The 72,089-nt window shown below is 44.2% G+C and overlaps 1 protein-coding gene across 3 annotated transcripts; it reads left to right on the forward strand.

Moving 5' to 3' along the window:
* The first annotated feature begins 25,837 nt into the window (after nucleotides 1-25,837).
* Nucleotides 25,838-47,727, forward strand: LOC134576718 (zinc finger protein 714-like). 3 transcript variants are annotated; one of them, XM_063435436.1, is made up of 4 exons: nucleotides 25,870-25,920; nucleotides 26,882-26,915; nucleotides 34,332-34,404; nucleotides 46,265-47,727. In XM_063435436.1, the coding sequence occupies exon 4, from the start codon at nucleotides 46,310-46,312 to the stop codon at nucleotides 47,705-47,707; it is 1,398 nt and encodes a 465-aa protein (XP_063291506.1). In that variant the 5' UTR covers nucleotides 25,870-25,920; nucleotides 26,882-26,915; nucleotides 34,332-34,404; nucleotides 46,265-46,309; the 3' UTR covers nucleotides 47,708-47,727. The 3 variants fall into 3 exon arrangements, with proteins under 3 accessions (XP_063291504.1, XP_063291506.1, XP_063291505.1); XM_063435435.1 differs by lacking the exon at nucleotides 34,332-34,404; XM_063435434.1 differs by lacking the exons at nucleotides 26,882-26,915; nucleotides 34,332-34,404 and having other exon boundaries at nucleotides 25,838-25,920.
* Nucleotides 47,728-72,089: the final 24,362 nt, after the last annotated feature.

Genomic DNA, 72,089 nt, shown 5'->3' on the forward strand with positions numbered 1-72,089 from the left:
TCTATCTACATTTTATAAATAGATCCAACAGACAACATCCACCTCCCACCACCTCCCCCCCAAATATCTAAAGTAATTGGAGGAAGATAGCATCTTTCCTTACCAGCTAACACATGGAAGCGCATCTTCACGAGGCAAACTACAAGAGAATAGCCAGATAGCACTACACTCATCATATACCCACCATTTCTTCCCCAAAGCATCAGACCAGTGCTGGAGGTACCAGCAAACTAGGCCATGTATGGTGGTCCTGCCCCTTTATACAGGCATACTGGAATAGAGTGGCAGGCATTATACTTCTGATAATTGGAACTCGTATTTATGTAAAACCTGAAACCATGCGGTTCCGTCTATGCCCCCTTCTTTTGGCCAAATCCATACACACACTACTAACACACCTTATTACAGCAGCAAACTTACTCTTTCCCATCAAATGGAAATGCCCGTTAGCCCCATCAATCAGGGAATGGATGCAAAAGGTAGAGATTATCAGTGTGGCGGTCTGCCAAAGTATCACCGCCACGGATGCCCTTTTCCCAATAATAGAACGTCAATAATCCCAAAGTTGTAATATCGCCAGTGTCGCATAACCCACCACACATGAGCCAAGGCTTAATGCTGGGAGAAGACTGTTTTATTTGGGGCTACACACTGCCTTTTATGAAAAAGACCCAACATGGGGTTTCTTATACAGAAATGCAAGGAAATCCCTCCCATGATCCTCTGATCGCCATCGCGGGAATGTTTTGACCGGTCTGCCATGAGGTCGAAGCCCAAAATAGTTCCAGGGAAGTTGTGGCAAGAGCTGGTCTCCATTCATGGGGTTTTGTAAGAAACGGATTAGTGTAGAATGCTCCCCTTGTTCGGTAGTACGAGTATTTCCCGAATGCCATTCGTTTAGGTGCAGAGGAACTTGAACAGGCAGTAGGTCCATGGTGACTGGTGTTCGCAAGAGTAGCTGGCCAAAATTAGTTCCAGACACTCGACGACCAAGTCTTGCTGCCTGCATTCGGGAGAAAAAATGGCCAGCATCCATTGTCCCGACCATGTGCGTTCACTTGCACAAAATGGTGGAAACCCAGTGGATCATTCTATTAATTGGTTCCATTGCGGTTTTCATACAGGATACTCAATGTTCCACGTTCTGGGTTTCTGGGGTGGTCCTTGTTTGGGGACCGAACCAAATAAACATGAATCCATTTCCACGAAAGTGATGGGACTATTCCTTCGAGGGAGAGGGAGAGGGAGTGACCTCGGTTTACGAATTTAATGCGTTCTCCAGGAAGTTTCTTATTGTGAAAAATTTGTAAACCGAAATGCAGTTTCCCATAGGAATGCAATGATAACCCATTAATCCGTTCTGGAGGTCAGAAAAAAGTAAAAATGAGCTGGAATGGAAACCAACCCACAATGCAGAACACACAAAATGCATGCAAACGACGAAGCTCAGCTCCTTACCTTTCCACAGCTTGAGAAATGCACCAAAAAAGTTACAAAACAACTGCAAACAATTTCCAAAATGGCTCCAAAACTCGATGCAAAAGCCGCTCCAACACCTCCACACTCAACGCCACGTGCTACCCACAGGCTCCAGCATGCAGGGGGCGGTGCTATAAACCTCCCAGGTGCAACGCATCCTAGGGAAACTTGCTTTGTATTGCAAAAAAAAAAAAAATTGTAAACTGAGGCATTATTTTCAATGTATTTTCATTTGTAAACCGAAAATTATGTTAACCATGGCCCCTGGCCTGTATATATGCCCCCCCCCCCCCCCCCCCCCCCACACACACACACACACACACTCTAATCTCCAGTGCCCAGATGTATTGATCCTTAAAACAAATAGTTTGTAACCAATATAGTGTTGGGGAAAATATTATGATAGATATAGATATATATATATATATATATATATATATATATATAATTAATATGTGGTTGATTAAGTCTGTATGGGAGATCAGGAATTATCTTCAAAAGGAGTTTCTGTTTAGATAGTTGGAAAGATACAGTACCTGAAAGTCACCGCTACATCCTTGGGAAAGTTTATCACATTTACATACCAAATTAAGCTGAGGAATTGGCTATTTACAACATGGGAACAAATTCCTTTAAAAAATAGAAGATACTGACATCACATTAGACTAGGTTGGTAAGACACACATGCTGCATCTCACAGCACATGCACAATACATCAGATATTATTAGATAGATGGAATGTATGAGTGTTATGAATGTATTGTAATTCTGTAATACTATAACTCTGTAACTAGAGTTGAGCAGACACCTGGATGTTCGGGTTCGCCCGAACTTCGGCAAAAAGTTCGAGTTCGGGACTCGAACCTGACCCCGAACCGGAATCCCATTGAAGTCAATGGGGACCCGAACTTTTGGGCACTCAAATGGCTCTAAAAAAGTACTGGAAAGGGCTAGAGAGCTGCAAAAGGAAGTAAAATGGAGGCAAGAGTAGGCCCCCACCGCGGCGGGTGGAGGCCCAACATAACAATGAGGGGGGGGGGGACCTACTGTCCTCCCCCTGGTTCTTTGGAATTTTTCCATGCTGTGTGATTTGACTCATAACACTCTGACTGGTAGGCTTGGAATCTAACCAATCAGAGTGTTATGAGTCAAATCACACAGCATGGGAGAATTCCACAGAACTTCCCACCTGTGTAAAATAACGAAGAGCACGCTAATTGGCTTAAACCAACCAATCAGAGTGTTCTTAGTCTAATTGCAGGGCGGGGCAAGGCTTTATAAGCCTTCCCCTGCCTGCAGAGCTCAGTCTGCATGGAGCCCTCCATGGGTGAAGATGGATTTTTTTTTTAGTGTAGGGTTTTTTCCTTGGGTTTTTTTGCGCTCTGATTTTTTATTTTATTTTAAATTCGACGGGTATTATGGTTTTTTATTTGGCCTTTTTTGGGGCTGAAAAATTAAGATTTTAGAAAAAAGATGATATCAAATGGTAAGTTTTATTTTAATTTACAGGTTAGTTATTTTATTCCCCCTCACTATTTTTAGGGTGAGGGGGATAACTTTTATTTGGGTTGGGGGGGGGGGGTGACAAGGGGCTTGGGGACCCCTAGTCACCCTGGAAGGGGGGGGGGGGATTTTTATTTAGGGCCCCCACCCACCGCTCAGGGGTGGGGGCCGGGGAGGCAGGACAGTAGGTCCCCCCCCTCATTTTTATTTATGGCCCCCACCCACCGCTCTTTGGAACTTTCCGACGCTGTGTAAAATGACAAAGAGCACTCTGATTGTCTTAAACCAACCAGAGTGTTCTTAGTCTAATTGCAGGGCCGGGCAAGGCTTTATAAGCCTTCCCCCACCCTGCAGAGCTCAGTCTGCATGGAGCCCTCCATGGGTGAAGATGGATTTATTTATTTTTTGCGTCTGTTTTTTTTCCTTTTTCGTCTGTTTTTTTTTTGCGCTCAGATTTTTTATTTTATTTGAAATTCGACGGGTATTATGTTTTTTTATTTGGCCTTTTTTGGGGCTGAAAAATGAAGATTTTAGAAGAAAGAAGACATCAAATGGTAAGTTTTATTTTAATTCACAGGTTAGTTATTTTATTCCCCCTCACTATTTTTAGGGTGAGGGTGTTAGGTAGGGGATAACTTTTATTTGGGTGGGGGCTGACTTGGGGCACCCTAGTCACCTTGGAAGGGGGGGGGGGGATTTTCATTTAGGGCACAGTAGGTCTTCCCCCCTCATTCTTATTTAGGGCCCCCACCCACCGCTCATTGGAGGGGGCCGGGGGGAGGACAGTAGGTGTCCCCCCTCATTCTTATTTAGGGCCCCCACCCGCCACGCAGGGGTGGGGGCCGGGCGGGAGGAGAGTAGGTTTACATTTGGGGTTAAGCCAGCCTCTAGTGGCTGTCTTCCGGACAGCCACTAGAGGCGCATCTGCGACGCTGGAGGCATATTATGCCTCCATCGCGCAGAGCGTCCATAGGAAAGCATAGAGAAATGCTTTCCTATGGACACTTTGAATGTTTGTGCATTCAGCAACGTTGACATCGGCAGGGGGAGCTGACGTCGGCGGGGGAGGAGAGGGAGCCCAGCGCTGGAATAAGGTAAGTGGCTGAAGGGTTTTTAACCCCTTCAGCACCACGGGAGGGGAACCCTGAAGGTGGGGGCACCCTCAGGGCACTATAGTGTCAGGAAAACCGCTTTGTTTTCCTGACACTAAAGTGATCCTTTAAGTTAGAATCAGAGGGTATGTCATGTATTCACGGTGATTGGGCCCTTTGTACTACTACTACAACATTGTGTTTTGGACTTCATGTGTCTATAACAACCACAGACTATTGTTTCCTGTTTATAGTGCCTGTTTCATCTTTGTAAACTTGGAATTGCTTGAATAAAGAATTATACAAAAAATATATATATAAATAATATGCAGGGAAACCATATTGCCAACCACAGCATGGTTCCCCTAATACCATTATACAGTATAAATACATGTTCTCTCTTCACCCTTGTATTTTGTGAGATAAAAATTAAGCTCTTTATGTTAGTACTTGGGTCCAAAAAAATATTTTTGTTTTAACTGGTGTGGGCCATTATCATCTTGCCACACAGTTATAACTTTCTTTGCATTTTAAATGTGTATACATTTTGGGAAGCATTTACACCAGTGTGGTAGCAGCTTTATTCACTTTTTGTAAGCACCTGTTTGCCACACTTGTTTATTTTTGTATACAATATTTAGTAATAACTCAAAAATTGTATCTAGTAATAAGTTGCAATATAATAAAAGAAAGAATATGGGCAATATGTATATTTACCAGTAGGTGGTAGTATTAACTCAGAATTAATAAGCAGAATCATATAGTGATATCTACTAGAATGGGTCAACAGTGATACTGTTATTTATAAAAATAGCACTGTAAGACCTGTAAATATATATATATATATATATATATATATATATATATATATATATATATATATATATATATATATATATATCAGTAGTCTTTAGGACATATATTCACACCGTGAAAGTGCATCTTCTCAATGGTTATAAGAAGTTTCTTTATCTCACCACTTGATTAGTCAAAAAAAAAAAAAGTTATGCATACATTTAGTATTTTAAAGTTAAAATGCCCCAGCAACTTTTTTCTGCAGCAGTTTAAATACCCTAGCCTTTTCAATCTGTTTGGTGGTGTTCGTATACTGGACCAGTCAATGTAAAACAATAATAGAGGGACAGGGAATCTGTCACAGTGCTCCCCTCATGTGGAACACTACGGCAGACCCGGCTTGACCCTTTTCGGGTCAACTTGTGGATGTCCGGACTTCTACCAATTGCTGAGCTCGGTTTGTCGGGATAACCCGTCGGCGTGGCCATTCTGCTTACCGGGCCGTCATTGGATGGGGAAGTTGTAGGGTTTAGGTGCCACCGTAGCTCCACTGTAATACCGCCATTGTCGTCTGCGACTCGGTTAAGCCACAACAACGCATTGTGGTCAATCATTAGTGTGAATTCCTGTCCGTATAGGTAAGGGGTAAGATTTTTTTTTTTTTCCCAAAGCCCACACCAAGGACAAATACTCCTTCTCCACTGATGTGTAGCTCACCTCCCAGGGTAATAGTTTCCTACTGAGTTACGCGATAGGGTGCTCTCCTCCATCTTCTTCAACTTGACTTAGAACTGCCCCTACCCCGAACATGGAAGTGTCTGTGTGGACAATAAAACTTTGTAAGGGACTGGGGCAGCCAACACAGGTGCACGAATTAGTGCTGTCTTTAGGGATTGAAACAGCTTCACTGGTGGGAGACCACAGAACCTGCCTAGGTCAAGTCAGTCAGGGGCTTGGCGATAGTACTGTACAAAGCGTCTATAATACCCTGCGGCCCCCAGAAAAGCCAATACTTGGGTCTTAGTGCGAGAGGTGGGCCAGTTAATGACTGCTTCAATCTTAGCAGGTTCTGGTCGCTGCTTTCCCGCCCTCCCACCCCCCGGTGTTCCAGGTATTGGACTTCTGCCATCCCAGGGTGGCATTTGTCTGGCTTTAGGGTCAGGACAGCCACCTGAATCTGATCCAGTACTGCCCCTACCTGAACCAAGTGGTCCTCCCAGGACTCACTGTAGATCGCAATGTCATCCAGGTACGCACAGGTGAATTCCTGGAAGCCATCAAGGAGCCTATCCACTAAGTGCTGAAAGGTGGCCAGGGCGTTTTTCCTGGCTGAGGAGGTCAGTCTGAGAATCCCTCTCCAATAAGTCAGGTAGGGAAAGGCTGTCAGAGCCGCCTGTGGCTGGGGCACATACAGCAGATATGTCTTCCTGCCTTTCCTGATATTCTTTTAACATGTTAATGTGAAAGGATCACCAGATCCTTTCGTCAGCACAACTGGCAATTACATACGTGGTGTCACATAATCGTTCCAGCACTCTGTAAGGGCCCTGCCATGCCACCTGTAACTTATCGTGCTTGGTGGATTCTAGCATTAGGACCTTTTGGCCAACCTGGAACATACGTTGGCGAGCACCCCGTTCGTAACAGACCTTCTGTCACACCTGGGCCGCCTGGAGATTTTCGTTTACCATCTGGGCCAACTGCTCCACGCGGTCCCGGAGTTCCAGCACATTTGGCACTATGGGCGTTCCCTCATGTTTCGTTCCCCCTTCCCAGTGTTCCCGAATGAAATCAAGGGGACCTCGTACCCTTCTCCCATAGAGCAACTCAAAAAGGGGAGAACCCAGTAGATTCCTGAGGCACCTTTCGAAATGCAAACAAGAGGCGAGGCAGGAATCGCTCCCAGTCTCTGTACTCATCAGTAAAGGTCCTCAACATTTGTTTGAGGGTCCCATTAAAAATGTTCACAGAGACCATTAGTCTGGGGGTGGTATGGTGAACTGAGTAGGGGCTTGATACCACAGATCTTCCATAACTGATGGGTAAGGTCTGCGGTAAATTGAGTCCCCTGGTTGGAGAAGATTTCCTTTGGAAACCCTACTCTGGCAAAGATTCCAACCAGTGCTTTGGCTACAGTGTCTGCCTGGATGTTCGAGAGGACGACAGCTTCCGGGGTAGCGGGTAGCTTAGTCCACCACGGTAAGTATATACTTCCTACCGGATGGACTGGGTCTCGGTAGGGGACCTGCTAGGTTGACTGTTCACAGTATTGAGATCCTTAGCAATGAGCCCGTTTATGTTACAATGGATACGATCCCTCTACATGTCGCTCACAGTGCAAATTTGAGTAAATGTCACTTTCACAGACCCTTTTCAAAGGCACTCACCAGAGATGTCCCCTATCGCCCTCCACTTTGTTCTTTCCATTAAACTCTTTTTGAATGCGGTCAGACATAACCCTGCCATCAAAGGGCTGCCAGGGTGCAAGACTGTCCACTCTGTCACGGCATATGCTGATGACTTGCTATTTTATTTTTTAATAACGGACCCTGAGATATCACTACCCGTGATCATAACGGAATTTGACACTTATGGTCTCTTGGCAAACTTCAAAATAAATTACAAATCTACAATTCAGAATATCTCTATACCAGAATTAAGGGCAGCCAAGATGAGAATCTATTTCATACCCTGGGGTCTGGGTCACTAAAGACCTAACATTCATTTACCAAAGCAAATTTCCAACCTCCATTAACTAAAACAGAGGACTGGCTTGGGCCACACCTTTCTTGGTTTGGCAGAGTCAGGTTGTGAAGATAGACATACTACCTCAAGTCTTCCATTTGTTTCATACGTTGCCTTCCAGTATTCCTGAGGCATTCTTCAGGTCCTTCGGATCTTTGATGCTCAGGTACGTCTGACCCAAACACCAAAGTGCCGATACCACACAACACACTCACCTTGCCAAAAGACCGGATGTGGTGGTTCTGGCATTGCCAGATTTAAGGTGTACTACCAGGCCTCACACACGTTGAGAATTGTGGAATGGTCATTCATAATAGCTACGTTACACAAATGGCATACATATGCATCTAAACTTGGCCTCGCCTCCTTTACCTCACCACTATACTCTGATCCACAGGATTTTCCCCAGGACTAGAAGCAGAAGACTTTAGGAGTCTGTTGGGTACCAAATTCCTCCAAATTAGACATGCAACCCGAGATGGGACGATGTGACCCTTGGACTCTCTGCAGATTGCTGAAACACCAAATTCCATGCACCGTTAATTAATTTCGTCTGTCCCCTAAAAATACCTGGCTATGAGGGACAGAATTTGAAGACCCTATGGACATAAGTCTGTCACTTATATATGGCATGCTCCTGACACTGCAGAGAATACCTCTGAGTTTTATGGGGAAATCGGAAATTGCTCTAGGCACAAAATACGCAACCAAAGAATGGTTGAAAATATGTGACTTGACTCACTGTGCTGTCTGTGCTGTGCTGTATTTAGTAGGATTCAGAAAATGTAATTTACTGAAATTATTGCATACCTTTGACCCCGCTATTGACAATACCTGCTGGAGATGCAAGTGAAAGATAGGCACCATTTTCCACATTTGGTGGGACTACGCAATGTTCCAAATTTACAGGAAAACAATACACACAATCATACAGATGTTCACAGAGGACTCACTCCTCTTGGATCCAGCTGCTCTTTTCATACACCACACTAAACTCCCCACTGCGGCTTATAAGAAATCCCTAACCATTAGAATTCTTAATATGGGAAAGAGCCTCAACTCCTTTTTCTCGAAAAAGTAGGTGCTTCCTCCGATGACCCTATGGTTCCAACATATGGAGGAGCTCAAAGTAATTGAAAATGTCATAGCTTGAAAACGTTTGTTTATATCAGGCAATGTATACATGACACTGAGGTGGACATAATGCACAAATGCTTAACCCCTTAAGGACGGCGGGCATACTATGCCATCCTTGAAAGGGTGGCTCTAAATGCCAGAGGGCGGCATAGTACGCCCAGCCGTCCTCCCACCGTCCTGGCCCCCTGCACTTACCTGGACCGGTGATCCGCAGCGGGATTGCCCGAGAGCCCAACAATCCCCATGCAGCAGCTCCGGCCCTCCAAGTCTGAGCTGTCTGGCACTCCCCCTGACTCCTAAAAATAAAATAAAAAATGTAAACACATTAAATATATTATACATATATAATATATTATAAGATAATTAAAGCATTTTAATATATCATACACATATAGTGCATATATATGATTTCATTAAATAAATACACATATCTCAAAAGACACCAGCGGTGACGGTTCTGTAATGGAGGGGGCCTGAGTTTTTATAGCCGGGTAACCCCTCTCACAATTACAGGCTACACCTTTATAGATATATACACACTTTTTTAACTCCTTAACGCCCTTCTATGCCGTCCCCATTATAATGGGCTTTAAAGCCATTGCGGCGGCAAAAAACGCCGTAACGGCTTAAGCCCCCAGGAGCTCTGGTGGACTTACCTCCGCCGCGATCCTCTTCGGGAGGACTGCTTGAAAGCCCAGGCAGCCCTCCCCTGGCAAATCAGGCCCCTGGGGGCCATGTGACCGCTCTCAAGGAGCGATCACATGGCCCCCTATAGCTGGCTGTGGATATGCCTGCAGGGGAACTGCCTGGACTGTCAGACAGTGGGTAGTGTAAAAAAATATATATATATTATTAAACATGTTAAAATAAATTAAAAGTGTATTTAAATATATAATATATATCATATATATGTAATGTCATACGTAGTGTATTTTAATATTATTATAAGTACATATATTAGTATTAAAATACACTTAGAATGAAGTCACATATATGTTTTATATTTATATATTTGTGTAAGGGGCAAATAGCCGTATATGGAGTAAGGATCCAGCAAGTCGGTTGTGGTGTGCCGAGACTGACGATACGGTAGGCCTGTAAATAAAGAGGGCAAAAATGATTAATCAAAGATTTAATACAGTCAACAAATATATACAAATTAACCAGTAATTTCCTTAAATGCATTACAGCATTTAATTCCTGGAAGGATTTTGAAGGTAGGAATCTAGGACCGAAAGTGGACACCATTTGTTGTGGGTAGGATAGTATGTTATCTGTACTGTTAGTTCATGTTGACTTGTTTCAGAATGTGGTAGAGCCAATAGGTAATGATATATGTGTTTACGTACATGGGATAGTTAAAGACAATGATCTGTCTGAGTGGTGGCGATGGTAGTGGATTCTCTGGCCTGAGAAAGGCATAAAAGGCAATGTGCATGGCTGGTAATGGCCAACTTGGTAGTATAATTGAATGGTTGTAGATCTAATAGGTCCGATAAGGATGAAAAGTTGGATGGCTATTGGTAATCTCTGAGAGGAACGTGGGGGAATGGATTCCTGAAAACCTCTGAGTATATTCTTGTCTGGTATGATAGCATGAAGTTATGGTAGTTTTGGCCATAGGTTATCCTGTGTTGTTGAATGCCTGTAAAATATATAATTCATGGTGTGTGAGATAGTTTAAGTTAAGGTGGCAAAAAGAAGCAAATCCCAGGAGAAATGTTATGACACAGGTTGAGCTGTCGTGTTCCAATGAGATTCTTTAAGCCAGGTGAAAAGCTGTGTTATGCGTTCTACAAGTATGGGACAAAAGTGCTAGGTGGGATAGTGCATGCTATGCTGCATGAGTATGTCTAATCCATGATTTTGTCTCTGGAACGAAAGAGTGGCCGTGACTGTATGGGTGGCTGTAGGAAGCGTTTGATGAACATGCCTGGAATATAAATGAGACATTTGTCGGCAGGGATGTATACCCCCGCCTGGTACATGAAAGTAAAAGAAATGTGATAAGTTGCCAACCAAGTGAGTTCCCCAGAAATATCATGACCTTATGGAGGATGAGTGGCGTTTGTTGATATGACATGTGCTTAGTTGTCTGAGTAACAACGGATTGATGACCCTGACCATGATTTACCCCATGCCACAGCAGCTGCTACAATGGGGTAGATCCCCCAAAGGGGCTGAAGTGGTGGAAAAATTTCCAAACCTGGATGCCATGGCCAACTGTTCCAAAGTAATGGTTCCCAGTAGATCGCTGCCAAACCCATGGTAGACGCCGTTGTAGCGGCACCCCGGTGTAGTAGGGGTTTACGCCGCTGAGAAGGTGTCCTTTCCCCCAAGCACGAAGTTAGCTAAAGCATACCAGGTTCCCCATAATTACGACATCCAAGTAATAGTCATCCCCTCCAAGCACGAGACGAGACTCTGTGTTGAGGGTCAAAGTAGGAATAATGTTTATTCTGCAACTCGGGCTTTTATGCCGTACAACAACTCCTCCCCGTATCCGGAGGAGATAATACATTTACAGTGGGAGTCACTCCCACTGTACCGAGCAGAATATTATACAAAAATTACAGGTTTAATAATACACACAATATATAACAAAAATACAATGTGCTACGTGTATTAGGGAACGGAGATCTAGGGGAACAATATACGTGAAAATCCCCTAGATCGGTTGGGCCGTTCGCTAGATACACGTTCGCACCATTTACTCAGGAACCATATAACATAAACAAAAACTCTCTCTTGGATCCGGTGTCTCTATCTCGGTACTTTGGATCTGTCGACCAGTATGGGCGTACGTTGCCGGTAAGGTTGGAATTCATCGTGTGGAAAGTTCGTGATGGTTCGGTCATTAGTCCATGCGGTCAAAATGGCCGCGACCCATTGTTCTTTCCACGTGGCGGCGTGTATCGTACGGATCCACAAGTACCCGAAATCCCCAATAATCCAAATACAACGACAATTCTCCGAGATGGTATCTGTCACTCCCAAAAGGGGTCTGTCACACGGCTCCCTCCTAGTGGTACACTCCGGCAGACCTGGCTTGATCCTTTCGGATGAACTTAGGGATGACCGGAATTTACTTATCCGGAGAATTGTCAAGTTGTCGAGACAGCCCATCGGCGTTGCCATTTAGCTTACCGGGTCGATAGCTGATGGTGAAATTGTACGTTTGCAGGGCCAAGCTCCATCTTAACAATCGGCCATTGTCTCCTGCGACCCGGTTAAGCCATACCAATGGGTTGTGATCGGTTACCAAGGAAAATTCTTGTCCATACAGATAGGGAGTTAGTTTTTTCAATGCCCATACCAGGGCCAGGCACTCTTTCTCTACGGCCGCATAACTCACTTCCCTCGGTAACAACTTTCGGCTGAGGTATGCGACCGGATGCTCCTTTCCATCTTCCCCGATCTGGCTCAGCACAGCCCCCAGTCCATACATGGAAGCGTCTGTATGTACAAGGAAACGTTTGTTAGGCACTGGGGCAGCCAAGACAGGGGCATTAACAAGAGCATGTTTGAGGGATTGGAATGCGGCTTCGCAAGCGGGAGACCACAGGACCTGTCTGGGTAAATTCTTTTTGGTCAAGTCAGTCAAGGGCTTGGCTACCGTACTATAATCAGGGACAAAGCGCCTATAATACCCGGCGGTCCCTAAGAAGGCCAATACCTGGGTCTTGGTATTCGGTGTGGGCCAGTTCGCTACTGCTTCAACCTTGGCAGGCTCCGGTCTCTGGTTTCCACACCCTACCCGGTGTCCCAGGTATTGGACCTCGGCCATTCCTAAATGGCATTTCTCGGGTTTTAGTGTCAGGCCCGCGGCCCGAATCTTATCTAGTACTACTCCTACGTGGACTAAATGTTCTTCCCAAGACTCACTGTAGATCGCAATGTCATCCAGGTATGCACACGCAAACTCCTGGAAGCCATCGAGGAGCCGATCCACCATTCGCTGGAACGTAGCCGGGGCATTTTTCATCCCGAATGGCATGACCTTAAATTGGTATAAGCCAAATGGGGTGACAAAGGCCGACTTGGGGATGGCATCCTCGGCCAGGGGAATCTGCCAATAACCCTTGCAGAGGTCTATGGTAGAGAGATAGTTACCCCTGGCTATGCGATCTAATAATTCGTCTACCCGGGGCATGGGGTAAGCGTCAGTGGTAGTCTTTTCATTTAGTCGCCTGTAGTCGACGCAGAACCGAGTGGTTCCGTCTTTCTTGGGGACTAGGACTACGGGAGAGGCCCAGGGACTGTCTGATGGCTCAATGACCCCCAGCTGGGTCATTTCCCGTATTTCCTTCAGCATCCCGTCCCGGACGGCTTCCGGAATACGGTAAGGGGGTTGTCGGAGGGGGGCCTGCCCTGGGGTTTCTACTTTGTGCATGGCCAGGGTGGTGTATCCGGGCTCCTGGGAGAAGGTACTCTGTTTTTCCCATAGGAGCTGTCTAGCTTGCTCTAGCTCCGTAGGGTTCAGTCGTTCTCCCAGCTTCACTAGGCTAACTGGGTCGGGGTGAGTCTCCCTTTCTAGCAGGTCAGGTAGGGGTAAATTTTCGGGGTCATCAGTAGCTGGGGCACAAACAGCGTTAACATCTTCCTGTCGCTCTTGGTATTCCTTCAACATGTTCACATGAAAGGATCGTTGGATCCTTTCATCTGCACAGCTGGCAATAAGGTAGGTGGTATCACAGAGTTGGGCTAGAACCTTGTAAGGACCCTGCCACGCAGCTTGCAGTTTGTTGTCCTTTACCGGTTTTAGCACCAATACCTTCTGCCCTATGTGGAATAGTCGTTGCCGGGCACCCCTATCGTACCATAGTTTCTGTCGCCCCTGGGCCGCCTGGAGATTCTCCCTTACCAATAGAGAGAGTTGCTCCATGCGGTCCCGGAGTTCCAGGACATATGGCACAATAGGTGTCCCTGCCTGTTCGGTTTCCCCTTCCCAGTGGTCCCGAATGAGATCGAGGGGTCCTCGCACCCTCCTCCCATACAATAACTCAAAGGGGGAAAAACCCGTAGATTCTTGGGGGACCTCCCTATACGCAAATAACAGGTGAGGTAAGAATCTCTCCCAGTCTCTGCAACCGTCCGTAAAGGTCCTCAACATTTGTTTGAGAGTCCCATTAAAGCGCTCACAGAGACCGTTAGTTTGGGGATGGTACGGGGAACTGAGCAGGGGTTTAATGTGGCACACTTTCCATAACTGCTGTGTGAGTACGGCCGTGAACTGGGTTCCTTGGTAGCAGGATCTAGTGGGCATTTGTCTCTCAGGTGGCCCACCTGTTGGCACCTATGGCACCGCCGGCGGTCCGGGGCACTGGACTGGGCGAAGCGGGAGGGGGTGCTGTAGCTAGGTTGATTAGCGGAGGTGGTTGGAGTAGGGCCGACGGGGCGGCTTTCTACTCGGGGAGCTGTCTTTTGGACCGAGGGGTCGGGTTTGCGGGCGTCCGCATACTCGTCAGCCAGACGGGCGGCTTCGGGTAGGGTAAGTGGTCGCCTATCCCGAATCCACTCCCTGAGCTCCTTGTCCACCTTTTCAAAAAAATGCTCCAACAAAAACAATTGTAATACCTCCTCCGCGGTGGTAGCTTGGCACCCATCCATCCAGTGGCCAGCCGTGCGTTGTAGTCGGCAGGCCCATTCGGTGTAGGAGTCACCGGTTTGCTTTCGGGATTCCCGGAAGCGTCTCCGATATGCTTCGGGGGTTACTGCATATCGGGACAGTAGAGCTTCCTTGACCAATCGATAATTTCCCACCTCATGGTCCGGGATCGCCCGGAAAGCATCACTGGCTCGTCCGGATAATTTGCCAGACAAAATTTTAACCCACTCCTCGGAGGGTACTTTATGTAGGGCACATTGACGCTCAAAATCCGCCAGGTATTGGTCAATCTCCCCCTCTGTTTCTACGAAATTTTTAAAAGCGGCAAAGTGGACTTTCCTCTTTTCCTCGGGAGTTTGAAAAGTCCCAGCAATTGGACTGGTGCTGGTTGAAGTCTGGCGCCGGTTGGCATCGACCGCCGCAATTACTTGGGTCACGATCCTAGGTGAGGGGTTTGGTCCGTAGTGAGCCAACCTTACCCTCACCTCGTGGTCGAATCGTTCATCTTCCGGGGTTTGGACCAAGGCGATCTCCGGTTCTGGGTTTGGTTCGACACCCAGTTCGCCATTCTGTTCAGCTAAGTCCAATGCGACCAATTCTGCCAAAATGTCTCTTTTCTTTTTGTTGCTAGCCGAACGACCACGGCTCTCCAACAAGTCTTTTAGGGTAGATCGTTTCAACCTTCCGTAGTAGGCCTCCATCCTGATTGCTCTCGGTAGCTGTCCTTCTGGGGTGAAAGAACGATCCCACCGCTGCCACCATTGTAGCGGCACCCCGGTGTAGTAGGGGTTTACGCCGCTGAGAAGGTGTCCTTTCCCCCAAGCACGAAGTTAGCTAAAGCATACCAGGTTCCCCATAATTACGACATCCAAGTAATAGTCATCCCCTCCAAGCACGAGACGAGACTCTGTGTTGAGGGTCAAAGTAGGAATAATGTTTATTCTGCAACTCGGGCTTTTATGCCGTACAACAACTCCTCCCCGTATCCGGAGGAGATAATACATTTACAGTGGGAGTCACTCCCACTGTACCGAGCAGAATATTATACAAAAATTACAGGTTTAATAATACACACAATATATAACAAAAATACAATGTGCTACGTGTATTAGGGAACGGAGATCTAGGGGAACAATATACGTGAAAATCCCCTAGATCGGTTGGGCCGTTCGCTAGATACACGTTCGCACCATTTACTCAGGAACCATATAACATAAACAAAAACTCTCTCTTGGATCCGGTGTCTCTATCTCGGTACTTTGGATCTGTCGACCAGTATGGGCGTACGTTGCCGGTAAGGTTGGAATTCATCGTGTGGAAAGTTCGTGATGGTTCGGTCATTAGTCCATGCGGTCAAAATGGCCGCGACCCATTGTTCTTTCCACGTGGCGGCGTGTATCGTACGGATCCACAAGTACCCGAAATCCCCAATAATCCAAATACAACGACAATTCTCCGAGATGGTATCTGTCACTCCCAAAAGGGGTCTGTCACAGCCGTGTCTGACCATCTGGTTGGAGAAGTGTCAGACAATCCTGAAAGGAACATGCTTTTACCATGCAAAGTGGTTAAGAAATTCCCCCTCGTGTGCAGGTCTGCTGTTGCTGGGGTGTCTAGGGACATCCTCTGATCGTCATGTTGGAAGTGTGGAAAAAAGGAGAAAGTACGCTGGATGTGAAAGGGTGGTCTTGTGGTATGATTGGCATGGCAAAATTAAGGAAACTGGAAGGGATTGTAGTTCCTTGCAGTTGTAAGTACTAAGCAGGAGGTAGTGATTGATGTAGTTGAGAATGTTCCCTATTTGTCTTGTGGTAACTTGCGTGTATGGATGCAGACTCAAGTCGTATGCCCAGTAATGTGATGATAGTGTCTGGGCCTTCTGTTTCTTATGGGGTACTGGGACGCCCAAGTGGTCAACCAGACTAAGCTGCCGTGAGGCTTCTAGTGAAAAATATGTCATCTTTGATCAACAAGAAGTCTTCTAGATAGTGTAAGACTGTAAGGCCTCTGGATAGGTTATCATAACCAGCACAGAGTATCTGCGAATATCGATAGTAGGCTAATCTGTTGCCCGAAAGTTGAGCGGGGAAAGGATTGCCCATTTTATGCCATGTAAGTGCCAGTGTGTAGGGTAGATGGTAGCCGTTTACTGCATTGATGATATTGGTCTTACTTAAAGCTTCAACCCATGCTTGAGTGATAGCTGTAAAGGTAGATCAATGGTGTTTTATAGTAAGGAAACTCCTTGGAGGGTATGAGGGAGTTGAGACTTGTGGTAGCGGAGGTGTGTGGTGCCAATAAGTTTATGGTTAGTCTTTGTTTAAGGGAATATTTCCTTGTGACAATACCAATGTTTGTGTTTGTGGCCATGCTATAAATGGTGGAGATTGGAAGACCCCTCTGCAAATCTTGGCTATGAGTGTGTTTACAGCCAATGGTTCTGTTGTGCTGACTGTAAGTGAGGGCATGCTATATTCCTTGAAGGTGTATTTATGGTACCTGTAAGGGAGCCCTTTGGAGCTCCAGAGCTTTAGTAAATCTACTACAAGTCTGGAAGGGTGATGAGTCAGTAGTGTTGAAAATGCATTGGTGTGTACAGATGGTGAGTACGTTATTTGTAAGTTGTATTGGGACACATGGTTTGTCATGTGCCCTGAACCATTTGAACATATATGCAACAGTCTATATGCAATGCAACTACTCATATCAATTGTCTCTGGTAGTTCAGAGGTGCTGGTACCTGGAGCCTGAGCGTGCTCGTCCATTTGTTTGGGACAAAATCCCTTCTGTATGGGTACCTGCACAAATAAACATCTCTACATATTCCAAATGCCAACCCAACCAAGGGATGGTCAGTTCCTGATTTACCTGGAATCCCTGGATCTGACCATCACAGATACATCATACATATATGCCTTGCTTCCCCAATGTGCTGGGATCATACGTGCAGGGTTAACGTTTTGTGTGTCATAAGAATTGATTGTACCAGGTAATCGAGTTTCGGTTGGTGCTGGTTGTACTAGCGTGAGGCCCAGCCTTGTGAGGGCTGTGGTGACAGACTCAAGATTGCCAGTCTGTCATAAGCCGGGTGCTAGGAAGAGGTGATTCTTCACCATCTTTTTGAGAAATACTTAAATAACAATAAAGATTGCAATTATTATTTATCCCCAGGGGTCTTGTACTGGCTTGCTAACTAAGCCGTAAGGCGAAACGATTAGGCTTGGTGTTTTTTGGTGACTGGTGAGGCCCTGCTAGTTGCCAAGTGGCTTGAGAGGCTCTATCTATGCTATGGTAATACCTATTGGGCCCTAGAACCCTAATTGCCAGTACACTATTACTATTCCAGGGAAGGTAAGAGATGGATAACTACATGAGCAGGTATACGTACCTGGTAATATGGTATTGAACCTGACAATCCGTATAGGTTTTTTAGTAGTAACTGTAACTTGAATGGATAAAACCGTATGGCATAAGGAAATATGGCATAGACCAAGCTTATCTTAATACGTACAGTATATGTGAAAAGTAAAGTGCCGTGATGTGTAAATATTAAACATCGTAGCCATACTGGTTAAATATGTATCAATCTTAACCAATTAAGTGCCGTATGTACAAGTGAAAAAGTGATCTGTCCCCACCTTTTATGTTGTATGTCCCCTTGCTAGGGGAAAGTCTGTTGTGTGAGCAACTTTCTGTGAAAAATGTATGTGAACTATATTACCAGTTACGTATCTACAGATGCGTCTGCTACTGTGTAATAATATATGTATTCATACCAGATGTTTGATATAGTACTTGCTATGTGAATTTTTGTATGTCTTATTGAATGGTAGAGGTCAGTGAACATGGTGTTGCAAAATGCAAGTGCACTGGAGATCTGCCGAGTGCCCTATAGGTGGCAGTGTAGTTGGACACTGATTGGTATGTGAAATGTGGTTTGTCTATTGACCTATAGGTGTAAGTGTTTTGGTGTTTGTAAAACCCCATGAAAATTGTCAATGTACTTGACAGACCTGTAGGTGGCAGTGTTGATAGAACCACTGTTGGTCTTGATGTGAAATGTAAATTATTGTGAATTAAACCTGAAGTTGAGCCCGTGCTGGAGTTTAATTTATGGTTATGTTTAAAACAATCTTATGTGTAATTTATATTGGCTGGTAAATTGTATATGACATGTGAAGACAGTTTTGCTGTTGACCAGTAGGGGTCAGAAATGCTGATTGTATGGTAAATATACCCTTTGATCCTACCGTTTGACAGATAGGAGTCAGTATAAAAGCGAAAATGCTGTAGTTAGTTTGTTTGCTTATGAAGTGAAATAAAGTCTGAGAAGCCTGTAGTATACCGATTGACTGGTAGGGGTCAAGATGTAGATGAAAATGCCGTGGTTCGTTGGTTTGTACATGAAATGCAATAATGTCTGAGAAGCCTGTAGTACACCGAATGACCGGTAGGGGTCAGTGTGTAGGCGCAAATGCAGTGGTTCGTTGATTTGTTAATGAAATGCGATAATGTCTAAGAAGCCTGTAGTACACCGAATGACCGGTTAGGGGTCAGTGTGTAGGTGAAAAATGCGGTGGTTCGTTGGTTTGTACATGAAGTGCAATAATGTCTAAGAAGCCTGTAGTAGTCCCAAAGACCGGTAGGGGTATTAAACGAATGATATGCATGAACATGCAATGGTTTTAGAACAGACTTAGACAAAATGCAGCTGTAAAGTGAAGACCTGACCCGTGCATGGTGCCGTGGGACTGATGCCTGGCGTAACAAGTAAGTCGACTTACGGTTTGTGAGTCACTTGGACACCATCCACAGCGATGAATTGAAGAAAGAAGGTGGTAGGCTGGAAAAGCCTGTGGCTGGATTCATGACACAGCTCAGCTTAGAAAACCTCATGCAGTAATCAGGTAAAATGGCGTCTGGATGACCCGGAAATGGAAATCATTCTGATGCTGACCTCAAGCGATATGAGTCAGGTAAGGGGTGGCCCTTACATAGGGGAGTGAATTAATTTAAGCCCCTCCCACAAATACAGGCAAAACGGCCTTAATACAACACACACACACACACACACCTCTCATATGATATAGAATAAAATGGTTGTAGCGATGTAGCTTTAGGAATAATCGGTTGAGGTGTGCCGAAACCGACGTATGCTGTAGGCCGGTAAAAAGTGGGCAAAAAGAGAAATATTAATGCAAAACATTATACAGGATCATAGTGCATTTGTTAACCATCAGGTAGACATTTTAATGAAAGCTTCCTAATTCCTGAATCGGCTGTGGTATGTAAGTCGCATAAGCCTATGATTCCGAGCGGCCCTGTGTCTTTAACGTGTGCGGGGATATCTTGGCTATATAGTGCATGAACTTCCCTGTGTTTTGGGAAGTAGAAATACGTAAAGTGTTGAATGTCCGTGAGATAAAGTTTAACCGTGTTGTGCGAGAATTTTTAACTTAAGGTGGCAAAAAGAAGTGAATGCCATAAATGGTGAAACCTCAAACCAGTTATCTAAGTCAGGGCCCAACATGAAACGTATTGTACAAGTGGAAACCCTGTAGCAAGCATGTTGAGTGCTGGTGGACAAGGCCAGTTTAGTCAGAGCCCGGTTATGTTGGCGAGGTTCATGTAATCCATGACCTTGACCATAAATGACCCCCTGCCATGGCGGTGTTGCGGTCACCGGCCCGCCGAGCCTCACGGCCGTGCCCGACTGGCACGACCACGCCGACAACACGAGCTTACCTGCTCGTCGGTGAGCCGGGAACCGCTCCTTCCGTTCTTCCGGGCATCACGCCCGAATCAAACATGGCGCCGACCACGTGGTCGCGCCTAAGAGTAGCTCCGCCCCCGAAAATTATACCAACGTGTGCGTGACGTCACGACGTCAACGCACACGCACGTTTTGGGGTCAGAGGTCGTCCTCTGACCAATCATAGCCTAGAGAGGGGTATTTAAACCCCTAGCTTTTCCCATTACTTTGCCATGTCGTGGTTTCAGTTTCCTGATTTCCTGAGAGTGCTATTTCCGTGATTCTGATTTCCTGGTATCCTGATCCTTGGCGTTTCCCTGGTTATTCTGATCTCTGGTTTCCCTGACTTGGCTTGTTTAATCGGTATTGAGTATTTTCTGGCTTCCTTGACCTCGGCTTTCCCTTTGACCATTCTCTGTCTCTAGCGTATTAGTCCGGCCATTCTAAGGTCCGGTTTACGCTCTATCCTGTTATTTTCCTTTTCTTACCTATGTATATGTTTACATAGTTTCTGCGTGCTGGACCACATTACTAGTCGTGACAGGCGGCTGTCACGTCAGCTGCCACAGTAGTTTACCATTACGTGTGGTTAGGTCTGCCGTGGCTTGGTTGTCTAGGGACAGCCCCTGATCATCATGCGGGAGTGTGGAAAAAGCAAAGTGGTTTGAGATGAAAGCGCAGCCTGCGGTATGATGCGCATGGCAAATTTTAAGGAACCTGGCAGGGATTGTAGTTCCATGCGGTTGCGAGTACCAAGCAGTAGTTGGTAATTGGTGTTGTTGCGACTGTTCCTATTTCTCACGTGGTAACTTGTTGGCAAGGATGCCAAGTCAAGTTGTATGCCCAGGAATGTAACGATAGTGTCTGGGTCTTCTGTGACCTTAGGGAATACTGGGACCACCAAGTGTTCAGACATACAAATTGCTTCCTTGAAGTTTCTAGAGGGAAAGGCGTTCCCTTTGACCAACAAGAAATCATCTCGGGAGTGTATGACTGAGGCATCTGGATATGTTTAACCACAACCCGCAAATAGTTCTACGAATATATTTAAGATTGTGGCTGCTCTTGACCCGAAAGTTAAACAGGAGAAGAAATATATGACTGCTGCCCATAAATGCCCTGTAAGTGCCAGTGTAGGGTGGATGATGGCAGTCTGAAATGCGTTGTGATGTCAGTTTTACTTAACCAGGCTTCCCCCGCTGCTTGAGTGATAGCTGTAATGGTATGAACAATGGTGGCATACTGTAATGAAGACTCCTCAGAAGGGTATGAGGGAGTTGAGACTTGGGGTAGCCGAGGCGTGAGGTGCAGATAAGTCTATGATCAGTTACAGTGTGAGGGAAGATTCCCTGTGACAATCCCAATGGGATTGCGCCACGCGGTAAATGGTGTAGATCGGAGAGGCCCAGATAGAAATCTTTCTGCCATTCTTGGGCCATGAGTGTAATGCCAGCTGTTGTGATGACTGCAAGTTAGGGCATTCTAGATTTCCCCAAAAGTATATGGCAATACCTGTCCGGAAGGCCTTTAAAATCGGAGATTAGGAAATCAACTAAATGTCTGGAAGGGTGAGGAGTTAGAAAGTACTGGAAATGCATAATGTTTACAGACGTGAAGTAATGTTCAGGGTACATTTATTGGGACACATGGTTTCATGTGCCCTGACGTATTGGGAACATATCTGCCACAGTCTGTATGCACTGAAACTACTTGTGCCAACATGGAAATTGTTGCAAATCTGGGATTTGCCAAAGAGAATGAGATGACCCAATTTGTCTCTGGAAGTTCTGAGGTGCTAGAGCTTGGAGCCTGAAAGTGATCGTCCGCTGTGTTGGGACAAAAAATTGTCGTGTGGGACTCGCAACATCCTCTCCAAGTGAAAGATGAAGATAGCCATTATTATATGAACCCACAGTGTTCTGGCTTGCTAGCTAAAGCCGCATGGCGAAACAATTAATCCTTTGTTTTGTAACAGGTGAGGCCCTGCTAGTTGCCAAGTGGCTTGAGAGGCTCTATATATGCAATGGCGCGAGGGAATTTTGTGGCCACCAACGTAATGGCAGGATGTTGGCCTCTCTGTGACTGTAACCAGAAAAAAGTGGAGGGGAGTGACAGGTGAGGCCCTCTCTATATACCATGCGAGGCGGCTAGCACACGAGTGGCCCAATGGGGGTTTGCCTCCGAGCGTTGAGGCGGGGTGTTGGCCTCGCGGGACCACTAGACGACAGGCGTAGATGCCAAGAAAGGAGAATACCTATTGGAAACCTATAGTCCCCAATTGCCAGTACGCTAAGGATGTATCCAGGGGAAAACAGAAAATGTATGTAAATACCACATAAGCAGGTGTATATACCTGGTAGTATGATTAGATACCCTTACTGGTCATAAGGGTTATAAATACCTGTATCCCGGATGGGTAAAACAATGTATGAAAGTTGAATATAGACATTTAAAAGCGTATACCCATATGTGTGTTATGCACGTTTAATAGAGCAAAGTGCTCCGTCCCAATGTTTATTGTATGCTTGTTAATACCCCTGTTTGAAGGAAATTAACTTGTCGGGAGTGTTATATCATCTGTGATATGGAATACAACTGTACCCGGAAACATGAGTGTAGTGAACCATGACTGGCTGCTGAATAACCTAATGTGTGAAAGTACATAATTGGAAGGACTTTAAGCGTGCAACCATGCAAATATTCCGTAGGAGTCAGTATAAAAGCGAAAATGCTGTAGTTAGTTTGTTTGCTTATGAAGTGAAAAAGTCTGAGAAGCCTGTAGTATACCGATTGACCAGTAGGGGTCAGCATGTAGGCGAAAATGCAGTGGTTCGTTGGTTTCTACATGAAATGCAATAATGTCTGAGAAGCCTGTAGTACACCGAATGACCGTTAGGGGTCAGTGTGTAGGTGAAAATCCAGTGGCTCGTTGGTTTGTCAATGAAATGCAATGATGTCTGAGAAGCCTGTAGTACACCGAATGAACGGTAGGGGTCAGTGTGTAGGTGCAAATGCCGTGGTTAGTTGGTTTGTACATGAAATGCAATAATATCTGAGAAGCCTGTAGTACACTGAATGACCGGTAGGGGTCAGTGTGTAGGTGAAAATCCGGTGGCTCGTTGGTTTGTACATGAAATGCAATAATGTCTGAGAATCCTGTAGTACACCGAATGACCGGTAGGGGTCAGTGTGTAGGTGAAAATGCAGTGGTTTATACATGAAAATGCAAACAACGTCTAAGAAGCCTGTAGTACACCGAAATGACTGGCAGGGGTCAGTGTGTAGGCGAAAATGCAGTAGTTTGTTGGTTTGTACATGAAATGCAATAATGTCTGAGAAGCCTGTAGTACACCGAATGACTGGTAGGGGTCAGTGTGTAGGTGAAAATGCAGTGGTTTATTGGTTTGTACATGAAAATTCAAACAATATCTAAGAAGCCTGTATTACACCAAATGACCGATAGGGTTCAGCGTGTAGGTGAAAATGCGGTGGTTTGTTGGTTTGTACATGAAATGCAATAATGTCTGAGAAGCTTGTAGTATACCGAATGACCAGTAGGGGTCAGTATGTGGGCGAAAATGCAGTGGTTCGTTGGTTTGTACACGAACTGAAATAATGTCTCAGAAGCCTGTAGTACACCCAAAGACCGGCAGGACAGTGTGTAGGCGAAAATTTTTATTTTGTTTGTAGTTTTAACCGCACAGATGATTTTAACCCAACAGGGAGGGGGGAGTAAGGAGAACACAGGGAGGGGGGAGTAAGGAGAACACAGGGAGAGGGGGAGTAAGGATAGCATAGAGAGAGGGGGGAGTAAGGAGAACACAGGGAGAGGGGGGAGTAAGGAGAACACAGGGAGAGGGGGGTAGTAAGGAGAACACAGGGAGAGGGGGGTAGTAAGGAGAACACAGGGAGAGGGGGGTAGTAAGGAGAACACAGGGAGAGGGGGTAGTAAGGAGAACACAGGGAGAGGGGGGTAGTAAGGAGAACACAGGGAGAGGGGGGAGTAAGGAGAACACATGGAGGGAGGAGTAAGGAGAACACATGGGGGGGAGTAAGGAGAACACATGGAGGAAGGGAGTAAGGAGAACACATGGAGGAAGGGAGGAAGGAGAACACATGGAGGAAGGGAGTAAGGAGAACGCATGGAGAGGGGGGAGTAAGGAGAACACAGGGAGGGGGAGGAGTAAGTAGAACACAGGGAGGGGGAGGAAGGAGAACACAAGGAGGGTGTGGGGTGAGAAGAGACTTTAGGGGAGGTGAGGGGAGAGGAGAGACCAGTAAGTGGCAGGCGAGAGCTCTAAGGGACGGAAGGGAGAGCTCTATAGGACAGGGGTCGGGACAGGGAGCTATTTCACACTACGAGCACACACACACACACAATGCATCCATATACATACACAGAAACACAATGCATCTCGTACACTCAATGCACCTCTTACAGACACACACACTGCATTACTTACATACACAGAAGCTTCCCTGCATTACTTCCACTACACAAACTGGTATCACTATACACTACATTCCATAAGCACACACATTAGATCCTCTACAATAACACATAACGCATCCCCTACACACTCCACTCCCTGTGAGCGAACTCATGGGTGGAACATGTAGGTAGACTTATGGGTGGGCCTTATGGGCATACTCACGTAGGGCGGCAAAAGAACTTGCCCTGCATGTAAGCTTCCAAAAATCCATAAAACCTGTACATTGGGGGGGGGAATTGTACTCGCGAGACATTTCTGAATACAAATATGTGTATTTTATTTCAGTAAAATCCAACAATATTATGACATTCACAATTAAAATACCATGCATAACTTGACAAATAACATTTCTTAATTTCATAGACTTTTTCAGATTGTATTCATAATAAATGTTTTATATATAAATATTTGATATGAAATAAAAGCCCTGTTTCTCCTAAATAAAATGATGTACAAGTGTGGGGGCACACTTTAGCGCAAATTCCAGGTTTTGTTTCCAACTTCTACAATTTGCTCAGTCCTTGAGGGGTTAAAGAGTCTATTTAATAAATGTATTTCATGAAAATTACCTCCCTTATAAGGAAATGTATTTTTTTATCAGCAATTAAGCCGTAGTTAAAAGTTATACTTTGCCTAAGGACGTGTAAAGATATGCTGAGTATACATTAACTAGATAGATGTAGAGATTTCAGGTTCTCTAGTGCAGGGATAGGCAACCGTCGGCTCTCCAGATGTTGTGGACTACATCCCCCATAATGCTCTTACACACATAATGCTGGCAAAGCATCATGGGAGGTGTAGTCCAAAACATCTGGAGAGCCGAAGGTTGCCTATCCCTGCTCTAGTGCTACAACAAAACCTTTTATGAAGCGATAAGTTATACGGCGAATTAATGGTGGGGGCGAGCATACTTTCTCTTCCTCCTCACCCCACCCTCAGCGACACTCAAGTTATGGATTTTAGAACACATGTATAATGGATGTATTTTACCTGATCTGCAGATTAAGTGGGCAATGAGAAATTAACTTGTATTGTACATATCGTGATGCCTATGTTGGTATCTAATATAGTTACCACTTTACACTTAATTATTGTATTCCTATTATCACATTAACACTTATAGAAAACGCAGCCTTCAGCACACACCATCACAAAACACAGCAGGCGCATGGGGAACCGAAATGACATCCCACATTTCTGGCAACTGTTTCCTTCAGGACATATTCCACTGGAACACCTTTCTCTTCCTCTGCAGAAATGTACCCTCCCTTAAACCATTATGAAGCCTGAGCGATCAAAGGAAGCAGGAAATCCCAGGTAAGAATCTGCAGCTGCGCTTAAATACATTCCACAGTCACCCGAAAGCTTCACTCAAAACAGCACTTGTGAACTTGTCTAACAAGTGTGAACGCAAATAGCAAGCAATAAAGCAATCTGCGAAAGCATGTAAACACAGCCAGGGTAAATGTATGAGGATGTAAAGAATAATAATAAAAATAACTCCTTAATTTAATTTTATGACCCACAGGGCATTAGTTGTATATTCTAATCTACAGTATTCCCCACGCGCGAAAAATTAGAAAGCAACATTGTAGCACGTTCTGGCATTTGTATTTTCAATTTGCTCTCTCGTTGCTGTTAAAAGTTGGGCAATTAAGTATTGCTTCCATATTTGTAAAGCTCGGGCTGTTTTGGATTAATAGTAGGGGGGTGGTTGGTCCTGAAACACATCTGGGACTTATTCATTAAACAGTAGTTTGTTGTAATTGGAAAATAAAACTAAAAATTACATGTAGACTAAAATATCCAAACTCACTAAAGATATTGGATATTTTTTCCGTATCTCCACTTTTTGCATACGTGTCTTTTTCAGTTTGGTGTTTACTGATTTAATCCTCTAAGACTAAGTGCATATAAGAATAACTTACTAATGCCGACCTGTAGAAATTCTATTCATTGCTAGAAGTTAAAATATATTATCTCTGTTTTATTAGAGTTTGTTGTTTTAGTCCCCAATAAAGCATAGGAACATACACAACATGCTTGCTAATTCATAATTGGAAGTATGGGATGAAAATGTTATTTTTAACCCACACAAAGCCAGTTTTCTCCAGGAATATTGAACTTTAGGCTATATAGTATTATTTCTATGTCATGTCCCAGGTTGATTGTGGTGTTGTAAGTGTTCCCTATATGCGCATCTATAATACCACTTATCAACCTCATATGTCATTAGACTAGAAAAGTTTAATTTCTTATAGCCTCTTTCTCCATATAGATGGCGAACGAATACCTGAAATTAGGTCTTCAAGGTAAGTACATACTAGTTGGTTTATGTTCCAGTAAGCCTGTTCCAAAATGTTAAGATAATTCTAAGCCCGAGTTACGCAGGGAGGAAAACACTTTTCCCTTTCGCAGTGGCGGAATTAATGCAGAGAGGGCCCTGGTGCAAGAATTTTTTTTTCCAGCCTATCGCAAAGGGTGGCCAAAAGGTAGGTCCCCCTGTCGTGTATAACTCCAGCAATGCTTTCCCAGCTGGGGCTCTATAATTTTCTCATCCTTGCAGGGAGGTATTTAGCACTGAGCAGTGTTTGTGTATGGAGTATGTGTCTGTTAATGTAGAAGTGTGTTTGTTTTAATACAGAGGGTGACTTTTGTATTTAGTATTGATGTTTGGATGCAGGGGTGTATTTGTGTGTACTGTTGAATTTTGAATGGAGAGATGTATGCACATATTCACATAAAGGTGGCCCATAAGTCCTTACCCATCCAGAACACTGATAATTTGGATTCATAAGATATATGGATGGGTAAGGACTTATGGGCCGCCCTGTACAGTGCCACACACTATGCTACAAACACATACAGTTTTATAGGCACACAGAGAAATACAGATTCACTATGCTACAAACACATACAGTTTTATAGGCACACGCTGACACACAGACTCACTCACACACTGATTCAAATTACTATACCACCCTCTCCTCTGGGCTCAGGCTCCTCCCCCTTCCTCCAGTCACTGGAACCTGGTGGCTCAACCTTAAAAAAAAGCTGTTTTACCTTAAAGAATACCCCTGGCATGGGCTATAAACAGTGGTGCAGAATGCGTCGGCTGCAGGAACTTGGAATCCTCTTCCAAGGCGAATAGTCACTCAAGTTGTGACTCATCTACGTAAATTATTTATTCTGTTCTGGTGTACACCTATGTACAGCATAATGGCTGTGTAAACACAGTCTGTGTGTTTTATTTCTTGCCTTAACCCCTTAAGGACACATGACATGTGTGACATGTCATGATTCCCTTTTATTCCAGAAGTGTGGTCCTTAAGGGGTTAAACACAATCCACTGAGGGTCCTGTGGTCGGGAGGCAAGGTAAAAGTGAGATTACTTACCTAAACCTGTCCTTCATAGGCGCCGCCATCTTTCTTGTTTTGCTCCTCTTAAAGGACCAGGAGACAATGTCACTGCTGGCGAGAGTACAACATGGGGTCCCATGAGACCTCCGGATACTTCATACACACTCCAATTCCCTGCAGCCGTCACAAGACTTCACCACTATTTGACCATCACTGGTCAAAGTCACTCAGATCTTTTCTCTTGCCCATTTTTCCTACTTCTAACACATGAAACTCAAGAACTGACTGTTCACTTGTTGCCTAATATATCCCACACATAACAGGAGCCATTTTAATGACATAATCAAAGTTATTCACATCTGCTGTCAGTGGTTTTAATGTTGGCTGATCAGTGTAATGTGTACTTTTTCATTTGCAGACAGATGTGTAAGTTGATCACAGTTTTTCTTAGAAAAGTATTATATTCATATTAATACCTCATTGATGCCCTGTACAGTCAATACCTACATTACCACTTATACATCTGTAGTATCCTGTTTTCCAGAACATATATTCATTCTACTTATATCCTAGTGGTGACAAAAACAATGAGAAATGCTTGATGTGTAATAGTGCTGTTTGCTGATTGTGGCGAAAGTAACCTCGCCACTGGTTCTTTGAGGGGCCTGTTTGCCAGCTTCTTGCCTCAGGACTATGGACCATGCAAAAAGGCTCATAAAAGACCTTGTTCGTGCCTTTTTGCTATTCTGTTCAGTAGATTGCATTCCCCTCCAATTTTAACATTGTCCCGTTTGACAACCGAACCACACGAACCAGGGACCACCTGGAGCTTGTTAACACCTATTAACACCTTGGAACGGTTCTCACCGCAGTGTTCTAATTGTTCGTCTGGGTGGCCGCAATTCCTATGGACAACCACGAGGTGCGGCCATCTTGTTTGCATGAACGCAGGCAGCGGTGTTTGGGCATTAATCTCATGGAACTAAAATCGGACACAGAAACTCCCAAACACTGCTGGACTTCTATACAAGTTAGAAGGGCACTGTTCGGTTCTATACAAGTTAGAAGGGCACTATTCGATGAAATCGTTTGTCTGGATGAGGGGAACAAGCAGGGTAAGAACATTGACTATGTTTGGTAGTTTCATTTGTTTCTAAACTACCGAACTAGACCGACCGCAAGCCCTGATTGCGGTCGGTCAAATAAATGGCTTCCAGGAAATTCCTGAACTGATCTGGGTGATTTTTGGATATATTGGTCACCCAGATCAGAGCTATAAGGGAATGTAACATTTGTTACATTCTTGTATGCTTGTATGTTTTAATTGTTAGGTATTGTTAGGTATTTTTTTTTTTTTTTTAATAAAAATGTGTTTTGTGTTTGGAGATAATTGAGTTTAGTTCAGTGTTGACTCAATTATCTCCCAGGTACAGAGGAGGGATTAATCTATTATGTGTGGAAATGTCCTGGATCTGAGAGCCAATGTAATCGTGTATTTGTTTCTGCTGTGGTTTACTCTCAGGTCCAGGGGGGAGTGCCCCTTGCATGGGGACTTGCATAAAAGAAATGCCAGTTGTGGCTCCCATTAAACAAGTTCCTGCCTGCCCTCAACATAGAGTCTCATCTCATGTGTGGGGGGGAACAGCTGTATCTGCTCTGGGGATTGCTATATCACTATACTCCTCTGGGTTATAATCACTTGCTTTTGTAAGAGCAGCCTGCTACACTCTCTGGAGTAGGAGAAGTCTGCCCACTGGAAGCTGGATCCTGGTCTTGGGTCCAGGGTGGGTGGAGGACAGCGAGACTGTGGGGACTATGGTTCTGATGGTGTCTGGTGGAGTGCTTGGAGTCCTCGGTGAGCACTAGGAGCATTGATTGGCGGAGGCACCCGGTCGGGGTGATAGGCGGTCCGTCACACTGATCTTAAATTATTTTATAATGGAAATGCTCTAAGACAGTGATAGGCAACCTCCAGCACTTCAGATGTGGGCTACATGTACCATGATGCTTTGCCAGCAAAATTAGTCTGATAACTGATCAATCTACATTAGCATTTATATGTTTGCATATACATACTCCCAGTACATTAAGGCAAAGACAAGTGCACTATAAAATACTGTAGGTACTTCTTCACATGTTACTGTGATCACTATAACATTGAGACAAACTCTGTAGGAGTGATATGATGGGAAGCTTACTCCATTCAGCATTCTCCTATGGTGTGAGACCATTGTGTTTGTTAGACTTGTGCTTCAAGTTTTAAATCTGAATTTTGGGCGATCTGCAGTTAATACAAATTCCATAACTTCGAAGCACCTTATGGACATATCACGAAACAAACAATATGGACAGGGGGGCGGGGCCTGACAGCCAACCGAGCAGGACGTACATGGCCTGAGCTTCTCAGCCAAAGCCTGAAAAAGCATTGATTAACCTACGAAATCACTACGAATCTGGCAACACAAACCCTCATATTCCTGCAGAACACTAAGCTGAGGTGCGGGCTCAAGTTTTCTTGGTCCAGGCTGCCGTGGACTGCGCCGGACTGTCTTGGGGCCTATGCGGGATTGTCAGGCGGAGGAGGCGAACACTCCTCTGTCGAACCTGTCTTGAGTCTCATCTGGGCCTGTTTCCCACCCCCATTGCCGTGCTTATTGGACTGATTGCCTGGTACATCTCTACTCAGCACACACCTGAAGCTTAAGGCCTACTCACCAAAATGGCGACTGGAACGCTCAATGCCTTAAAGATTGCACACCTGAAACTGACAGAGTGGACCTGTTCTTACAGATGTTCGACAGCATATGTGCCCAATTCTGGGAGAAACTCGACGCACGTGTGGCGAATACCTTGCCTGATGGTCCAAGCACCCAAGACTGGGCTGCATCTCCACGGCCTACCCTGAGGGCAACTCCAGCAGTAAGGTGGAGGAACCGAAGACCAAAGCCAACGTTGCCTCATGAAAAAATGACATCCCGGCCCTGCCGACACGCACCCCAGCGGCGATCTACAAGGGGCTATTCGTCTGGTAAAGCAGCCCGCCGACAGAGAGTGTCAGTCCAGAGCAGCGAGCAGGAACAGAGGCTCAGTGATGGGGTACGGCAGGGAGATACACACTGAAGAGGCAAAGTGTAGTCCTAGTCGTCACCCTCCTCAGCCCTGCAGAATGCTGCACATCGGGGCTGCTGAAGCTCCATCTACAGACATCGACTGAATAAACCTAAGCACAGACTAACTACTCTACTAACACACTGTTGCCTCCACATTGCTAGGAAGGGCCATCTGTAGTCTGTACATATACCTCCTAACACCAAGTGCACCCAGTGGTACTAACACTCTTAAGCTCACTAGAACTGCCAAGCATGTTTATACCTATTTTCTTGTTATGTCTGCCTGTACCTAGATTTCGCTACCTATACTCCACAATTGACAGGTTAGGATTTTTCAATAATTTTCTTTTACTGCTCCTCCATTTTCCCTCTATAATATATGTATTTATATTATGTATATATTTTTCATTTTCCTGCCATTTTGATTCATCTGAATCAGTTTTCCTAAAAAAGATGAAACGCTATATGGACGAATTTTGGACCACCTGGAAAAAAAACATTTCAAAATATTTGATTAGGCCAAACCAAATTTTTTTGCAATTCATAAGTCTTTATTGTATTATAATCCATAATTAAATTAGACGTTATATTGACAAATATATTAACTTGATCTACAAATTGCTTATGTCTTACGGACTAATGTCATCATATCCCAATTTTACAAAAAAAAAGTGTTCCAGGACAATAAAACTCTCATATCACATCATCATTTTCTATCATTTTTTTTACTCACTCTGTTAGTGAACGTCTTCCCATCTGTCCACTGTTTCTCTCCCCAGTATTACCCATTTTTCCATACCATGCTTGTGTCCTTCTCTCTAGATTCCCCACCACAACCTTTTGTCCATGTACTCATATTCTTCAACCCATACCTTCAACCAGGGCCGGACTGGCCCACCAGGAAATTCCCCGGTGGGACGGTGTACCTGGGGCCAGCAGTGCAGCATTCTTTTTTTTTTTTGGAGCAGAAAGTTTGCTGGATGACCGCAGTGAGGCTGCCAGAGGTCGGTAACAGAAACCGGTGACAGCTGGTTTGCAGCAGAGAGGAGTGAGAGAGCACTGAAAGTTTCTCTCAAAAAAGCACCTTCTTAGTTTCCAGCTCTGCATGGACAGTCTGGCAGAGCCAACCCACGCACTGGAGCTCTGCCCCCCAGCCTCATCTTGGTGACCTTTCACACAGGAAGTGGAAGAGCTTCATTAAAAACACTTGAAGTCCAGTTACAATGAAGTTACAGGTACTTGTATATTCACCCAGCAGCCCATGATTGATTGTGTGTGTGTGTAGAGCTTGAAGTTATCTTGTGTGTCAGCAAGTTTGTAGTGTGTGTGTGTGTGTGTGTGTGTGAGCATTTCTGTACTGTGCTTGAGTGTGTGCCAGTGACCTTTGTGTATGTAAGTGAGCATGTCTGTAGTAAGCTTTTGTGTGTCAGTGAGATTGTAGTGAGTTTCTGTAGTGGGCATATGTCAGTGAGCTTGTAGCGAGTATGCCTGTACTGTGCTTAAGTGTGTGTCAGCGAACTTGTAGTGAGCTTGTCTGTTTTGTGCTTGTGTGAGTCTAAGAGCTTGTCTATAGTGAGCTTATGTGGGTCAAAGAGCTTGTCTATAGTGCCCTTGTGTGTTCCACTGAGCTTTAGTGTCAGTGAGCATGTAGTGAGTTTGTCTGTAGTGAGCCTGTGTGTTTCAGTGAGCATGGCTGTACTGTGCTTGAGTGTGTGTCAGTGAGCTTCTGTATGCCAGGAAGCTAGTAGTGAACTTGTGTGTCAGTGAGCTTGTGAGTTTGTCTGTATTGTGCTTGTGTGTTTCAGTGAGCTTATGGTAAGCATGTCTGTAGTGAGCTTGTAGTGATCTTGTCTGTAGTTTGCGTGTGTATTTGTGTCAGTGAACATGTGTGTAGTGAGCTTGTGTGTGACTGTCAGCCTTCCTGTAGTGAGCTTTTGAGTGTCAGTAAGCATGTCTTTAGTGAGCTTGTGTATGGGTCAGAGAGCTTCTATTTGTGTCTGTGAGCTTGTGTTTGCTGGTGAGCTTGTAATGAGCTTATGTGTGTCAGTGAGATTGTTTGTAGTGAGCTTGTGTGGGTCAGAAAAGCCTCTGTGTGTGCCAGTGAGCTTGTCTAGTAATGAGTTAGTCTGTAGAGAGCTTGTGTGTGTCAGAGAGCTTTTCTATAGTGAGCTTATTTGGGTCAGAGAGCCTGTGTGTGTGTGTGTGTGTGTGTCTCAGTAAGCTTGTCTGTAGTGAGCTTGTGTGTGTCAGATGAGCTTGTGTGTATTTGTGTCAGTAAGCATGTATGTAGAGTGTGTGTGTGTCATTGAGCTTGTCTTTAATGAGTTTGTGTGTATCCGTGATCTTGACTTGAGTGAGCTTGTGTGCGTCAGTGAGCTTTTCTGTAGTGAACTTGTGTGTATTAGTAAGCTTGTCCATAGTGAGCTTGTGCATGGGTAAGATAACTTGTGTGTGTCAGCGAGCTTGTCTGTAGCGAACTTGTGTGTGTCAGCCTGGAGGGTGGCTATTACAGCACTGTAATACCCATGGATCATATGAAGTGAGGGGCTGCAGGTAAGAAACAATATAACCGCTCCCAAAGCACATTGATGTAAAAATACAAACACAATGTAACACGATGAATTATAGGGCTGGAATATTTTTATTTCCAGGGCTGCTTTGTTTTCCCAGTCCGGCCCTGCCTTCAACTATCTGTATTCTCCCACACCTTCCCTCTTTATAGTTTCTTCCTTTCCGACCTTCTCTTCATATTCTCCCCCCACACACATTCTGTCCAATCTTTATGACCCCCTCAATTTTGGAACCTCATATTCTATTCTTGTCTCTCTCTTTCCCTAATCATACATTTATTCATACTTTTTATTTTTAAAAACGTGACATGGGACTGAGAGTCCTTAGAGAGTGCGTGCCATAATTAGGACTCATGACACTCAGAGCAGTGAAGAGGGGACAGGCATAGACTATATAGACAACTTTCTTTCACATGCTGGCAGCATGCCAAGTAACTAATTCCTTTGGCTGTGCAGTGCACTGATTACACAATGCTAAATACATTTTAAAATATGACTGCACCTCACAGTGAAGAAATTAAAAACACAGGTTCCCATGCCAGATAACCTGTGACTCGCCATAGTGCTTTCCCTTAGATCCTTGCGTAATAGGATATCATTTCATAACAATAGATAACATTAATAGTGTAATGTGCAGCAATGTACCAGAGTACTTATTTTCTCTAATTATATGTTTTCTTATCTGTAGGATGAAGTCATGGGTGATGTCGTTTATGTCACCAAGAATTTTTTGTTTGACACATTCATTGATGTCATGCAAGGTGGGAACAGTTTAAGTTCATAATTTCCTTACTTTTTAACATTTGAGAACATATTAACTCTTGGCATTAATGTACTTTCCTTTGCTAATTTCCCTGTTTTTCATAATAAATGAAAAAATATATTTGTTCAAAAATTATTTAGTAAATTAAAAAATAAAAAATGAGCTAATTATAATGGAATATTTAACAGATGGCTGCATGGGTTTACGGGTGAATGGTGCTAGATAGGTTATAGCTGATTGTGACTAAAGCCACATGGGCCATGTGAGTGGCGCAAGGCTACCTGTGGGTAAGTATAATTGATGCCAGTCTTCCTGTAAATAAGTGGTGCCTGGATGGCAAGCTGAGAGGTGCCAGATGGATTGTGTGACTGGACAGAAAGTGCAGTATTGGCCAGTGGTTCCCACCTATCTCGCTAAAACAATTTGCCCCACTTATGCAGTGCAACTTCAGTCAGTGAGTTCTGCAGATTCAGTTCTCTTCTACATGTGTTTGATTCTTTTTGCTGGAGTCTACCCTTGCCAGCCTGCCATATCAACAGGTTAGGGGATCGGGTGAGGGGGCAGGTGGTTTACTTGGACTTGACGAGATTATAGAAGACACACTGTGGAGGGTGTAGGAGGAAGCTAGTAAAAGAGGGAACAGTGGAGGATTAATGTTGCATACTAGGTACTAGAGGACGATAAAAAAAAAAAGGCACACTGGAGAAGGGATAAGACGGCATACTGATGGATAGAACTAAGAACAGTGGGTGAAAAGAGAGCACATTAGGGGAGTTTAACAGGGCACACTTACTGGTATAAGGGGACACTCTAGGGCAGTGATGGCGAACCTTTTTGAGCCCGAGTGCCCAAACCGCAGTACATGCCAACTTTTTTTTCCTTAAAGTGCCAACACGGCAATTAAACCTCAATACTGAGGTTTAAGTTTAGAAAAAACAACTCGTACTGTTGTCCGAACTAATTAACAACTTTTGTTTTAAAAGAACACAACAGCAGAGAGTTCAATAATACAAATTTTAAATAATGATATAAATAGATCAAATTAAGCTTATATTTATTAGTATCTCCAACAAATGCAATACATACACACAGAGATTGCTGAATACATACACACAGTCTGCTGAATATACACGCACAAGACTGCTGAATACAGAGACTGCTGAATACACACACACAGTCTGCTGAATACATACACACAGTCTGCTGAATATACACGCACAAGACTGCTGAATACAGAGACTGCTGAATACACACACACAGTCTGCTGAATACACACACACAGTCTGCTGAATACACACACACAGTCTGCTGAATACACACACACAGTCTGCTGAATACACACACACAGTCTGCTGAATACACACACACAGTCTGCTGAATACACATACAGACAGACTGCTGAGTACACATACAGACAGACTGCTGAGTACACACACATACAGTCCGCTGAGTACACACACATACAGTCCGCTGAGTACACACACATACAGTCCGCTGAGTACACACACATACAGTCCGCTGAGTACACACACATACAGTCCGCTGAGTACACACACATACAGTCCGCTGAATACACACACATACAGTCCGCTGAATACACACACACACACACACAGACTACTGAATACACACACACAGACTACTGAATACACACACACACACACAGACTACTGAATACACACACACACACACAGACTGCTGAATACACACACACACACACAGACTGCTGAATACACACACACACACACACACACACAGACTGCTGAATACACACATACACACACACACACACACAGACTGCTGAATACACACACACACAGACTGCTGAATACACACACACACACACAGACTGCTGAATGCATACACACACACACAGACTGCTGAATGCACACACACACACAGACTGCTGAATACACACACACACAGACTGCTGAATACACACACATACTGCATTGAGGGGTGTAGTTTAAGGGGCATTGAGGGGTGCTGTGTGTGTCTGAGGGTTTCTGTGTGTGCTGTGTGTGTGTGTGTGAGGTGCTGTGTGTGTGTGTGTGTGTGTGTGTGTGTGAGGGGTGCTGTGTGTGTGTGTGTGTGTGTGTGTGTGTGAGGGGTGCTGTGTGTGTGTGTGTGTGGGGGTGGTGGTGTGTGTGTGTGTGTGGGGGGGGTGCTGTGTGTGTATGTATGAGGGGTGATGTGTGTGTGAGGGGTGGTGTGTGAGGGGTGGTGTGTGTGTGTGTGTGTGTGTGAGGGGTGGTGTGTGTGTGTGTGAGGGGTGGTGTGTGTGTGTGTGTGTGTGAGGGGTGGTGTGTGTGTGTGTGTGTGTGTGTGTGAGGGGTGGTGTGTGTGTGTGTGAGGGGTGGTGTGTGTGTGTGTGTGAGGGGTGGTGTGTGTGTGTGTGAGGGGTGGTGTGTGTGTGTGTGTGTGTGAGGGGTGGTGTGTGTGTGTGTGTGTGTGTGAGGGGTGGTGTGTGTGTGTGTGAGGGGTGGTGTGTGTGTGTGTGTGTGTGAGGGGTGGTGTGTGTGTGGTGGTGTGGTGTGTGTGTGTGGGGTGGGGTGTGTGTGTGTGTGTGTGTGTGTGTGTGGGGTGGTGTGTGTGTGTGTGGTGGTGTGTGTGTGTGGGGTGGTGTGTGTGTGTGTGTGTGTGTGTGTGTGGGGTGGTGTGTGTGTGTGTGTGGGGGGGGGGGTGGTGTGTGTGTGTGTGGGGGGGGGTGGTGTGTGTGTGTGTGTGGGGTGGTGTGTGTGTGTGTGTGTGTGTGAGTGAGACAGGGGTGCTGTGCTGTGTGGGGGTACAGCTGCTGTGCAGGGGTAGGGGTGCTGTGCTGTGGGGAGTAGGGGTGCTGTGTGTGTTGTGGGGGTGCTATGTGCGGGGTAGGGCTGCTGTGTGTGGGGGGTAGGGGTGCTGTGTATGGGAGGTAGGGGAGGGGAGGGAAGCTGTGTGTGGGGGGTAGGGGTGCTGTGTATGGGAGGTAGGGGTGGGGAGCGATGCTGGGTGTAGGGGAGGGGAGGGAAGCTGTGTGTGGGGGAGGGGTGGGATGATGGGTGTGGGGGAGGGGAGCGATGCTGGGGGATAGGGGTGCTGTGTGGGGGGCAGGGGTGCTGTGTGGGGGGCAGGGGTGCTGTGTGGGGGGCAGGGGTACTGTGTGGGGGGGTAGGGGTACTGTGTGGGGGGGGTAGGGGTACTTTGTGGGGGTAGGGGTGCTGTGTGGGGGTAGGGGTACTGTGTGTGTGGGGGGGTAGGGGTACTGTATGGGGGGGTAGGGGTGCGGTGTGGGGGGTAGGGGTGCGGTGTGGGGGGTAGGGGTACTGTGTGGGGGGGTAGGGGTACTGTGTGGGGGGGGTAGGGGTACTGTGTGGGGGGGTAGGGGTGCTGTGTGGGGGTAGGGGTACTGTGTGTGTGGGGGTGTAGGGGTACTGTATGGGGGGGTAGGGGTGCGGTGTGGGGGGTAGGGGTACTGTGTGGGGGGTAGGGGTGCTGTATGGGGGGCTAGAGGTACTGTTTGTGTGGGGGGTAGGGGTACTCTGTGGGGGGGTAGGGGTGCTGTATGGGGGGGTATTTAAGTAATAAAATTAAAAAAAAGTATATTAAATTAGTCCCCCCCCCCCTTCCCTTCCTCCTTCTTACCTCTAATAAAGGAAGGGGGGGGACACAGCCATCCCTGGTGGTCCGGTGGTGGCAAGCAGTCTTCCAGGTCAGGAGGCAGGGAGAGGGATCTTTGCAGCAGCTCCCCTGTCCTCCCGCGCGATGCTGTGTGGAGCGTTGCCATGGTAACGCGCGGCAACGCTCCACACAGCTTGCTCGCGGGAGGACAGGGGAGTTGCTGCAAAGATCCCTCCCCTGCCTCCCGATCCGGAAGCAGAGTAGGCGCCTGCCGTTTCGGGCAGGCAGGCGCCTACTCTGCATTATTGGCGAACCTATGGCCGCGTGCCCACAGAAAGGGCCCGGCGTGCCACCTGTGGCACGCGTGCCATAGGTTCGCCATCACTGCTCTAGGGGATATCAGATTAGACATAGTGAAGAGTATAACGGAACCCATTTGGAAAGGATATAGCCTTGGGAGGCTATAGGAAAGATCAATCTGGTATAAGACGGCACACTAGATGAATGAGTGCCCACACTAACAGATAATAGAATACACTGGGAGTATAACTGGCACACAGGGGGGTTATAAGAGGGTGCTTAAACTGATTGACCCTGCAGCAACAGTTCTTTCCATACAAAGGACAGGAATGAAGGGAGGGAACACTACACATTGTAAGCTTGGTATGCACAGAGAAAGCTTGCTTCCTATTTAGCTGCACTTGCCATCAGGCCTGTCAGGAGAGATATCTGTGCCAGCCAAACATAGATTCCATGAAAATCTGAGAAACAACATCATGGATGCTGTGTATTCGCAGACAGAAAGTGTATTCCACCTCACGTTCCCTCCATGGGTAAACAAAATTAGGAGGTTTTTTTTTTTTTCTTCTTCAATAAGTGAAACTAAAACAAACATACAAATTTGAACCCAAAGAAGGGGCACTAGCTTCCAATAAGATCTATCAGACTTCCCCAAATTTCAAATAGATTTTTGGAGCTGTTTTGTCTGTAGACATCTAACCCTAATGTTATGTCTATGTGTATTTTAAATTTGGGGTGATCAGCCATTTTATCTGAAATCCTGGACTCGAAAAATGCTATATGGAGGTTTCAGGAAATGACCAATGATTGAACCATATTGTTTGTTTTGTGATTATACCCAAACTATCTTCAGTAGCAACCAAATAGTTATAAAAAAAATAAAGAGGCGGCACACGGTTTAATCATATTTAATCATATTTAATGAGGCTGTGAGGGTCAATAGGACCCCAATATTAGTTGTAATACCTTCCTGCGTGGCAGCATGGCTAATATTGACTGACTGATCACTGTAATTAAAAACGAGCAACTAGGTGATGGGACCTGTAAAATATCTGGGGGGACAAGTCAGAGGAGCATCGGGTGTGGGTTTAAAATTATGTAATGGTGGGTGGTCTGCTCACTGTCCAGTCCCCCACCTGTGGCTAGCGGATGGGGGCTCTGTGCTGTATAAAAAAATAACTGAAAACAATAAAGTGGTTGGGGCTTGCAAAAGTCTCCCATGTCCCACCCATTGCCAATGGGTGGTGGCAAACAAAAAATAATTTCCCGTTGCCTTCTTCAGTCGGGAGGGTGCTATTTAATTCTCATTGGCGGCAGGTGGAGGCTATTAATATATTGAAAATGTAAAGCTCGTAGCAATAGAGATTATGACCAACCCCAAAAGGTTTAAGTACATTAAATCCAAAAAGGTTAAGAGAGAAAGCATTTTTATTGGAAATTGAGATGGGTGAGTTAATCAAGGATTATCAGGACAAGGCATAAATTCTAAATAATTATTTTTCTTCAGTATATAGGGAAGAAGAATCTATGACTGTAGATTTGCAAATGCCAGTTACAAAAACCTTACAGCAAACAGGTGATTGGTTAACACAGGATAAAGTGCCAACAAAGATCCAACTATATAAAGAAAAAAATAGAAGGATTGAACTTTGAACTAAAACAAGAAATTAAATAAAGTTATTGTAAACACATCCCTAATGCCAGATGGTATTCACCAATTTGTGCAAAGGGAGCTTAGTGTAAAAATACCCACACCACTGTTTTACATTTTTCAGGATTCTTTCCTTTCAGGATTTGTACCAGAATATTGGAGAAAAGCAGCTGTATTAAAAAAAAGTTCAAAAGCTCAACCTAGAAACCACAGAACTATGAGCTTAACATCTGTGGTTGGGAAATTATTTAAAGGGCTATTAAGGGATAATATTCAAGAATGTATTTTGAACAAGACCGGTAATGCCAAACTAACTTAATTGCATTCTATGAAGAAGTTAGTAGAAATATAGATCTATTGACTTTTGCTAAGGCATGATACATTTACACACAAAAGGTTACTAGTAAAACTGAAAATATTTGGTTTAGATGAAAAATCAAGTTTTTGGATAGAACACTGGCTTAAAGTGCAGAGAGTAGTGATGACACAAAGCTTAAGAAGAAAATACAGTCTGAAAATGACAAGACAAAAGCCAAACAAATCTTCCTGAGCAACAATAGCTGCCAGCTGCTCGTTTTTAACTTGTTACGAAGGCATGCTATAAATCTCTCTCTCTCTCTCTCTCTCTCTCTCTCTCTCTCTCTCTCTCTCTCTCTCTCTCTCATCATTATTATTTACACACACACACACATTTACATGTGGCAAGAGCTGGCCAACTGCCACACGATTAACCCTCATACTGCCAAGTTTTGAACAAAAGAAAGAAAATAAGGAAAATTTATCTTTTCTTAGAAGCCAAGGCCAAATTTTCCCTGGAGCCGGATCCTCCTGTGGTGAAGTCTCTCCCGGTCAAAGCACAGGGAGGAATCCAGGAAGTACCGGCTGTAGGGAGTACTTGGGCACCGCAGAGAGGAGGTCCTTCTGCCATTAGTCATCTGCTGCCAGTTAAATTCCAGCACAGTCTTACAAAAGTGACAGATCCGCTTTGTCTTTTGTTCCGCACCAAAAAAGGTCAAATAAAACCTATTCTGATGCAACTATTTAAAAAAAAAATCCGAAATCACAACAAAAAATCCAAGTGAGGGCACTGCACCAACTGACATTGAAAACCTTCCTACAGTTTGAAATACCAGAGCACTTTTTTTTTTTTTGGATTGTAATATTGATGCAGAATAAGGAGAAATGTTTTGATACAAACACATATCATTCAGTGTCTTCACCCTCTGCATGCAGACACAAAACTTTCCTCATAGAGATTCATTGATTCAATTAATCTCTAGGAGGAGATGCTGATTGGCCAGGGCTGTGGTTTGACCTGTTTTGGCACTGCCCCTGATCTGCATTGTGATTGGCTCAGACCACCAATTCTGATGATGTCAGCAGACACATGCAGTTGCAGAGGAAAACCGGGGCAGAGCCAGCAGCTTCAGACTTGAATACAAGTAAGATTTTACTATATTTAGGGAGAAAAGGGTGGGGCTAGATGGTGGTTTTAACACTATAGGGTCAGGAATATATGTTTGTTTTCCTGACTCTATAGTGTTCCTTTAAAATTGATTCTAAATCTAATTTTTAAATGTTATAGTCCTAGTCAGACATTTCTATAGATTTTTAAATATATATATATATGTGTAATATTCACCATTCAGATAGGGTTTCATAACTTTTATATGAACTACAAGCCACAAATATATTTTTTACAGTGTTTTGCTATCTATTTAGAAGGTTCAGGAATGCAGGATATGACAAATTGGGTTGGTGAATGATAAAAAAAAATATTACATAGACCAGTAGTATAATTAAAGAGTATTTACAAAGTTATTAAGGATACAATAGTATAATCTTTCTAATTACAAAGATTTTACAAAAATAAAGCAATGCATTACCGATTATTGCAGAAAATCAACATCCAGGCTTGCACTAGGAGTAACTCTTAATCTGGAAAAGCTTAAAAGCAATACATCACTGATTAGTCTATTGTAGAACTACATTTAGACATGATCACAATCATGACTGGGAAGCCCCTTTTTTCAGCCTTTGCCTAGAGTTTCAGGTTAATTGGGAAAGTTTCACAAAACTTAAAAAAACAAACCAGCTACTAACATCGCACACAAAGGGGTTTGCCTAAGCTAGTTTATGCAAGTAGCATGCACATTTCATTCATATGAGAGTGCAGCTTACAAGACATCAGCACACTCTGTAGCACTGGGCAGAAGCCCAGTGTGTCCTGAGTCAAGATTCTGGAATTCCGTTTGCCCAGAATACTGCAACATCATAGGATACTGAGGTTTTGAACTAAATAACTTTAGAAAGTGTGTGTGTTATGGGGTATATATACTCAGTATTATTGTTCAAGGTGCATGAGACCCAGTTCAACACGCCGATTGGACCACCCCCAACGTGCTCATTAACATGCTCATAATGATGTCATATGTCCGGCGGCAGGCATCCCGAACTGAAGAGCTTCCCATTGCCATGGTGATCTAGTGTGAATATTAGATGTGGAAAGATTGTGATTTAAAAGATAAACAAGGAGGATTAAACATAACCACGACTTGAAACTGTGATAGAATACTACCATATTGGAGCTGAGCTAACAGCCAGCAGGCAAAGGAAGACAGTGTAGACAAGACTAGTGGTGCCCAGGAAAATAGATCCGGATAAGTCAAAGTGTGTGAAAGAGAGAGCAAGAAGGAGACAAAAGTGATAGAATATGAGAAAAGAGGTGGAGACAAAAGGGATAGAATATGAGAAAAGAGGTGGAGACAAAAGGGATAGAATATGAGAAAAGTGGTGGAGACAAAAGGGATAGAATATGAGAAAAGAGTTAGGTGGAAAACCAGTAAAGATATAAGAATGAGAGTGTGGTGAAAAAATGTGAAAACAAGAAATAGAAAAAGGAATAGAAAAATAAAAAAAGAGAAAAGTGTTATAGGGAGAAAAATGTGTGAGAAATACACTGTGTAGTGATGTGCAGAGAAAGAGTGTGTGTATAAGTACTAAATCAAAATAAACTTGTGCGATGTGAGTGTGCAATCCAACTTAGCAAAAATGTAGCATGTATATATAAGTAAAAAGTGAGCACAGGTGTGTGAGAAAAGAAGCCCATAAGTAATGTCCACATAATATAAAAAAAATATATATTAAGCTCCAAATGCATATGAAGATACACTTGACATGAAACCCAAAAATATATATAGTTAATGAATATTAAGAAAAGAATTGAAGGAGACATATTCATCGAGACCTCTAGGCTGGACCGTATTCAAAGTCTTAATCCAGAAAATCTTTCTCTGAAGAGGTACCCGTGATCTGTCTCCCCCTCTATTTAAGGGGGGGACATTGACTATGGCAATGAACTTAAGAGTGGGTAGTCTATGTTGGACTTCCAAGAAATGTTTAGCCACTGGCTTTTCCCTCTTGCCATCCCTGAATGCCGTCATGATTCCTGATTTGTGGCCTCTGATCCGGTCTCGTACAGTTAAGTCGGTTTTACCCACATAATATAGTCTACAGGGATATGATATCAAGCATATTACATGATACGTGAGGCATGTGATGTAATGTTTGATGTTGAATCATTGGCCTGTGTGTGGATGAGCGAATGAAGAGCATGAGAGCATATGTCCACACGTGACAATACCTGTGCACTTAAAACATCCTTTCTTAGCAATGGCTGTCTTGAAGTTATAATGGCTAGTCCTGGAACCATTGGCAAAATGTGTGGATCATTTCTGTAAACCTAGTGTAACAACAATCCCCACTTGTCTCAGGAACGCTCAAGATTTCTTATATAAAATTAAAAAACAAAGTCTTACCTGGCACACCAATTATTTTTACCATGGTTGAAGTTAAAAAAAATGTGTATACCGTCATACCTCACGAAGCAGGTATAGAAGCAATGCGAAATTTGTTGAGCTATTCAGAAGAATATAATGGACCAATATAATTTTTGTTGGAATGTCTTGAGGTGTCATTAGTAAACAATTATTTTCATTTTGAAAAAACGATTTACATGCAAATGACCGGGACTACAATGGTGTTGGCAATAGCGCCCACTTATGCCAACTGTTATATGTATTTCTATGAGAAATTACATATTCTATCCAGGTACCACACACATATCATACAATACCACAGATTTGTGGACAATATTTTTATGATTTGGACAGGTAGAGCTACAGAATTGGAAGATATGATTGAAGATTTGAACAAAGGAGACTCACCCATCCAATTGAGTCTCACATATCACGAGGAGAAGATTGCATTTTTGGATGTTGAGATTTATCGTCATGATAACAATATATGTTTTACATTATTTAGGAAACCCTTGGACCATAACATACTACTCCACGCGACTAGCTTCCACCCGATTACTCTCAAAAAGTCTCTACCTATTTCACAGTCCTAAGAAACAACTCTGACATAGGTGAACGTGAGCATCAGATTGAATGCATGAGAAAATCTTTTTTAGACCGTGGATATAGGAAAGAAATTCTACAGGAAGCTTTTGAAAATATATTTGAGAAAAATAAAACTGGAGTGTACATAAGTGATTGTAATCAATCCAAAATGACCATACCATTAGTATATCATTATGAGAGTGACAGAATCATTCAGGCCTTTAAGAAAAGATGGGATTTTCTATCCTCTGACAACACTCTCCATCCAATCTTCAAATCAGCCCCATGTATTGCATGCCAACAAAACAAAAACCTCAGGGACATATTGGTTAAAACTGATGTCCCTAGGCGTTATAACTTCAAGACAGCCATTGATAAGAAAGGATGTTTTCAGTGCATATGTGGACATATGTTCTCAGGCTCTTCATTCGCTCATCCACACACAGGCCAATGATTCAACATCAAAAATTACATCACATGCCTCACGGATCATGTAATATACTTGATATCATGTCCCTGTAGCTATATTATGTGGGTAAAACCGACTTAACTTTATGAGACCGGATCAGAGGCCACAGATCAGGAATCATGACGTCCTTCAGGGATGGCAAGACGGAAAAGCCAGTGGGTAAACATTTCTTGGAAGTCCAAAATAAACTACCCACTCTTAAGTTAATTGCCATAGCCAATGTCCCCCGTTCCTCCACCCCTAAGTAGAGGAGGAGAAAGATCAAGCGTACTTCTTCAGAGAGAGACTTTCTGGATTAAGATTTTGGATACGGTCCAACCTAGAGGTCTTGATGAATATATCTCCTTCAATATATATATATATATATATATATATATATATATATATATATATATATATATAATGTTAAACGAAGCTCTGCACGCCAGTCAAGCCATAAGACTTGCTTTTCCCACAAAAATCACAAATATGCAGTGATGTAATATGTAATATGACTTTAGAGTAAATACTATGCCTTCCAATAGGTAGCATTCTCATGGCATCTACTACACACAAATTTTCCTTCAGAATGACAGATCGTGAAATGCAATTCATCACAATACAACATGTTTCTAGTGATGGCATGCTTCACACCACTCCAGCTAACGACTGGCATTGCACTTTACATGAATTGATATGAGTTTTGCACACAGCTACTCTGCCATAGAAACACATTTCATGAAGCTCCCAGCACCCAGTTCATTTGCTAATGTGCTTCCAGAGGCAGTTTTGGAGTACTGAGTAATGCAGCCGATTTTAGGTAATTTGCATGTGTGGGCTACGATTCAGTGGCTGGGTTGCTGTTGTTCCAAGCTATTTTCACTTCACAATATTATCACTTTCAACTAACTGAGGCAAATCTGGTGGAAGACAAATTTCATGAACTTACTGCAAAGATGGCATCCCATGGCAATGCCATGTTTAAAGTCACTGAGCTCTATAGTATGACCAGTGTTTAACCCCTTAAGGACACATGACATGTGTGACATGTCATGATTCCCTTTTATTCCAGAAGTTTGGTCCTTAAGGGTTTAAAGTGGAGATTTCATGGCTATGTGCTGTATTTTATGCACCCGTTAGTAATTGGTGAGGCTGAAAGAGTTCACATACATTTGGCCACCTAGTGTAAGTGTTTGTGTTCAATTGAAGATTCTCCCAGTTGTACTGTGTATTGGAAAGCAATCCTTTTCATACCTTTACTAAAGATTTGCACATCTTTGTGTAACATTTACGCATGTGCAATGTTTTTCTTTAGAGATTTGTGGGAGTGAATTTTTAATGACATTCAACAGAAAGCATTTTCATTAAGAACATTTACTAAAGCATGTCTTTATTTCAACATGTATAACTGAAAAAAAATTCATATTAAAACTATTAACAGTATTCTGTTGCTCTGTAGGTATATTCTGACTGAAATTTAATTGTGATTTACAACATTTTGTGAATGGATTCTGACATCTGGAAAATGGCTCCACCTAGCTTTACTTTTGTTAAAAACAGGGATGATAACATTGTTCATAAAACCTTACATGTGAGTCATAGCAACTACCTAAACAAAGAGAAAATACAGAAAAGACCAAACCAGTTAAAACTAAATGAAGATTCAGGAGCTACCCTCTCTTTAAGAGGACAAGACCGAACTAAAGGAAAACCACATTATAAAGAATCATCTGTGAGCTTCATTAGTAAATGTACAGAAAAGAAATGGATTACATGGAAGTCTGAGTCCATGGAACATATACAAACAGTAACATTGAATCCTGGTCAAGATGTAGAAATTGCACCAATGCCAGGTTTTGTAAAAGAGTCTAAAGATGGCAGCCGGACATGTTTTTCACGAATAGATGAGAAAAATATGCCCAGACATAATTTTAAACTGAGACATTATAACCCCACTGAAATCAAAGTATCTACTTCAGTCCCTTTCAAAAGAAATAAAGCACATGTGAATAAATACCCTTTACCAAATGAAACTATTTTTAATAATACCAATCCCTGTGAAGAATCAAATCGTTATCTTGGAATTCCTTTATACAATCCAAGTAAAAATAACATGATTCAAAAGAATATCTCATATCAAGGTGGTACAATTGAAACACAAGAGAAGATTAATCCAGTACATACAATGGATACAGTGGACCAAAAAGTGTATGATAAACCATTCTGTAGCACAGATCTCCCAACTGGGAGTCATCCCTATAAAGAGACAAGCATAGATATTACTCAAAAGACAGGATTTAATAAATGTATTAAAGTACAAAGAGAAAAAATATTCAGCTCAACTCTTTCTCAAGATATAATAACAGTGGAAACCAAAGTCAACAAGCAAAAAGATTCACCTGAAGAAAACTCTACGTACAGGAGATTTCTGCTTATTGACAACCAAGGGATGCCATACACAATGGTAGTAGAGGAACCAGAATTGAAACAAACAAGTAAGCTATCCAGTGAAACTAGTGCAGATGTTAAACATAGTGTGAATTCTAGATCTTTGGCTCCTCGTAAGGTTTATACTTGCCCAGTGTGCTTCAGAATATTTGAATATCTGTCTTATCTCCAGAGGCACAGCATTGCCCACTCACAACAAAAGCCTCACATGTGCACGATCTGTGGAAAAGCTTTTAAAAGGACTTCCCATCTTACCCGTCATAAGTATATCCACTTTGGTGGAAAACTTTTCCAATGCCAAGTTTGCCAGCATAGATTCCGAGACACAGGGGAACTTACACGTCATCAGAAGATTCATACTTTTGAAAATCATCACCAATCTGATGTGTGCCATAGGCATTTTGGGGAGCAAACCATGTTGCAACATCATATTGATTCAAAACATACTAAATAAATTATTTGTGCCTCTCATGCATATATATGTTTCACAAAACAATTTATAATTTTATTATATGCATATCCAGGTTGTTATGTTTGTAGATGGTATTAAATAAGTAACACAATATCCATTGTATAGGGTAGTGTGACTCTTGAAAAAACATAGCTTTAGTATTTGGAAATTACAATCCAATTAAAAGCCAAGTAAAAGGATATGGATGTGTGTGTGTATATATATATATATATATATATATATATATATATATATATATATATATATATAGTGTGTGTGTATACACATACATATGGAGATTTGCATTTCTTTAGTAACACATTTGAATTGTAGCAGTTTAGCTTTGCAGTGTATAAAATAGTGCTTCAATGTTATTTTTTATGTGTGTATACTATGCCATTAAAATGATACATGTTTATTACACTGTAATAGGCATGATTATTGCCTAAATGTATAGAAGATGCATATAACTTTCAGAGAAGTTTTAACAGTTTTTATTTCTCATTTAGTAGAACAAGCATTGTAGATGACTGCAGAATCACAGTGAAAGTAAATATTTTTCTACTGTGACAATGGTTCGGCCTTAAATGTAAATGTATGTATCATTAAGCAGCATTGGTTAGGCCATTCTATATTGATTAGTTTTGGAACACCATTCCTCCTATACATACAAATTAGTGTTTTTTGCTTTTTTATTCTTGTTATGAAAACATCTTGTATGTTGCAATAATTTTACGTGATTAAGTGACTTAATTGGTTATTAATATACATGCGTTATTGTCTTTTTTTTTTAACAACAAATAAAACTTAAGGTTGGAGTTAGTGTATTTATTTTATGTTTTCAACTATTTCACAGTGTCCTTGATTTCAGAGATTCCAGAGAAGCAACCTTGATTTGTTTATCTATAGCACTCTTAAAGTAGATGTATGCAGGTCCTAAGCTATTAGCAAGTCGTTAAAAGTTTCTTGCCATTGCAAGTTTGGATGGCCCATGGTATAGTCATCAGGGGTGAATTTTTCATCACCAGAGCTAAATTTTCACCAACCAATTGCTAGAGGCAAGTTGACATTTTAATGAAAGAACTGCATCTAAGGCACATACAATTCCTATTTTGTACATTACCCAAAACTATTTTATTAGATGATATATGTGCATGACTCTCGGCACTGACCATGTTGTCACGTGTAGGTTTTCCCTTTGTACATGCCATCATTAGTGGCAGTTAAAACTCATTCACATCAGGGTTTGCCCATTGGCATATGGCAATTGCAATTTTCTGTATAAGAGTGTTTGTCAAATTGGCTTAAAAATGCATCTTACTGTTAGAGGCCATTATAATGTTTCAAAAGATCAGATCTACAAAAGGGATACTGTAAACAACACAACAGATTTAGCTTAATGAGGTGGTTTTGCTATACAGGTAATGCCCTTGCAGTCTTACAGCTCAATTATCTGGTGTTAAATTAAGTGTTAAACTACTTTGTTCATGCAGTCTTAGCCACACCTCCCCTGGCTGAAACTTACAAAGCCTCCTCCGATAACATGTCATTTTTAAACCTCTTTTATTGTACAGTGTGTTAAATTTAGAATTTCGTATCTCCTGCTCTGTTAATTGCCTGCATGAGCCTCATTTGTGTGATGAAAGTTCAATTAACAGAGCAATCAGTAATAAGTTCTAAGGTAATGGTTGTAATAATCTTATAGTAAATAAAATCCTGTTTTTTGTGGAGGCTGTATGGTTAGGGCATAAACAGTAATAAAGGTGATTTAACTCCTAAATGGCTGAGTAGTGAGATTGCAGGGGCATGATATTTGCACCAATGTAGTGAGTAATCTTTCTATGAATCCTTTTGCAGGAATTTTGTTTAACACATTCAAGCTTTGATCACAAATTTCAGGGTTATTCACAGTCCATTGTCTCACTAAATGTGAGAGCAAAAAGAAGATGATTGCATTTCAAAAAGTAAGAATATTGTGTTCCTGTCAGTGGCCTTGACAAATAGATCTGTCTTAACATCAGTACCTTTATTATTTACAACTGGGTTGACTCTGGTAAAGAATAGTCAATTATTTGACTTTAGAAAAGGAGATCAAGGTCTGGTGAAACAGTTCTAGGGACTGTAACGCACCACTCCACACCACCATTATATTGTCAATATATCTTTACCAAAAATGTACATGTTTGCACAAAAGTGGATGAGGATAGATGAAATTGTCCTCAAATCTATCAATGAAGATACAGGTATATATGATAATGCTATGTTCGCTGTAGCCTATAGCATTCCCTTTAGTCTTGTAGTAAAACTTGTCAGAGAAAACAAAATTTTTAACCAATACGATATAAAGGAGACTGTGACAAACTGCCTTTTGTCACTGGGTTTTTATGTGACCAACTGCCCTTTGCCCCTGGCTTTTGGAGGAGCCGGATTGCCAGCCTCCTGCCTCGTGACTATGGCCCTGGGGTGTATGGCCCTTTAAAAACTATATGTGGGCATATTGGGACTTTTAAAAAACAGTTTTTGCCCCTTTGATTCCATGGGAGAATGTGCCTCTTCCCCTCCCCCTTTAATACCTATCCCATTGTTCTCCAGCAGGGCGTTGTCTGCTTTGTCCCTCCTCAATCTCTCATCGGCCCTTGCAAAACTTTAACCCCATGGCAAATTTACTCTGTTTGTGGGATCTGAGTGCTGTTCACCTATATTGGGCGCTCAGATCCGAGCTATCTGGGGATAGGTTAAATGTGGGGGTTCTGTGTAATATAATAGGAATGATGTATTTTTCTGCATTTTACTGTTAGTGTAAAAGGGAGATATTTTCTGTACCTGGATATAATTGAGTTTACTGAGGTTCCTTAAGCCAATTATCTCCGTGATAGAGGGTAGGGATTTTACTGTGTATGTGGGAGTGTTATTTTGTTAATTAGTGTTCCCATTGGTTTGTGTCCCTTTTGTCACAGTTTACCACCAGGTCCAGGGTGTGTGCCTCTGGCCTGAAAACTTGCATAAAAGAAAGCCCTTTGGTGCTGATTAAACAGATCATCTTGTACCTTCATGAAGTTTCGGCTCATGTTTTGGGGATTGGAGAACTACACTTTGGGGATTTCTATAATCACTTTACTCCCCAGGGTATAATCACTAAGCTCTGTTAAGAGCTTGTTCCTGTTCCTGCTCTCTGGAATTCGGGGAGGTCGACCTACTGGAAGCTGGACCCTGGTCTTGGGTCCAGAGTGGGTATATCAACTAACTCAGGCACTGACCAACAGGTCAGGTACCTGGTTAGTATCCCCCCCAAAGGGGAGATATGTGACAAACTGACTTTTGTCACTGGGTTTTTATGTGACCAACTTCCCTTTGGAGGAGCCTGGTTGCCAGCCTCCTGCCTCATGAATATGGCCCTTTAAAAACGATATGTGGGCATATTGGGACTTTTAAAAGACTGTTTCTGCCCCTTTGATTCCATGGGAGAATGTGCCTCTTCCCCTCCCCCTTTAATACCTATCCCATTGTTCTCCAGCAGGGCATTGTCCCAGGGACACTGCAATACCAGTTTAAACTGGCTACTTTGTCCCTCCTCAATCTCTCATCAGCCCTTGCAAAACTTTAACCCCATGGCAAATTTACTCTGTACGTGGGATCTGAGTGCTGTTTACCTATATTGGGCGCTCCAAGCCATCTGGGGATAGGTTAAATGTGGGGGTTCTGTGTAATATAATAGGAATTATGTATTTTTTATGTATTTTACTGTTAGTGTAAAAGGGAGATATTTTCTGTACCTGGAGATAATTGAGTTTACTGCAGCTCCTTAAGCAAATTATCTCCAGGATAGAGGGGAGGGATTTTACTGTGTATGTGGGAGTGTTATTTTGTTAATTAGTGTTCCCATTGGTTTGTGTCCCTTTTGTCACAGTTTACCACCAGGTCCAGGGGGTGTGCCTCTGGCCTGAAAACCTGCATAAAAGAAAGCCCTTGGGTGCTGATTAAACAGATCATCTTGTACCTTCATGAAGTTTCGGCTCATGTTTGGGGGATTGGAGAACTAGACTCTGGGGATTGCTATAATCACTTTACTCCGCAGGGTATAATCACTAAGCTCTGCTAAGAGCTTGTTCCTGTTCCTGCTCTCTGGAATTCGGAGAGGTTGACCTACTGGAAGCTGGACCCTGGTCTTGGGTCCAGAGTGGGTGGAGACGGCAAGACCCCAACCAAGCTGCGGTGGTTCCTGGGAGGCTACAGTGGTTATGGTGTCTGGCGGAGTGCTTGGAGTCCTCGGGAAGCACTAGGAGCATCCATCAACGGAAGGTACCCGGTCGGGGTGCAAGCGGTTTCGTTACAGAGACAAAGTAGAAATCACTTATACCTGTCAAATAGGACTTGATATTTTTTTGTTAGGAAAGGGGAAGCATGACTTCAAAGAAATTACCATTAGTAAATATCACTTTTATTGGTAATATAAAAATAAAAACTATGTTAAATCTATATATGGGTATAGGAAAAAAACAAACACAAAAGTGAAAAAAAAATTAAAGTGACAAGTGTATATATGTTTAGTTCACATATCCAGTGTTTCACACTTCATTTAAGGCTTGTAACAAGAGTATGGTTACAAAAGTACCCACAGCTATTGTAACTTTTCAAAATACTATAGTAGAATTTATATAATTGAAACCGCTGCAGCTAGAATGAAGTGTAACACTATATTTCAGACTCTATGATGGTTGGTCAGAATCAGGATTACACTTCGAGTCCAGACCTATTCTATGTAGCAGCATTCACAGAGTGTACATACATATCAAAAGACCATTAGTAGAAACCATGAGAGTCTCATAATGTGTAGGGATTTCATTAGAAAATCTCAATAGGGCAAAAGCTTGCAGTTGAAGTAAATTATGGATTATTCTAGCATCGGTGAGGGAATAATCAAAATTTTATTTAAGACAGGAGGCGAATATTTGCTTTACCTTCTTTACTGAAACCTCCAGCAGCAAAGAAACTGTTAACATAACTTTTCAAAACAACCAATCAGAACAAAGCAACAGTAGTATAAAACCACTTCCACTTCCTCTTTCTTTGATGTGGTCGAGCAGGAGAGCAAGGACACCAACAAATCCACCTTGTAGCAGACACATCCAGAGAAATAATCGTCAAGCCCAGAGAGAAAACAGATTACACTGCAAGAAAAAGGAAAACATTGTGAAAGTAAACTGTCATGGCAAGATGTCATTTCCATACAATATCACTTGCACATCATAATACCTGATGAATAAACAAAGTCTACAGATCTTATGAAGACCTAGTATCTAGTATGTACCCTAACTAAAAGGCATTGACGAAACATAATTACAACACAAACATGATGAATAAAATGCACACAGACAATCATCACTGAATAATAGAAATAACCTTTATTATGTAAAACAATGCATTCACAAAACATAACAATATCCCCAATTAATTATACGGTCCGAGAGACCTCTGGGGCTAGTTAAGGGGAACCCTATGAATAGAGACGTGTCAGCTCAATTTGTACGTGAGGGCAACTCCGGAGAGCAGACCCAGCTCTTGGATGCCAAATCCGTCAGTTTGATGTCCAGCTTGGACAAGGGCCATTTTGCGGTTCTCAGGGGTAGAAACCAACTAGGCGATACCTATGTCATATCGGTCCATTCCCAAAGGGAATTTAGTATTTTTCGCTTTCCAAGCTGTAACGCGCCGTTTGTCCCGAGAAAACATCTGTGTCCGCGTGTCGTTGACATCCAGTGGTTTGTCCCAGATAGAGTGCAAACCCTGTATCAGGTGTTTGCGGGGTCCTTTCCGGACTCCGTCATGAAGACTGATCCTCTTGATGAATCCATCCGTTAGCCAACGCGTACCAGGGGTGCTTGGTGTAGCGTCTAGGATGGCCGGTGGACGGTCCCCTGTAGGGTACCGATGGTTTCTGGCAGTGAGGTCAGCGGGGTGGCATGAGGACAGGCCAAGTGACCCTCTGGGCACGAGAGATTTGTCCTTCAGTCATGATTGCATAACTGCCATAGAGGTAACACTGTCGGAGTGATATCTGGTGCGACCAGCTGGGGGTCACCCAGCGTGAAAGAGGGGGTCACCCAACAAGCACACCATGCAGTATAGGCCAGCAGGGGAGGGGGTCACCCTCAGTCTGAACATAATCGGACACTGTAGGTACAGTAGTGCCGTAGTGGTTAGCCGTATAATAAAAGTAGCCAGACATTTCCGGCCTGTGGCTGCTCACTGTAAACAAACCAAAAAAACAATACAAATAAAAATATTGCTCCCGGTCCCCACCCCTGAGCGGAGGGTGGGGGCCCTAATGTAAAATAATGGGGGGGACCTATTGTCCTCCCCCCTGGGCCCCCACCCCTGAGTGGTGGGTGGGGGCCCTAAATCAGAATAAGGGGGGGACCTAATGTCCTCCCCCCTGGCACCCACCCCTGAGCGGTGGGTGGGGGCCCTAATGTAAAATAATGGGGGTGGACCTATTGTCCTCCCCCCGGGTCCCCACCGCTGAGCGGTGGGTGGGGGCCCTAAATCAGAATAAGGGGGGGGACCTAATGTCCTCCCCCCTGGCCCCCACCCCTGAGTGGTGGGTGGGGGCCCTACAGTAAAATAAGTGGGGGACCTAATGTCCTCCCCCCTGGCCCCCACCCCTGAGCGGTGGGTGGGGGCCCTAAATACTAATAAGGGGGGGACCTAATGTCCTCCTTCCTAGCCCCCACCCCTGAGCGGTGGGTGGGGGCCCTAAATACTAATAAAGGGGGACCTAATGTTCTCCCCCTGGTCCCCACCCCTGAGCGGCGGGTGGGGGCCCTAAATACTAATGGGGGGGACCTAAGGTCCTCCCCCCCGGCCCCCACCCCTGAGCGGTGGGTGGGCGCCCTAAAAAAATGTTGTTGTCCCCCAGGTGACTAGGGGTCGCCAAACCCCTAGTCACCCCCTCCCCCCAATAAAAATTATCCCCCTACCTACCCCCCCTCACCCTAAAAATAATGAGGGGGGGACCTTTAACTAAGTACCTGTAAAAAAAAAAACGTACCATTCGATGTTTTCTTTCTTCTAAAATCGTATTTTTTTCAGCCCCAAAAAAGGCCAAATAAAAAACCATAATAACCGACGCAATTATAAAAAAAAAAAACATCTTCACCCGGCAAGGGCTCCGCGCAGACTGAGCTCTGCAGGGCGGGGGAAGGCTTATAAAGCCTTGCTCCACCCTGCAATTAGGCTCAGAGCACTCTGATTGGTTGGTTTAAGCCATCCAATCAGAGTGCCCTGACACGTAAATGAAGAGACTGATAGGTAAGTCTCTACATTTACCTGTTACAGCACTCTGATTGGTTGGTTTGAAATCCACCAATCAGAGTGCTCTGTGTCATTTTACACAGCGTGGGAAAGTTCTTTGGAATTTGACTCATAACTCTCTGGTGGATTAAGTAACCAATCAGAGAGTTATGAGTCAAATTACCCACCAATCAGAGTGCTCTGAGCCTAATTGCAGGGCGGGGCAAGGCTTTATAAGCCTTCCCCCGCCCTGTAGAGCTCAGTCTGCGCGGAGCCCTCCATGGGTGAAGATGGATTATTTTTTTTGCGCTCCTTTTTCTTTTTTTTTTATAATTGCGTCGGTTATTATGGTTTTTTATTTGCCCTTTTTGGTGGCTGAAAAAAGAAGATTTTAGAAGAAAGAAAACATTGAATGGTAAGTTTTTTTTTTTTTACAGGTACTTAGTTAAAGGTCCCCCCCTCATTAGTTTTTAGGGTGAGGGGGGTAGGTAGGGGGATAATTTTTATTGGGGGGAGTGGGTGACTAGGGGTTTGGGGACCCCTTATTCTAGTTTAGGGCCCCCACCCACCGCTCAGGGGTGGGGGCCAGGGAGGAGGGCAATAGGTGCCCCCCCTTCACAGGGCGGAGCCCCCAAGCGACGCTAATGCAGCTTACACCCCCCCCTATGGACCGGTGGGGGATATCCCGGTCCCCACAGGAAGCACCGACCTCAACAAAAAACGGAAGAATCCACCCCACGGTATGCAGGGGCAACGGGCCACCAAGGCACTTCTAATATGGCTGTCCAGCACAGATACCACAAGAGGGGAGCACACAATAAACCGCCCTCACCGCCAAAAGGGACCTTCGACTGGCTATGCAACATATTTTGGGAGGCGTTGCACAACCAAGGCGCTACATACCGCCAAGCAGAGTTAATGGTGGCCGCATGGATCCGACCAGCAGCACGACGCAGCCAGTACAGGCGTTTACCCAGAGCCTCCAAAGCGACCATCCGGCAACGCAGGTACCTGCAGTCTTCAAGGCGGGAAGGGGCGCCGGGCCCCGTAAGAACACGCCACTACCCGCCATCACATAAACCCGCGAGCATGCCACAAACGGCACACGCAGGGAACCCTCCAGACCTGATCAAGACTACACAGCGCAGCATGATCCGGATCCCTGCGGGCGACGCTACAAAACAAATGTCGGAGCGACTGCACTCCCCTCAAGGCACCACCGGAGCTGACATCACACCCGTAAGCCTTAAAGCATGGACTCATGTTGACACTGACCGGGACTTTCCAACATTAGGCATTGGCTGAATCATTTTCAACACAACCCCACGAGAGCCAAGCCCAGCAACTCCGGGTTCTCGCACAGGTCTGAAGGGGTTAACGCTGACTTTTTTCTTTTTCTTTACGTCAGCATAGAGCCATCTCTTTTGCAACCCCATGAAGAATAAGGCCCACTGCCATACATTAACATGTTTTAGTGAAGTTAATCTTGTACACAGCAAGCCCCAGTGGTTCTTTACTCAAAGCTTAATTAGCTCTTGTCACAGCATCTTAATTTTATTTTTAGAAATGAAGCGAGGTCACGCTATGTTATGTATATGCCCAAACACCAAAAATCGTTAATGTTTATTATATACTCTAATTTTATGAAAATATGCTAGACTAAACATGTATCTCTCTGTTTAAACGCATTGCCTAACATGTTTATTCCAATGATCCTCAAATGATTGCCTAAGCCGGAACCTAGCTAGCTACACTATACAACAGGCAGGGTAAGCCAGTATAAATGTCTATGCCTAATCTAGATAAATACACACATGTTCAAGCTCCATGTTACCGACACAATAGTCTGCGCTGGCCTACACCACTGTACCCATATTCTGAGCTACTAATATATTGTTTTACTCAGTTACTGACAACTACTATAATGTTACAGTTCCTCGCCTGTGATTCGAACGTGCTCACACTTATTTTATCCTACTCTTACTAACCAACCGTTTAGTTAAGCATGCAAGATATAAAAATGTGCGAATCATCATGCCACTGTTTATCTTTTATCACTCTTGTAATACGCTGTTGTGGCGTCCGTGGAAAACTTGTAATCATCTGCACAATCAAAAATAAAGAATTAAAAAAAAAAAATCCAACACTACACACCTCTGCCTGCAAATGCAAACATTACATACAAATACATCTCTGTATTAGAATGCTAAAATTATATACAAAAACCAACTCTACACTCAGTAACACGCCTGCTCCTAAGTACTACAATCGGTTTACTATCTGTAGAAATTAGTGTATGCATAGCAAAAAAACAAAATGTGCCCAAAAAATAAATTAAAAAACACATTACACTTTGCAAATTGAAAGATTTATGCTATTGCGATCAGGAGCATGGTCAGGTGCTGGAAGTAAGTATGTCACTTCCTCCCAGCTTACCAATGAACCAAGCGGGAGAGAGGGGAGGATCAAAAAGGTTCCTCTCTACCGTAGTTCCACCACTGCTGGGACCACTTCTATTCAAACTATTTATACATGGGGGGCGGTGCATGGCTCTGAATGAAGATGGCCACCTAAGCCTTTTCAGCTCCACTACCTCGTGTTAATTTTCCTGATAATCCCAGCATACCTCCCAAAAGGGCTCCTGAGAACAAAAAAAGGCATCTCTTACCCCATCACTCCGCCAATACCTCTCCAGGCTGGCGGACCTGGCATCACAGGCCGTTTCAGACGAGGCCCCTGAAGAACCGGGTGATGACTCCCCTTGCTTCTCCCCAGAAGACTGCTCACTGAGGCCGGAGGAGGGGGACTGGGTGGCCCTACTGCGGGCATTAACGACCCGCACTGACTTGGCGGCCGCCAACAGCACACTTCAGCCCGCGATTAAGGCCGACATCCAGGTGCTCTGTGAAGACCTCCAGGGCCTCAACGACCGCATGGGCCGAGTGGAGGCCACGTGCGACATGCTCCAGGCGGAGCAGGCATTTACCTCAGAGGTAACCGACCGCCAGGCGGAAATACTGCTGGGCCTTGCTCTCCACGTGGAGGACTTACATAACCGGGGACGGCACAATAATTTGCGGCTGCGAGGCCTCCCTGAGTGTGAGGACTCTCACGCACAACTGTGCACCACTCTGGAGGTAATATTTAACAGGCTGCTCTCCAGGGACCCATCCACCAAGATCCCATTCATCAGAGCACATCACGCTCTATGCCCCAGAGGCCCACCTGAAGCCCTGCCACGGGACGTGATATGCTGCCTGGAGTCCTTTGCTGAGCGGTAGGCTATCCTAAGGGCTGCAAGGGAGACTGGCATGATCCGCCACCTCCACACCGAACTGCAGCTCTTCCCAGACCTCTCACCTGCCACACTATAGGAGAATGCTGAGGCCTATCACGAGGGCCCTACAATCAAGTGGAGTCAGATATAGATGGCGCTTCCCAACGGGTCTGTCTGTGACTGGCCCTGGCGGACCTGATGCACCTGGGAACCCTGATCTCACTCCCACCCCTAAACATGAAATGGCCTGACTCAACGGAATTTTACTCGCCAGCAGCGGGACGGCCACGCGCCCAGAAACAGAGGGACCGCAGAACTCCGGCCTAACCCTCCCACATGACAGAGGACCAGTGGAAGTGGTACTTCCCGGGACTCGACGCGGCTAAGTGCCCCTGCCGCGGACATAGTCCCACGCCTGCCTCACATCCCACTTCCCTTACCTCACCCACTTCCCCCTTCTTCAGCCCACCCTGCCCTTTCCCCCTCTCCACTCTCACCTACCCCCCTCTACCTTGAATGCTTGGCTGCTAACTCCTGGGAGACCCCCACCACCATACTGCTGGCTGAGGGTGGATCCAAGCACCCACACAGACACCACCAACGAACTGGGGACTTATCACCACACATGCCGGCTGTGGACAGCAACTTCTACCGTATTCCATACAATTGGAGGAGCTACTACATTATGGACCTCTGTAACCAAAGGCCATGTAACCAGAACCACTGATGCGCCAACCCCGAGAAACGCTCAACATTTCAACGTTTTATCGGACTTCCAAGGAGGCAGCTGTCAAGAGACTCACAGCCCCAAGGTATCTTGTGGTTTGTTCCTCCCTGTGTTGCTCACTTCCCTAGCTTAAACCCAACAGAAAAGCGGCAAGGACATTACCCGGGACCCCACGTGGCAAGTACCTATGCCATGGACATACCCTCAGGCTTACCTCACATTAGTATTAGAAAGGGTGGGATTTTCTGTCTCAGCTGGTCTCGGTGGGAACCCCTGACCCTACTCGGTCACTCATTGCCAACTACGACTTCAATCTCTAGCGCCTCACTCACTGACTTAACACATTCGCCGGTTTCCCTCCCCCCAGGTTGGGGACCACTCCCCTGGGCCACCTCCACACTTGACAACAAGCCTCCCTCGCTGGTACACACACCACTAGGCCAACAGCCCTGGGCAACTAGAAAGGCCTTAACACCCCTGAGAAACGCTCTCTGGTGCTAAGATAATTTAAGGTTCAAAAGGCCCATATAGTCTTTGTGCAGGAAGCCCACTTTCAAGATGGCTCGGATCCGAAATTGACCAACCATATCTACCCCACCTGCTACTATGGTAACAACCAACAGGGCAAATCGAAAGGCACCGCCATCCTCATTCACAAGTCCCTCCCCTCCTGCCACGTGATACACTCGTGGGCCAAGACGGTCGATACATCTTCCTCAAAGGAGAGCTACTAGGCCATAAATACACGTTTGCCAACATTTATGCACCAAACTCACAACAAGGCCGGTTCCTGAAAACCACGCTGAAACACCTCATGACCTTTAAGGAGGGCATGTTAATCATGGGAGGCGACCTTAATATTGCCCTACACCCCCAATTTGAAACCTCTACAGGCATGTCCACCACACCGGAACACGTACTACATACAATCAGGAACCTTCTACACACACAGACTGTTGGAGGGTCTTACACCCAGACGTAAAGGACTACTTGCACTACTCCACACCTCACACCACTCCTGACTAGACTACTTCACTCCTGACTAGACTACTTCCTTGTCCCTTACTACTTCCTTCACACAGTACGCAAGGCAGACTATGGACCGATCATGCCCCGTTTTCGATGAGCTTGGCGTCCCCGCTATCAAGGGGCCAGGACAACTAACTGGAGGCTGAACGATACACTCCTTGACAACCCTCAAGTCTCACAGGAAGCACACATGACCCTGACGGACTATTTCGCTGAGAATGCAACCCCAGAGGTCCCTACCCTGACTGTCTGGGAAGCACACAAGTGCAACATTCGGAGATTCTTCATGGAAAGGGGAGCAAGGTTTAAAGAGATAAGATACAGCACAGTAAGGGGGAGAGGCAGTGCTAAATAACACAAATAGAGGGGCAGCAACCCAATAAAGGGAGTCACTCTTAAACCCTTAACAACAAGATGTAAGAAAAAAAAGAAGGGGTAAGGGTTGCGCCAATAAGTCTCGTAATGATAAATATACCATTCAAAACAGACCAATTGGTCTAAGTGATACAGCAATGGTATGTCTCACTAAAATAACAGTGTAGTTCTCAGGATAAAAGTATTCGGATAAAAAGTCTCACAGTATAACAGGATAACAGTGTAAAATAGGGGTTCCTCAGGAGTTGATCCGTCCAGATGGGTAAAATATCCGTATATGTGAAGAGTTAAAGGAAGACACGACAGACTGATAGTGTAACATATCAAAATCCAAGGGTAAAATGAATAAAAGCAGGTTGTTAACTCACATTTAAAAGAGCTTACACCAGCTCTGGGGTGAAGTGGCGTTAAGCGGTACAATCCCCGCTAAGGGATACAGTGGAAAGGTATGTCCGTCAATCTGGTCTGCATATCCAAAGCTCCAAGATATATAAAAGAAAACAATAGTGCTCTCAATTTATAAAAGATGCGGTATAAAATATAAAGAATATTACTCACAAGTGTATGTCACGACAGTGACCCCTTCACGCAGATAGTAACCCAGAAAGAGAAGTATACCGGACCTTAGGGTGGCCGGGCTTAACGTCAGAGAATAGTCAAATGAATAGCCAAAGGTCAAGGGAGTACGGAAAATACACGAGAAATAGTCAAGACAAAATTCGGGGAGCCAGAGAGGAGAGTAGTCCGTAAGGAAGCCAGGGTCAATATACCAGAAAAACAGACAATTTTACCAAGAGCGCTAGAGGGAACAACAAGAACCACACTAGGGCGCTGAGGGAAGGACGGGGCGGCCTTTTATAGTGAGGTGTGTTTAGCTTTAAAGCCACGTCCCTAAAAGGTCCGGGAGTGTGGCAACGTTTGAATTTTTGCGCGTCAAAATCCTGATGACCTCGGCGCGCATGCGCCGCATCATTAGAGGGGTTTTGCCGCGAGCGTCTAGTGCCCGACAGGCTGCGCCGCCTCCCGGAAGCAGCCAGGGAGACCGCCGCGCTGCGCGGGTCCGGAGGAGAAAGGTAAGGTATTGTCACAGTACCCCCTACTCGAGAACCACCCCCAGGGCGGGGAGGACTCGGCCTGTGAGAACAACGCCTAGCAAATGAACGAACTAGGCGAGGAGCGTGTACATCTGAGGCATCAACCCACGACCGTTCCTCGGGGCCGTACCCTTTCCAATCCAATAGATACTGGAGACGACCTCTAGAAACACGAGAGTCCAAAATAGATTTCACTTCGTATTCGTTTTGGCCTTCTACGAGTGTTGAAGGAGGTCTCCTGGGTATTCGAGTATAACGATTACAAATCAAAGGTTTAAGGAGGGAAACATGAAAGGAATTGGGTATCTTCATATTAGCCGGCAAGTCCAGGCGATAACAGACTGGATTAATGCGTTTGAGGATTTTAAAAGGACCAATAAAACGTGGAGCGAATTTCATAGAGGGGACTCTTAATTTAATATTGCGTGTACTCAACCACACTCTATCCCCTACTATAAAATTTGGAGCGTTTTTTCGTCGATTGTCCGCTTTACATTTTTGAGTTTCAGTTTGAACCCTATCCAAGTTTCCTTCATATTCTTAACAGTGTAGTCGACGCTTGGAACTGCAGTGGATGAAAAGGAACTCGGAAGAGTAATAGGGTCAAAGCCATAATTTATATAAAAGGGACTATGTTGTGTAGATTCGTGAACCCTGTTATTGTGGGCAAATTCAGCCCAAGGAAGTAACTCCATCCAATCATCTTGGTGATCGGAGGTGAAGCAGCGAATGTATTGTTCGAGTGATTGATTCATCCTTTGTGTAACCCCGTTAGATTGGGGATGATACGAAGAAGACAGATTAAGTTTGATACCCAATTGATTACAAAATGCTTTCCAAAACCTGGAAATAAATTGTGGACCTCTGTCTGAAACTATATCCATGGGTATACCGTGTAAACGAACCACCTCCCTTATAAACACCGTGGCCAGTTCGGAGGACGAAGGCAATTTAATTAAAGGGACAAGATGGGTCATCTTGGAAAATCTGTCTATGATAGTCAGGATTACCCGGTGATTTTTGGAAAGTGGTAGGTCCACTATGAAATCCATGGCGATACTAGACTAGGGCTTATCGGGAATAGGCAACGGCATGAGGAGGCCTAAAGGACGACCCTTAGGAGATTTATTAGAGGAACAGATGTTACAAGCTAAAACTAATTCTTGGACATCCTTCTTGTAAGAGGGCCACCAGAATTGTTTTTCGAGTAATGATTCTATCTTATGGATACCGGGATGACCGGCAACCTTAGAGTCGTGTACCAAGGACAGGATTTGTCTCCTATAATTTAAAGGTACGTATAATTTTCCCTGAGGGATAGTCACGGAGTTGTGATCTTGGCATTTGGGCAATACCTCCATCAAACTAGAAGAGACTTTAGCATGAACTGTGGCTACTATGTGTGAGGTAGGGATTATGGAGGATAAATGGGTTACGGGAGGAGATAGATGTTCATGTTGTCGGGATAGGGCATCCGCTTTTCTTAGATCAGGGTCTATACGTCACAATGTAGTTAAAGCGTGTTAAAAACAAAGACCAACGAATCTGCCTGTCATTCTTTTCGCCTCTCCAAAATAGGAAAGGTTTTTGTGGTCAGTAAGAATGGTGAGCGGTTCAGATGACCCCTCTAATAGATGACGCCATTCTTTGAGTGCTGAAATAATAGCTGACAGTTCCCTATCTCCTATATCATATCTTCGTTCCGTTTCAGTCAGTATTTAGAGAAATAGCCACAGGGATGTAGGGGTTGATCATTCGAGGATCTCTGAGATAGTACAGCCCCTATCCCTGTCTCCGAGGCATCTACCTCTAATAGAAAGGGACACAAAGGATTAGGATGACTTAATACTGGGGCTGAAGAAAAGGCTATCTTTAATTTCTCAAAGGCTTCCTTAGCTACGGGACTCCACACCATATGACCTCTATTCTTTTTTTGTCATGGCGGTAATAGGAGCGGTAATAGAGGAAAACCCTCTGATAAATTTTCTATAATAATTAGCAAATCCCAGGAAACGTTGGATGGCCTTAAGTCCAACGGGTAGGGGCCAGTTTAAGATTGCTTCCAGTTTTTTAGGCTCCATTTGAAAGCCCGAACCTGAAATTATATAACCCAGGAAATTAATTTTTTCCACGTCAAACAGACATTTTTCTAGTTTACAATAGAGTCAGTTTTTCAATAGTTTAGATAGGACCAACCTAACGTGTCTATGGTGTTCCTTAATATTCTTAGAGTAGATGAGTATGTCATCTAAATAAACAACAACAAACATTTGTAGATAATCCCTTAATACATCGTTTATAAAATCTTGAAAGACTGCAGGGGCGTTGCATAAGCCGAAGGGCATAACCCTGTATTGATAATGGCCATAGCGAGTATTGAAAGCAGTCTTCCACTCATGTCCTTTCTTAATTTGAACTAAATTATATGCTCCCCGTAAATCTAACTTGAATATGGTTGCTCCTTTCAACCTATCGAAAAGCTCAGTTATAAGCGGGATGGGATAAGCGTTTCGTATGGTTATTTTGTTTAAACCCCGATAGTCATTACAAGGTCTCAAGTCACCCTCCTTTTTAGAAACAAAGAAAAACCCGGCTCCAGCTGGGGAGGAAGACCTCGTAATAAAACCCTTTTTCAAATTCTCTGTGATGTACTCTTCAAGTACTTTATTTTCGGTCACAGAGAGGGGATACACGGTACCCCTAGGGGGCATAGTACCGGGTAATAGGTCAATAGCACAGTTGTATGAACAATGGGGTGGTAACTTTTCTGCTTCCCTTGGTTCAAAGACCGCCTTGAGATCCCAATATTGTTTCGTTATTTGGGTGGTTAAAGGTTCCATGGTAGAAACGTTAAGTAGACCTATTGGTTTGACTCGAATGATACACTCCTTAAAACAAAAGTCGCCCCATTTCACGATCTCTTTTCTCTCCCAGTCTATTAAAGGATTGTGCTTGGTGAGCCAAGGAAACCCAAGTATATCAGGAAAGGTGGGAGAAGTTATTTGCTGTAGGGTTATAGTTTCTTTGTGCAATAAACCTACAGTCAAGACTATTGGATTAGTTTCCTGAGTGATAAAAGGAATTGACAGTGGTCTACCATCTATGGTCTCAACGGCCAAGGGTGTTGATCTTTCTTGGAATGGGAGATCATGATGCTGACCGAATTTACGATCAACAAAATTCTCGGCTGCCCCAGAATCTATTAACGCGGTGGTAGTTACTATCTTTCCCTCCCATTCTATGGTTATAGGTAGAAGAAGCCTGATTTCTTTCCTGTCATTGAAGGAGGACATACACATTACACCCAAGGCCTGTCCTCCTTGAGGGCTTAGGTGTTGGAGTTTTCCGGCCTGCTTGGACCGTGTAAGCGGGAATGACCTCTTTTCCCACAATACATACAAAGCCCCTCCCTTCGTCTATATATTCTCTCTGGTTCAGGTAACCGCGTGGTTCCCAATTGCATGGGTTCTGCTGGAGCGACAGCGGTTGCCTCAGACAAAGGGAATGTTAAAGCCAGGTGTTCCGGCACACGTCTAGGTCTATCCCTGGTGTTTTGTCTATGTCGGAGGCGTTCGTCTATATGTGCTAAATAGGTGATTAATTCCTCCAACACATTAGGTAGATCTCTGGTAGCTACCTCATCTAAAAGCTTATCAGAAAGCCCATTCATGAACACATCTACAAAGGCCTGTTCATTTCATCTAACCTCGGCAGCATGAGTGCGAAATTCTAAGGCATAGTCAACCAGGGAGTGAGATCCTTGTCTCATTCGTAAGAGGGTTTTAGCGGCATTAGTTTGTCTTCCAGGGGGATCGAACGTTCTCCTAAAGGCAGCGACAAACTCTGCATAGTTGTTGTTCTCCCGCAAAGGATTGGCCCAAACTAGTGCTCTATCCACTAACAAGGTTATAATGTAACCAATCTTCGATCTATCAGTAGGATAAGCCCTAGGATGAAGTTCAAAATTTATGCTAACTTGGTTGAGGAAACCACAACATCCTTTGGGATCACCCCCATAACGAAGAGGGGATGAAGCGTGGGCAGAAGCCCCCCCTGCAACCATCTCCATATGAGATTCCTGGGGTCTATGACCAGGGATATGTTCCTCCGGCTGGAGATGAGCAGTACGGGCTAACAAGGTCTGAACAGCTACAGCAAACTGGTCCATACGATGGTCCAGTTCCTCAAACCAGTTATCAGGAAGCAGCCCATGAGGGTTAGCACCATGCAGGGTCCATGGCCCTAGTCTAATGTCACGACAGTGACCCCTTCACGCAGATAGTAACCCAGAAAGAGACGTATACCGGACATTAGGGTGGCCGGGCTTAACGTCAGAGAATAGTCAAATGAATAGCCAAAGGTCAAGGGAGTACGAAAACGGAATACACGAGAAATAGCCAAGCCAAAATTTGGGGAGCCAGAGAGGAGAGTAGTCAGTAAGGAAGCCAAGGGTCAATATACCAGAAAAACAGACAATTTTACCAAGAGCGCTAGAGGGAACAAACAAAAACCACATAAGGGCGCTGAAGGAAGGACAGGGGCACCCTTTTATAGTGAGGTGGGTTTAGCTGTAAAGCCACGCCCCCAAAAGGTCCGGGAGCGTGGCCACGTTTGAATTTTCGCAGCAAAATCCTGATGACATCAGGAGAGGGGTTTTGCCGCGAGCGGCTAGCGCCCAACAAGCTGCGCCGCCTCCCAGAAGAAGCCAGGGAGACCGCCGCGCTGCACGGGTCCGGAGGAGAAAGGTAAGGTATCGTCACAGTGTAAAGCAGTAGATACTGCTCTATTGTAGTAGCGTTGGTGGAATGATCTCCACCTAGGATTTCTTTGAGTACAGGATACGTAAAAATGACAGCGATTAAAAAGTAAGGAGGGTGTATATAAATTACATTAAAAAAGATAATTGGTATAACTAAAGATAATTGGTATAACTAAAAGTAACCAAAAAACTTTCATTGTTAAAATACACAAGAAAGGGGGGCGGAGCCTGACCGCGAGTGAAAGTAGTCGCCATCTCACGGAGCTCTGTAGGTCCTAGCCGACAAAAGCCTGATTTTAAGGGATTAAACCCCTCTCCTTACCTGCTATAGGCTGTCAACCTGCAGAGTGAAAGATCCGGAGATGACCTATGCCTTTCATCCAGCCGGCAAGAGTCAAGAGGCAGAAACGCAAATCCGGGGCCTACAAACACACACAGAGCCCGACCTGGTCGAACCTGCTGGATTGCTGGCAGCCTCACGGGGACCCGGAGGCTGAGTACTACACTGACACCCTCCACCTACCCTTAACACAGATGGGCAGACGATCACAGAAGCCCCCTGGAGCCACAGCCAGGTTCCAGGGACATAGGGGCCTTACTGCAGCGAAATCAGTCGGCTAAGATGGCGGACAAGGCAGATCACAGACCAGCACTGACTCCTAAAGAGTCTGCTCACCCAGACCCACTACCAGAACAGGTACCGTGCACAGCTGAGAGTGTGGATGGGTCGGCGCCGGTCACTCAGCGGGATTTCCGCAATCTGATCCAGGAGATCAAGTCCCTCCTGGCGGCAGACGTGGCAAGTATTAAGGCAGACATACAGGCAGTGGACACCAGGGTGAAGGCCTCTGAAGAGGATATAGTAACACTCAAACAGGGACTCTCAGACCTCCAAGCCACAGTCTTGGCTATGCAAACACATCAACAAGCCCTCTCACTCCATTACACAGCCCTAGATGACAGGTCACGGCGCAACCACCTGAAAATCAGAGGCATTCCTGACACAATTACGCCGGACGGGATACCTCATTATATGAGGCGCCTGGTGGCCCCCATACCAGCCCCAAGCCAAGAAATTCTCTATAGACGGGATATACCGCCTACCGGCGGCAGGTGGCACTACTTCTACCATGGTGAGTGATGTGATCGTCCGATGCTCCACCTCACAGGATAAAAGACTCCTGATAACAGCGATGCATGGCAAGATGCCGCTACCCTTTGAGGGGTCCAGTCTCTTATTCTACCAGGACCTTACAAGGTCCACACTGCAATGGCGTCGATCCCTGCAATCAGTCACCAGCCATCTAAGAGCAGCCGGGGTGGAATACCACTGAAGATCCCCTAGGTTCTAGGTGGTCACTCATAAAGGGACTGTGCATAAAATCTCCTCGCTAGCCGAGGCGCCTCACTTCCTCAAAGCCCTGGGTATCCAGGTCCAGCAGACCCACCCAGAACGACACTCCGGAACAGCGGTACCCTCAACGACAACGGACCACCTGACACTACAATCCGAAACCTGAACACCCTAGGGAACGCACCAATCCCATGAGGCACAAGCACCAACTGTTTAGCTTTGTTAAACCCAGTCACTCTTTTAAGCATAACTATAAGGCTCGTAGGCTGACGTGAAAGCGACAACACACCCACAACAGACACACTCTCGTAATACCATGATAGGACGAAGCCTAATGTGACTATGCGGACATCACACACACACGCCGTAGACTGAACACAACACGCCCCCCCCCCCACTACTCCCTTGGTTAGGGGCACACTTAGAGGACGGCCTGACACCATCATCCTGAATGGGAAACACTTGATCACACAGACGCCGATGGCCGATCTCCCTAAGCCAACCATACCCTCTTGACTAACTATCAATGCACACGGAACTGACGCAAGGACACATACCACCACTCTGACTAATGTGAAAGCTTGTTTAGTATGCTCATGTATCCCCCACCCTTCCTTTCTATTATGTGTCCCAAAATGCGTTGATATGAAAAAAAAATAATTTTTTTTTCAATAAACAGAGATTGACAAAAAAAATACACAAGTAAAACACCATTAACGCGTTTCGCCAACACAGGGCTTCATCAAAACGGGATGAAATACAATTAATGGGTTTAAATAGGGGTACATTTGATTAACATTGGCGCCAAAAAATAGGTCAGCCAATCAGCATTCAAATAACAATAAACAATTTAGAAGGAGATAATCCTTAAATTTCTATAGAGTGTGTAGGTTTGTGAACCTTATCCTTTGTATAAATATTAAAAACGAGGGTTATGTTATGGAGATATAAGGTATTGAATATAATCACGTGACTTTTGTGATTATCGGCACTTTTTTTCCACAATAGCCCCTGGGGAATGTAGTTCTACATAAGATCGGCTGAAATGTGACGTCAGCCGTCATATCTAAGGGCTGGGCGGAATGTGTGCGCATGTTAGGAGTATGCCGCGATGACCTCTGGGGATTGTAGTGAGGTAGCGCCCTCCGATATGGCTCCCGGGTACATGGGGAAATGGGAAGTCTACTTGGCGAAACCTTTTCCATTAATCTAATGGAGAAAGATTTGCGATTTAGTACACCACTGCACATTAGCAAGTAAAGCACAAGAAACAGCATATAAGGTCCTGACGCTCTGGTACAGGACGCCTCAACTCCTCCAGAGCATGAACCCCGCTCTGGATGGAGCCTGCTCGCGCTGCCGCACCACACTAGGCACCTTCTTGCATATCTGGTGGGACTGCCCCAAAATCAGACCCTTCTGGTCAGCAATCAATTCTATCCTCCAGAAATTCTCAGACAACCCATCGCCCTTCCGACAGGCCCCATTCCTCCTGCACCACACCACCATCACCTCGACAACTAGATACAAGAAGTCCATTAGGGTCCTAAACACAGCTAAACAAGTAGTCCCCCTTTACTGGAAGAAAGAGACACCCCTCCACTAACAATATGGTTCGAAAAGATGGAGGAGCTGAGACGACTTGAAGAACTGACACTCTTTGAGTCGTCCATGGCCCAAGGACGCTCTCAAACTTACGCTGACATATGGACTCATTGGCTCATGGACGCCTACCAGGCAGACTTCCGGGCCCTACTGACCTAGGAGACGGAGGACCGGGTGGGTTGGGAGACCGGGGACCACGGGCCACGCCTTAGCTAGCCCCACATTGAATAGATTTACTTTTAAACTACACTCACTTAACCTCATGACGGAAAGACTAGCTTTGACACCTATAACCAACATGATGACTCATGATATTATTGGCTACTCTTTCCTCTTCACTTGAATGTACTTAAACGAAAATGTCTTGTTTCACTATTTAAGCAAACCCTTAAAACGTGCAGTATACCCACAACGCTGACCTACTGTATGGTTATCTATGTTATGCTTTCTCTTGTGCCAATAGGTGCCATTGGGGACACTGCACGCAAGTTAATGTTAAGTCCCTGCACGACAACAACAAAGATTTTCAAAAAATGAAAAAGAAAAATTTAGACTTGCACGTCTCACATGTTACTTATATGTTCACGGAACCTGCTCGTTCCACAGTTTCACATCCAACTGATGCAGACCTGTGAGTCTCGCACTACAATGTGATATATGAATCTCTTTACAAAGTTAACGAATAGACTCTCCTTTCCAAATAAAAAGATTTAAAACAAAAAAATAACTTTTTATAAATTGTCTTAAAATGGGCATTGAAAGTCATGTGTAAGTGTTTGCAGAGACTCAAAAACTAGGTAAGGTAATATAATGTGAGCAGGATATTATTTAGCTGCAGAGGGAATTAGTTTGGTTAGGGGACTTGGCAATCAAATGGCAGATAATTTAAAGTCACATGCATCACTTGACAATTATTTTTTTAAACCAACAAGCAAACACTTAAAAACAAATATAAATATACATCAAAATAAAGACAAACTTAAAAGTATGTAATAAATGTTTTCAAACTTACCATAAACTAGGTCAGATTGCATTGTTGGTCACACCTCTCAGCTAGGGCAGTTTCTGCAGCCATCAACCTTTTCAATGTGTGTGAAAAGCATAAGAAAGAAGAAGCAGGTAAACATGGGAAAAAAATCATATTTAACTGCATTGTTCAACCTGCACAGTGAGGCAACTGTCTAATTCAAAGCAAAAGCTTTTGAATTAAACGTTTTGTCTCAAAGAGATGCATGTCTCTTTAAATGTAGACAAACACACTTCGAGGGGGAGAATGAACAACTTACACCCTAGGTCAGGTGTCCTCAAACTCCGCCCCCCCCCCCAGATGTTGCTGAACTACAACTCCCATGATTCTCTGGCTATGTAATTCAAAGAATCATGGTTTTAGTTCAGCAACATCTGGAGGGCTGGAGTTTGAGGACCCCTGCCCTAGGGTGTAAGTTATTCATTCTTCCCCCTCGAAGTGTGTTTGTCTACAATCTCTTTGAGACAAAACATTTAATTCAAAAGCTTTTGCTTTGAATTAGACAGTTGCCTCACTATGCAGGTTGAACAATGCAGTTAAATATGATTTTTTTTCCATGTTTAGTAGCGAGTTATGAAAACAACATATGAGAAGGATTTTGTAATACATATAGACAACAAACTATGCATCAATGTCAAACAGGAGTTGCTAAGGCCAGTAAGGTGTTATCATGCACAAAAATGGGCAGCAATTGTCAGGACTAAAATAGAATTTTGCCCTTTTATTAAACCAATGGTAAAACCACATCTTGCATATGCCGTGCAATTCTAAGCACCTGTTGGAACTAGAAAATGTTCAGAGGTGAGCTTTTAGAAGGGGAATTAAAAATTTTCTTTTTGAAGAAAGGCTTACAAATTTGATTAGTTTAGAAAAACTGCACCTCAAATAGGTTGTACCACTTGATATCTGTGAAAAGGAGCATTGCATTATACCTGGCTGCTTGAAAATCACTATATATAATCTGAGACACAGCAGAGTGCAATGCTCAATTCCAGGTGTACCACGTAGTACGAATTAGTGAAACGCAAAAATTGGACAGATTATGGATTTTAGACCAATGGGAGCTGAATTTGGGGTTGGGGAGGTGTTTGTATGCTTTTACTGAAGATACATCATGAAGCCCCTGAAAAAGTTATATGGAGTATCAAAACTTGTTAGGTGTAGACTAGCTGTACCTGTACAGGTAATGTTTTCCTATATGTTGATTTGTTCTATTTCACGTTACACAGAATAAATGTGTGATTGGTTTTAACCATACCGGCTTCCAGCACAATCACCTTGTTTTATATTCTATATAGTTTTCCTTCATCTCTGACTAGGGATTCGTTTGTACGAGTTTGGTATGTAATAAAATCAGTTATGATATAATTTTTAAACCGAATCTGAAAAAAGCTATTATTCCTAATATGAATTCTTCATCTGGTTGCAAATATTAAAATTATAGCAACCAGCAAAAATGAGTATAGGTATGAAAATCATTATTTAAATTGAGTCTTAGTGATTTAAATCAACTTGGAAGATATAGATAGGAGCGGGCAGGTTGGCAAGGGGGATGGATATGAATAGGAAGGGGCAGGGTGTCAAGTGGAAGGGATATGGATAGGAGGTGGGGTGGTTGGCAAGGGAGAGGAGGGAGGAGGTTGGCAAGCTGGAGAGATATGGATAGGAAGGTTAGAGGTCGGCAATGGGAGAAATCTGTATAGGAGGGGGAGGTTGACAAGCGGGAGAGATGTGGATAGGAAGGCTGGAGGTTGGCAAGGGGGTAGATATAAAAGGCTGGAGGTTGGCAAGGGGGAGATATGAATGGAAGGGGGGAGGTTGGCAAGGGGGAGAGATAGGAGCCAACCT

Source organism: Pelobates fuscus, chromosome 11 (genome assembly GCF_036172605.1).
Source record: "Pelobates fuscus isolate aPelFus1 chromosome 11, aPelFus1.pri, whole genome shotgun sequence".
NCBI classification, from domain to species: domain Eukaryota; kingdom Metazoa; phylum Chordata; class Amphibia; order Anura; family Pelobatidae; genus Pelobates; species Pelobates fuscus.

Bases quoted from the DNA above. Each gene is read 5' to 3' on its own strand.
- LOC134576718 (XM_063435434.1), top strand. From the start codon at position 46,310: ATGGATTCTGACATCTGGAAAATGGCTCCACCTAGCTTTACTTTTGTT.